At 39.0% G+C, this 72,089-nt stretch overlaps 1 protein-coding gene across 1 annotated transcript; it reads left to right on the top strand.

The window, feature by feature from the left end:
- Positions 1-50,695: 50,695 nt before the first annotated feature.
- LOC149209597 (protein transport protein Sec61 subunit gamma) lies at positions 50,696-57,009 on the top strand. The gene is made up of 4 exons (XM_089396417.1): positions 50,696-50,853; positions 51,542-51,639; positions 51,757-51,872; positions 56,737-57,009. The coding sequence occupies exons 2-3, from the start codon at positions 51,546-51,548 to the stop codon at positions 51,870-51,872; spliced, it is 210 nt and encodes a 69-aa protein (XP_089252543.1). The 5' UTR covers positions 50,696-50,853; positions 51,542-51,545; the 3' UTR covers positions 56,737-57,009.
- The last annotated feature ends 15,080 nt before the right edge of the window (positions 57,010-72,089 follow it).

Raw genomic sequence — 72,089 nt, 5'->3', positions numbered from 1 at the left:
TTATATTACTTATTTCTTACATTTCTTCCACAAGCTTTTTCTCAGTTTCAAGGATACCACATTTACACGATTTAACCCTATCCCCTTTCTTAGTTAATTTATATGCAGGAAGTTTAATATTTCTATTTTCCATCATGATAATAAGTTTGAAATTTCTTCTTAAGTAAATTTCTTTCTAATAACAAGGTTATAATGGAGCGAATTGTATATGTTCTACTCGTACACTTCTGTGGGTAATTATATATTTTGGTTAGTTTTGGAATCTTTCTCCTTCAAGGATGTAACTTGGGCCTTTCTAGTGCTAAAGAAGTGTTTTTGCTTCTCTCTTCCAATTCGAGTGATCCCAAAACCCCTGAACTATTTCTCTACATATGTGTGACTCTGTGTTGGAGGAAAATTATTAGGGATTTCTATCTTTTATTTTAAATTTTCCATTGTTGTTTTATGTTGTTCTTCCTTCTACGAAGATTACACTCTACATGATCTACGAGCCTTGAAATGTATATTATTTAAGGGTATTTTTTACCCGTAACATTTTGATGTTTGTAACATATTATGGTCCTTTTGACCATACTACAACTGTAACAAAATATTTATTATAATGGAAAAATTGTGGTGTATTATTGTTTTTTAAATTATATTATTGTGTTCGTTATTTCTATACATCCATATAGCCTTTTCTTTGTACTAATAAAATTGAAGAATTAATCGTTCTTCAAATGATAGTGTAGAATTAATTAAAGTGTTGCTTTTCACATATGGAAAACCACTGAAAATTTTGATCGAACGGAGCCGCCGAAGACTGAAAACCTAGCCGCCGATCCTCTGGCCGTAGGCCGGCCTCGGCCCCCTCGAGGAGCTTGCATCTGAAACCTGGTTCTGCCCCTCACGCTGAATCAGAGCTCATCGCATCTGGAATTTTGGCAAAATCCGTCTGCTTGAACTGGAAAGTTTGGGCTGTTGGGAGCAAGTCAGCGCGGCCCCGCGGATGCCATGGAATCCAGCGGGGGCTCTGCCCCTCCTCTCAATCCACCTCCTGAGATATCAACATTCAAAGCACTAATAGCCGCAAGCCAGAAACGCCCCCTCACGGCAAGCCAGCAGAAGTTCGTCAAGAAACTTGGATCGATTCCTACGGTTGCCCTTCCTGAAGAAGAAACATGCAAGGCAGCATTGAACCTAGCGGAAAGAGGATTAATAGGACAGTTTACGGGCCTCTGGCCTTCTCCAAAATCGGTCGAAAACTGGACCCAAAGAAACTGGTCTCCACTGATTAAAGACGGGGTCAAGAGCTATTTTGTGGGCAAAGGGTTTTTCGTATTTGTCTTTGAGAACCCGGAAGACAGAAGTCTTATCTTCAGAAATGGCCCTTATTTCATGGGACCACAAGGCCTGTATCTTAACAAATGGTCTCCTAATTTTGACCCCTCTCAGGATGTCCCCTCCGCTGTCCCAGTGTGGGTGCGACTCCCCCACCTACCCCTGCACTGTTGGAATCAAAAAACCCTCCAGATCATTGGTAATGCGCTCGGAAAATACATAGATCAGGCAGCAAGGAAAGATCAGTACACATGCGCCCGAATCTGCGTAGAGGTTGACCTAGAAGAGGGTTTGCCTGAAGCAATAAAGCTCTCTGTCGCTGGGTGGACTCACATACAGGAACTGGATTATGAACAACTCCCTTTCAAATGCAGACATTGCCACGAGCATGGCCATTTTGTGAAGCATTGCAAGAAAAAAGCAGAAGACCAAACATACAAAGCAAAAGAGGACCAATGGACAGAAGTTCGAAAGACTGGTCATCAAAAAAAAGGAAATGGAAAAGGGCACACCTCCGGAGTTCCAGGCAGCTCCAAGAGCAACCAAGATATGGATGCATCCCCGAAAGACACTGAGAAAGATCAGACCGAAAATCAAGAAATGGATGCAACCAGGAATGACAATGAAAAAGATCAGACCACCATGGCAGGCAAGACACAAGAAAGAAAGGCAAATACAGAAGATCCACCATTAAACCAAGAAGGGGGAGAAGCTACTCAAAATGTTGTGCAAGGTAGCCCCTCCAATCCATCTTATGCAGAAGTAACAAGGAAAAAGCCAATAGTCAGTGCGGGCTCTTCAGAGGATGAAGCCTTTGAACGCCCCTCTAGAAGAGCATGAATGAAATCCCGCAAAGAAATAAGGGAAGAGGAAGCTAAGAGACTCAAAGTTCAAGGTAGCCAGTCCACCATAGAAATTTCCATTGGAAGAAATACAAGACCAAGGCCTTCAAAGGGAGGCCCAACCCCCCTCCTCAAGTAAATCATGAAGCTCGTCTCTTGGAACTGTAGAGGTTTGGGGAACCCCTCCAAAGCTGAAGCAGTCATGGATCTCCTGAAAATAGAAGCGGCAGACATTCTCATGCTCCAAGAGACGAAGATAGAAGCCCGAGTGCTTCTAGATACCAGCAAGTCAAAGTGGAAGAAAAGTGCAGGCAAAGCAGTAAATTCAAGGGGCTCATCCGGAGGACTGGCAACCCTCTGGTCAGAAGAATCTTTTTTACTCAAAAAATCCCATGAAACCCAGCACTGGATATTCACGGAGCTTACACAATATTCAAGTAAGTTGTCTTTCTCTTTATTTAATCTCTATGTCCCTGTTACTTATTCTGAAAAAAAGAGAATGCTGGACCTCTCTCTCAGCATTTTTAGACCAGCATACCCCAAGCAACATAATACTAGCAGGTGATCTCAACATAGTACTGAAATCAAAAGAGAAAAGGGGTGGCTCCACCAACAGAGATCCAATGTTGGCCTTCGTGGAAGAGCTAGTGCAACAATGGGACCTCTTAGATTTCAAGCCCATTCGCGGTCTATATACCTGGTCCAATAACAGATCTGGGTCTGAACATATATTTGCTCGATTGGATCGATTTTTGGTACAAGGATCTATGATCATGGAAAAAAAGATAATCAAAACAAAAATTTTACCCAAGTTAGCTTCTGACCACAAGCCGATCCAGCTGCTCCTTGAAGATGAAGAGGATCTAGGTCCTCTACCATTCCGCTTCAGCCCTTTATGGATTGAGAGAGAAGGTTTTTTTGAAACTGTTAAAGAAGCCTGGGCCAAGTCATTCTCAGGGTCCCCAAGCTTTGTTTGGGAACAAAAACTAAAAGCCACCAAACAAGCGCTGAAGGAGTGGATAAGGAAACCAGCCCCTACTCCAATCAGCATAAGGAAAGAGGCAGTAAGCACATTGGAGACTTTACAAATGGAATTAGAGAGCAAAGAGATCACAGCTGAACTACTGGAACAAGAAATCAAGGCTCAAGCTGCTACATACAGATCATTCAGAAAAGAAGAAGAATACTGGCGAATCAAATCAAGGAGTTTGTGGTTAAAGGCAGGCGATCGGAACACCTCCTTCTTCCACAGACAATATAGAGCCAGGCTTAACAGGAATCACATCTATGAAATAAGGACAGCAGAGGACCACATCAGCAAAGGCTTTGCCCAAGTTAAATCTGCTGCAGACAGCCATTTTCAAAATCTTTTTAATGGAGGAGTACAGGCTTCCGAGGAGGAAATAGCAGAATTCCTTCTCAACATCCCTCATCTAATCAGTCCAAAAGAAAACGTTGCCCTCACCAGAGAAGTAACAAAGGAGGAAATTATTAAAATTATATGGTCCATGGAATCAGATAAGGCGCCGGGCCCAGACGGATTTAGGATACACTTCTACAAAGTCTGCTGGAACATCATCAAAAGAGATCTCCAAAAAATGATAAAGGGGTTCATGAGAAAAGCTAAGATTGGTGGAGGAACCAACTCTACGTATCTAGCATTAATCCCCAAAGAAACTAATCCATAAACATTCTCCAGATTCAGACCCATATCTCTGTGTAATGCATCCTATAAAATTCTGGCAAAATTGCTAGCAAGCAGAATCAAGCCCTTGCTCAAGAAGCTGATCTCTGGTCCTCAAGGCAGCTTTGTGGAGGGTAGACACATTCTCGACAATGTTATCCAAGTCCAGGAGACAATCCACACCAGCGTGAAGCGAAATGAGAAAGGTATGTTGATTAAATTAGACATGGCAAATGTGTTTGATAGAGTCAATCGCTCTTTTCTCATTAAGGTACTCCTCTCCTTTGGATTCTCGCCTCATTTTTTTTAGCTTATTAATGCTTGCATAAATAACCCCTAGATCGCCCCCCTGGTCAATGGCCGCCCCTCTAATTTCTTCCAAGCCCGGAGAGGCATCAGGCAAGGATACCCCCTCTCCCCTTTCCTGTACATTATTATGGCAGATTCCCTCAACAGAAGGCTCACAGCTGAAAGAATTCTTGACACCCTTCCTGGACTCAAATCATCCTCTGATGTAGTACCCCAGAACCATGCTCTCTTTGCCGACGACTTACTTCTCCTCGGAGGTGCGTCACTCAGAATCGCCAAAGGCTTCGATTCAATCTTGAAAGGCTACTGCAGGGTCACAGGTGCTCTCATCAATGAAAAAAAGAGCGAAATTTATAGTTGGAACACAGGTCAGCAAGAGACGAACAGCATCGCGGCAATCATGGGATTTAGAGGTCATGCCAATTGGGATCGAATTAAATACCTCGACCTTCCAATTATCAATGGTGCCAATAGGAGAACGCTCTGGACAGAAATAATATGTAAAATTAAATCCAAAATAGAAGCGATGGGAGGCTATTGGCTTACCAAAGGAGGGAAGACAGTCCTAATCAAAACTCAGCTATCTGCGTTCCCAATTTATCAGGCCGCCTTCATGCTGGCCCCCAGGAACGTCACGGAGCAGATTACAAAATTGCTACGGGATTTCTTATGGCAAGGCGGGAGAGGGAATGAAAACAAAATGCATTTAGTGTGCTGGGATATGGTCAGACGGCCGACAGCAGAGGGGGGCCTTCAAATCCGAGATCCCTCACTCGTAAACCTGGCGTTGGGTGGGAAATTACTTTGGAAAATGGCCAGCGAACCAAACCATCAGATCAGCAACACGATGATGTCAAAATACTCCCGAAATTCCACATACAGAGGCTTGCAGTTCGATTCCTCTGCCATCGGCACGCAGATATGGAAGCTATGCTATAAAAGTAGCAAATTTTTTAATCAGCACCTTTACAGAGTGCCTGGAAATGGCAAACGAATCAACATCTGGAACGATAGAATAATGGGGAACGACCCATTGGAAGAAAATGAAGCCATAATGGATATCAGAGAGTGGCTGTTGCATGCAGGTAAAACCAGACTTTATGACATCTCGAGCTGGGACAGCAGAGGTGAATGGGCCGGTTGGGATATCAATGGTATCCCAGATTGGCTAATACCACAAAAAAACCGTCTTATTGAGTTGCTGGAAGGATCCTCTCCCGAACATCGGCACATAAGAGATAGCTGGGCTTGGGGAATGACTGGAACATATACCACAGCAGCAGGATATAAAGCCCTCCAGAGTCCAAGAAACAGCAGTCATGCACCAGCCTTCTGGAAGTCTGTTTGGGACAATCTAGCTCTTCCCAAAGTGAACTTCTTCTTCTGGATGTTGGTGCACAACAAACTTCTCACTGGCGACAATCTAGAGAAAAGGAATATTGTAGGACCTCACAGGTGTGAGTTATGCAGAAGCTACTCTGAAACAGCCCAGCATTTATTCCTAGCGTGCAAGTTTGCCAAGGAAGCGTGGGAGCATGCCCTTTTGGACCTGCAGATTCCAGTGTTTCCCCAAAATACAGTAGCAGAACTGTTTTCCTCCTGGAATAATATCTACCCTCATAGCATCCCCAACAAATCCTCCTGGAAAAAATTTGGACAGCAATTCCAAAATTCGTTTGTTGGCAGATTTGGTTGGCTCGTAATGATCAAATTTTCAATGGAAACAGAAACACTCCTCTTCAAGCTGCAGCCAAAGCTAAGGCATTACTCTTGGAAGCAGCGCAACAACAGTTTCATAAAGAGGATCCACTGCTCCTTCCTGAAGAAAGGAGATGGCTCCGCCCGCTTGAGCCTTCTCCTCGTAAGCTCCATCTCGTCCCTCAAACAGTTAATCCGAACTGGAGAATAAGAGAAACTGAGGAAAGTTTCACAAATTGGTGGAAATCCAAAAAACTCACCACCATCTTTTTTGACGAAGCCTCCAAAGGAAATCCCGGGAACGCTGGTGCTGGAGGGGTCATTTATTCTCCGGACGGCAACTCAAGAGACAGCTTTTATTGGGGACTAGGCCAGAAATCTAATAATCAGGCAGAGATCTATGGCCTTCTCAAAGCTTGCCTAATAGCAAGAGAAAAGGGAGTCAAAGATTTCCAAGCCTTTGGTGATTCAGAGATCCTAATCAAAAAGTTAAATGCAGAAGATCTTTTCAACAATGCAAGCCTTAACAAACTTCTGGGAAGATTGAAAAGAATCATCCAAGAGTTCACCTCCTATAAATTCTATCATATTCTTAGAAACCTGAATGGCGAAGCTGATCAAATGGCGAACAAAGGATGCCTGCTCATGAAAGGACAGTTGTTTATCAATGATGAAAACTTCCACCAAATTCCCTGAAAAGTCTATAACTCACAAGCAGAATAAGCTTGATGTTTTCTGTGTAAACGAGGCTGCCTTGGCAAAGACCCCACCTCTCTTATTCAAATAAATAAAATCCTTCACCTATTACAGTTAAAAAAAAAATAAAAATAATTAAAGTGTTTACATCTAGAATTATATATCCAGAGAAATGTTACAAGTCTTATATATTATCAATTTATGTTTAATATTTGAATTCCTCGGGTTTGTTCAACCTTTTGTATATTGTTTATATATTTCATTAGTAGCTTACTTTCCTTCACATAACCATTTTCAATATTGAATGAATTTTTGAACTTAAATATCTAAAAAATTGTGTAGATTTACACTACTATAGATATCAGTGATATATGTATATCTTTATTGTTGTACACTATCTCGGTTATTTCTTGATTCTTTGTCCATGTCACATAAAATAACTTAGACAATAATTTAGTTGTCTTTCCTTTTCATTAATGATTATATCCTAAACGTTTGACGATATTATATGTGTGTGTACTACTAGTATTTCGAATATATATATATATATATATATATATATATATATATATATATAGAGAGAGAGAGAGAGAGAGAGAGAGAGAATTGTGTAGATTTACACTACTATCGATATCAGTGATATATGTATATCTTTCTCATTGTACACTATCTGGGTTATTTCTTGATGCTTTGTCCATGTGACATAAAGTAACTTAGACAATAATTTAGTTGTCTTTCCTTTTCATTAATGATTATATTCTAAACTTTTGACAATACTATATATGTATGTGTACTTAGTAGTATTTCGAATATATATATATATATATATATATATATATATATATATATATATATATATATATATATATATATATATATATATATATATGATTTTGGATCTCTTTGACCCTCAGATAATTTTGAAATTTACTCTACTTTTAAAAGAGAATTTACATATATACATCTTCTAGACTTTTTATCGTACTTATTAAAAGTATTTCTTACAATTAACTAAACTTCCCATTCCCAATGAAACTTACATAGTAATATCAATTATAAATTTCACTAGCAATAATTTTAATCAATTAAATATCTTCCTTTCTTCCACCATCTACTGTAGATTTCCTCTATTTTGAGTACATGAAATAACTCATTTAAATACAATATTTCTCCATGTAAAACCTTCGATTTTCTATTGGTTTTCTCGCAGACCATTTCATTTCTTGAACTTGCATAGAAATCCAAATATAGAACATAGAAATTTTCATTCTTTTTCTTTTCTAAATATGTAGAGAGTTAGAGACACTTACTTGGAATTGTAAATATGAATTTTGGAAACTAATGTTTGAGCTCACTAACTCCACCAAACCTTTGACACCTTTCTCTAAAAAGTGTCCTCCCAAGCACAAGTCTACAAGTTCTTTCTATCACTAATTGTGTCCCTTTTTTGCCTTTTCACCAATTCAATACTACATTACTCTCATATTTTCCAGCAAGAAGACAAAATAAATTACCCACCTACCAACTCAATTGGTAGTTGGTAACTAACTGCACCTCTCCCAACGGGTGGTAGGTAGTTACTAGCTCATTTATGAGCTCTACTTTCCACTGTCAAAGACCGTATCCTGTCTTTTTGGGACATTATGGATCAATCATTTCCATCCTCATAAGTAATCTAATCATTTATATTAGATTCATAGGAATTATTAAATAGGGTAATCAATATCCAATATTAATTTGAAACCTTATCTCTTTCAGCCAAGTGTAACTTCAACATTAATTTCCAAACTCCTTTTTATTTCATTAACAACATAATAATTATAAATTCACATTTAATATTTATCAACAATAAAATACTGATAAAACTAGTTTTCAAATAGGTTCTCAAAATAAAAGCAACATTCACACTTAACCATATACAAATTTACATTGTAAACTCCAAGTGAGGGGATATCACATCCCGGTGTCTACTCTCAATTCTAGAATTCATTCAAGCTCTTCAAAATAGTGATGATATACTTCTTTAACCTATCCTTAGGATGGTCCAAACTCAGAGGTATTTTGCATCATATTCCATACAAAACTTCAAAATGACTCATTTTCAAAGAAGTATGATATCCATTATTATAAGCAAACTCAACTAAGTGGAGATAGTCTTTCAACTTAGTGGGTCTATCCATGTCATACAGTTTTTGAATATATCTTGTAAGATTTCATTGGTCCTTTCTATTTGACATTCTATCTGAGGATGATAGGTTGTGATAAAATTTAATTTTGTTCCCATGCCCTCAAATAAGCCCTTCCAAAATTTAGAAGTGAATTTTGCATCATGGTCTGAAATCACAGTTTTGGGCATACCATGGATTCTAAATATCTCCTTCATAAATGTTTTTCATATGTTCATGGCCTTGAAGGTATATTTTACAGGAATAATGTGTCTTTACTGATTTTGTCTACCACTACCATAATAGAATAATGTTGCCTCATAGTTTTTTGTAAACCAATGATGAAGTCTAGTGAAATTATTTTCCATTTCCATTCTGGAATGGATAAAGGTTGTAACAATACAACTGGATGTTGATGGGAAGCCTTAACCTGTTGAAATTCCAAGCACTTAGCGAAATATTTTTCTATTTTTTTCTATCATATTTGTTTTCCAATTGGTTTTAGAATTGACACAAACCTGATTTAATTTTATGCTCAAAGCATCAGCAATCTGGTTCTCTTTTCCCTTAATGTGTATGATTTCAAAGTAATATTTGCTAAGAAATGCCAACCATCTTACTTTCCTAGTGTTCAGATTTAGCTGGTCAAATAAGTATTTGAGACTCACATTATCAATGTTTAGTTGAATTTCCTTCCTATGGGATAGTGCCTTGACATTTTTAGATCATATGAATGATATTTGTTAGTTCTAGGTCATGTGTGGTATAAGTTGACCTTCTTCTTTAGGCAAGTACAAAAGGGATTAGCTCTTAGTGACCACTTAAGGAAAGATGTTTGAACTGCACAAGGCCCGGAACCGGGTTATGAGTCCACCTTGACTCCTCCCTACCCTCTTTGTTTCCTACTGCCATCCATTCGGTTAGTCGTCCAGCCTTTGAAGCCTCAATTCCTTCCCCTGCTTATAGTTGTTTAGTTGAACCCTTCCAAGTGGAGAAGCCTTCTCCTCCTTAGAATCAACGAGATCTATAGTGTTTTATGATTGGCCCTACCCCAGGTCGACCCGGGATGGAAGACGAAAAAGAGTAGCTACCTCCGAATCCTGCGGATTGAATTCCCATAGATGATGGTTTCCTCTTCCGTCGAAAGATCATGGGACTTCGGTCACTCGACTACAAGATAGATGCCTGGAGATGTTTGATTCGTTCCCGGGGAGAGGAGCGGAAGCCACTCGACCGATAGGGAGATAAGCTACGACTGCCTCCGACTGCCTTAGTGTTCGACCCGCCTCAGGAGAAGAAGAAAACTCTCCAAAGGAAGACTTAATCAACTCCTCTCCTCTCCTTAACAGTCGAGTCCCCTAAAGGGTCCTCTCCCTTATGGTCGAGCCTGCTTGCGCATCCTTATCAGTCGAGCCCCCTGTTGGGTCCTTGCACTAGGAAGCGCAAGCCCCTCCGGGTCCTTGCCCTCCTAACGTCAAGCAAGCGGGTTCCTTGTCTGATTACAGACAAGCGATATACATTTCAATTTACTTATTGGGTGGCCCCTCTCAAATAAGTAACTAAAAAAGAGTTCGGCAGGCTCACCCTTGCCCTCCTAACGTCAAGCAAGCGACTACGTTCCTTGATGGAATGACATAGAGAATATATGCTTTGGCGGAGGTTTGAACAGATTTCGATGGCGGCCCCCCTGGTCGAGCGTTAAAACCCTCTCCTTAACAGTCGAGCCCCTGCCGGTCCTCACCATCGGAATGGTGAGCGCCTACCGGCCCTCTCCTTAGCAGTCGAGCCGATGGAGGCCAGTCGAGCATGCTTGCGCATCCTGCCGGTTCAATTTACTTATTGGGTGGGGGGGCATCGGAATGAGTGAGCGACTCCGTCCCACTCCTTAATAGTCGAGCATGCTTACGCATCCTACTAATTTGGCCATTTTAGCTTGGCGGAGGTTTTGATGCATAATGACATATATAATTCAATGTAGACCGATTCACTTACTCGATCTATCTCTCTTTTCTTTCTTTGGGGGGTTCTTCTCATGGTATTTTAGTTTTCTATATTCGTAGCTAATTACACGACCTTCTTGCATAAGAACTCCCCCAAACCTTCCTTACAGGCACCTGTGTAGACTACAAAATCTTTGTTGGGATCAACTAATTTCGAGATTGGAGCAGTAGTTAATAGATGATTTAATTTGTCAAAGCTATCATGACACTTCTGAGTCCATTCAAACTTTTTTCCCTTCTTTTGTAAAGAAATGATTAGATATGCCAGTTTAGAAAATACTTCTATAAATCTTTTGTAATAACTGGTAATTCCAATAAAATACCTAATATCAAATACATCCTTAGGTACCAATCACTCTATTATAGCCTTTAACTTTCCCAAATCCGAAAAAATCCCTTCCTGAGATACCACATGCCCTATGTATTGACTTTGTTTCTAGTAAAATGAGTACTTGCTAAACTTAACATACAAATCATTTTCTCTTAAGTTTTTGAAGAATAATTTGCAAACATTGATCATGTTCTTCTTTACTCTTTGAGTAAACTAGAATATTGTCTATGAATATAATGACAAATTTGTCCAAGATTGGATTAAGCACACTATTCATTAGACACATGAAAGTGGTTGGTGCATTAGTGAATCTAAATGGATGAACTCATAATGTCCATACCTTATTTTGAATGTTGTTTTGTGAATATCCTCATCCTTGATTCTAATATGGGGGTATCCAAATCTGAAATCAATTTTTGAGAAAATTAAAGCTTTCTTGACTTGGTCAAACAAGTCATAAATCTGAGGCAAAGGATACTTATTTTTTATGGTCATTTTATTGAGTTGCCTCTAATTTATACAAAGTCTAAGGGTTCCATTTTTTTCTTAACAAATAAGACTGGTGCACCCCAAGAGGATACACTGGATCTTATTACTTCTTATCTAACAGCTCTTGTAACTAAATTTTTAACTCCATCAACTCAGGAAGCTCATTTTGTGTGGGGCTTTTGATATTGGAACTGCTCTAGGAATGAGGTCAATGGTGAAGTCTATATCCCTCCTTGGAGGAAGTTTTGTTATTTCTTCAGGGAAGACATCCTTATATTGTTCCAATATAGGATAATCCTCTAAAGATTGTTTCTCATTAATACTAGAAAGGTCTTCAATTTGGACTGCAGACAATTGACATCCTTTCTAAACACATTTTTTTAATTGTAAAGCAAAAAAAATCCTCACAAAAATAGTTCTTGGAACACCTTTGACTATACAGGCATCCCTTTCATCATTAATGTGGATGAAAGACTTCTCTAAAAAAATTCAAATTACCCTATGTGGTTCTAACCAATCCATGCCAACATGAACGTCATAAGACGACAAAGGTAGAATGATCATATTTAATTTAGTATTCGTTCCATTGAGATTTATTGAACAATATTTACTTATTTCAGTAACTTTTCTTTTAGCTCTTATGGCCAATTGTATTAACCAAGGCTTATTCTTCTTTTCCCTTTTAAGTCTACAATTTTCAATTGCAACATGGGAAATATAACTTAAAGTAGAACCAGGGTAAATTAGCACAGTCACATTTTTCTCAAAAAGTTAACATTGGATCTCCACCATAGTGGACTGGTGATGTTAGCACCAGTAGTGTTTGGTAATCATTGATGTCAACCTTGTAGCATGTGTTTTGTTGATTGCAGGTGTTTGTCTATTGTTGCAGATGGCTGAATGGTGTTATTTAGTGTGTTGATGCAGTGTTGAGAATGGAAATGAAAAACCATGGGAAATTTCCAAGGGGTTTTCCCATGGTATTTGGTTTAAGATCTTAAATGATTAATTATTTTTTATTTTATTTGATATCATCATCATGGTGTATGGAATGTAATTAATGTTTGATTTGATCCTTGTGATGAGAAGAATTAGTCTAAATGTATTATGCTAGTGTTGGAGGAGGTGAGCTACAATGCATGACAATGCTTCTTGTACATCTGTGGCATTTTATCAATCGAGTGTTAGAGGGTGAGTACTAGACTTGAGATGTTGTTGTAGTGTTGATGTTGAGCAAATCATATTAGGCCTAGTATGAAAATTTTGAAATGAGGTCCACATAGAGGTTGAGGAGGTTGGGGCCTCCAACAAGTGGTGGATTGCCAAGATAGGAGTATGACTTCTTGCTGGTAGTGGCCAACAAACAATTGACAAAAATTTGGGGATTTCTAGTTGGTGGTGGCCAACAAACTATAGTAGGAGTCATGTCTCCTAGATGGTACTAGCTTGTTAATCTATGTAAATATTTTCTTAACGAATAATAGAAAATGAGAAGTGGCACGACGACAACATTGTGGTTTTCTTCCCCTTGAGGGTTTCCACTAGATATTATTATGTCTCCTTGTGCATAGTTTTCTTAATATATATTATGATGTTTATATGTTAATTTTTGTTGAGTTTACATACTCATATCTATTTTACTGATTGTTTAACATTTTTAAAAAAAATTGTAAAATTGTATAAACCCTATAACTAGTAATTCACCCACCCTTCTCAGTAGTGATCTCATTTCCAACAAGTGGTATCAGAGCAGGTGCCTTTGTTGTAGCTTAATTGCTAGAAGGTGGATCTGTGAGAAATATGGATTATTAAGATGCTACACTGCTTAATGTTGCAAATTTTCGAGTGTGGGAGAGAGAAGGTAAAGTGAAAAATATATGTTTGAGGATCTAAAGTTTGGAAAGTGGTGATAAATGGTTATGATAATAAACCCCCTTTAAAACATGCTCAACTATGGGATGCACATGCCATATGTGTAATTTATGATAATCTTCATGATTGAGACATGGAGAAAATAATGGATCTCAAAACTGCAAGAGAGCTATGGGATAGGTTGTATGCACTACATGGAGAATACATCTATACAAATGGTGGAGAAAATGAGAGATGCATTGAAGATCAAGCTCAACATTAGCGGAAATAGAAAAAATCTTAGCAGAAAACAAAGATCTAAAAAATCTTTTCTAAATACTTGAAGAAAGAGATTACAATTTCAATAAAGAAATTGTGCACCTAAAAACCCAATTGGAGGAAGCAAGGAGAACCAAAGAGGATATTGGCAACCAACTCAAAGATCAGATCAACCATTGTAAAAAATTAAAGGCTGAGGTGGTTTTAGGAAGAGAAGAATTCAAAAAGAGTATATCCTTCTCAAATAAAGCTAATGAAGCAATAGTAAAAAATCCTAAAGCAGAAGCTTGTAGCAGCAAGAAAGGAAACCAACATCAAAACCTGGAGCCAAAGGACGTGTCAAGAAAAGGTGTAAGAGATGTTATGTGTTTCAACTATCAAGAACTTGGGCACATTTTAGCTAATTGTAGGAGTAAAATGATCAAATATTCTCAGCAAAATAAGCAGACGAATAAGGCGCATTCTCAAGCATTCAATCAAGGAAGATCGCTCCCATCAGTCTACAGGTAGAAAAATCCTTTTAATGGTTATTGTAATTTATGCAATGTTTTTGGGCACAAGGTTGTTGAATGTAGGACCTATGCAAAGAAGAAGAAGATTAGAAGGCAGGTCAACAAAAAATATGATCCTTTTCCACCATTTCTCGGTCACATAAGGTGTTACATGTGTGACAATCTTGGCCATATGGCCAAAGATTGCAATTTTCCAAGGTTCTTGAGGCAATCCAATCAAAAGGTGAATTCTACTCAAGGCCAACCAGACAAGAGGACAAGAGGAAATGTGCATGTCAAAATTTCTCCCTCAAATTTGGAGTGAGAAGGAGCACCAAGAGATCTCAAAAGAAAATTGAGGTCAACTCAACTTCAGGGGAAAAGTGTAGCAAAAGTTGCATGAGTTTAGGAGGAACTCCTCTGAGAAAAGGAATATCCTCTTATCATTTTATTATCTCAATGTAAAGGTTTTGTCTTGGTCATGTTATATCATTTAAACATGTCCTTGAAGGTGTCTTATGGCTCCGTAGTTGATGTAATATTTTGGTCTTTATGGGGCTCAAGCATGAGACAATGCTTACATATAATATGTTCTACGTTTTGTTATCATATGATTCAATTTTGATTTGCATACACCAGTGCATTGTTGCAAAGATCAATGGTAAATTGTATCTATGTACTTGTATTGAAATCGAAATAAGGAATGGTTAGTGATCTGAAGGAAAAAAGAACACAAAATGCATATGCATTGAACTAGTACATGGATTGGTTTGATTGTTATAGTTGAGAAAATCTTTATTAAAAAAAAATTACTATATTGAGGTTTGAAGAGGAAGTGCACATTCAGGTTTGATGCTTAAATGCATTGAATTGGTTCAAAGAATACATAGTTTGTCTTATGAAAATCCAACCAACAAACATTTTTAATATCTCAATTCAGCACATGTAGAATTTTATGAGCTTATAAATAGTGATTTTCTCATGGTATTGTAGTAATTGGGCTGCCTTGACCTCATCTTTAGCAATGTGTATGCATTTGTGGAATGATTGAAGTAATATGGTTTGACTTGACCTTTAGAGTTTTAATGTAATTTGGTCTGAATGCTTTGAAGTGTTGATTTGTAGTAATGGTTGATATGGTTGAGGTTAACACTTACAAGTTGAAGCTGGACAATGCTATGTAATGTTTTTCATAAAAATGTGTGTACATTCAAGAAAAGAAGCCATGTTATGGAATGAATAAAATATTTATGTTGATCTGATCTGCAATGTATCTATCAACATGGTGAAGTTCTTGGCACAATATTTTTGCCCAAATTGATCATCAAATTCGATATAAAATCTTTGATTTGGTTCTCATTGTGTAAATGTCATTGATTGTTGAAGTAATCATTGATCTAGTCTCATGCACACACTAATTGTTGTTACTAGTAGAACACTAAAAAAATATGATCCAAGTAATGTTTAATTGATCCCAAAGCATGTGATTGCATAATTAATTATGCTATTAGTTTAGTGATTGGTCTAGTCCAAATCCTTCAAAAAGGCATGGTGTTAGTGGAACGTGCTACTAATTTTGCATGGTTGTGGAATGCATTGAACACATGGATCTGGTCAAGCCATTAACCAGTGGAGCTAGTTGTTATTGAAATAATTGATGTGGTCAATCGATTAAGTTTTTTATGCTTTCGGCAATTAGTTAAATCTTGTTATGTTGATTTATGGTAGCATCGAATGTGTTCTAAGTCTAAAAATTTGTAGGGAGGCTTAAACACATGCATTCTCCAATACCCAGAAATTGTTTAGGGAAATTCCACCTGAAGACAGCTTTATTAAAATAATTAATTAGTTTTAATGAGTGCCTAAGTCTAAACTTAGGAAATTAAAATAATTAAAGGGTATTAATCTAACTGTGGTTGAAACTTCTAGAAGAAGACAAATATTGAGTCCAAATGATTTGAGTCATTGATTAGAATCTAATTTGGGTTGTTGGTTCTCAATTGGAGGATTATAATAAGGACATTAATGGGCACTTGGAGTACACATCGAGTAGAGATCAGAAGATTGAAATTTTTAAGCAGAGTGGCTGCCAGAGAGAAATTCGAAGTGATATTTTGTAGTGAGGGGTAGGGATAGTTCTAGTTGGAGATTACTCCTGATCCAGGAATACTCGCAGAGAAGGTAGAGAGATCCGTGAGAGGCATCGCAGTGGCTAAGTTGGCTAGTGTAGGCTGGCGTAGAGGTAGTGCAAAAGCCTTGAGGAGGTCCAAAAATTTGTTGGAGGAATCGATATCAGAATCCAGAAGCTGGGGTGTGAGACCGGGAGGTGAAAATCGAAGTTCCTGGGCAGAAAATCGATCAGCAGAAGGGGTGATGTTTTCCCTAGAGGCTGTGACGTTGGGCTGACGTAGTGACTGCACAGAGGTAGCGAAGAGGCAGCCAGGGGCAATCCATTCAGTGGCTGGATCAGCCAGGATCTCCAGTGATAGTGTGAGGTAATTTCACTTATCTCTTTGTTAGTGATATTCTCTATATTGGATAGCCAACAAGGCATCCAGAGATTGTATTCAAAATTACTACTGCATAATAAGAAAACCCTCAACTGTTGCACCAGTTTTCCCACACTTGGTTTTTCCACGGACATTTGTCCAAAAATAATTGTGTAGATGTGTTGTTTATTTATTTCTTGTTCAGTTTATTATTTCCGAATTTTATTTAAATGTTGAAGGATGCGGTGTATTAGTTTCGATGTTTATTGTAGGAAACAATAAATAATTTTGTTCAGTAATCAACAAATATAAGAAACGTAATCAATTGTTGCAGCAAAAATTTGGGCTTCCAAATTTTCACATGGTATCAGAGTTGCGTGTGGAACAAGAGAGCAGTGTCGGAAGAGCCTAGTGCTGAAGGAAGAAGGGAATTTGAAGTGTTGCATAGGAAGCGAATCGAATCCCCAGAGGGAGTGCGCACTTTAGGCCAAGAGGACAAGATTTTATTGGTAAATCTCTCTTTGAGTGAGTCAACAAAGAGCTAGGATTTCCAGATCGAGATTTGTCAGTGACAGAGGGAGCAGCGCAACAAAAATTTTAGCGAAGTGGGGTTCCTGGTGTGACACAATATTTTGCAGGCAATTTTTGGGCAAAAAGACGTTAGAAGTAAGAAGAGACACTTGAGGCAATTTCTTCCTCCAAGAATTCCTATCCAGTGAATTCAAATTCTCATTTGCTAAGTAGCAGTAGGAGAGAGGAGGACATTCAACTTTTTTGAGTGGCAGAAATGGCAGCTAGTGGGTTGAGAGATCAGGATTGGTTGGATGGTGCATCCAACCATGTGATCTGGAGCCATTAAATTATTTTTTAGATCCTGTTGTATCAGGACAAGTTTTGATAAAGCATATGCTGTTTCATCATCTACAACATGTAATTTTTCTCAATATGAATAAAATTACGATTTTTCCATTGGAAAAAAAAACTATGTGATCTGGAAGGCAAGGATTTCATGTCTTCTGGATGAACATTTTCTCAAGACCTACATCGACAGTGTGGTAGTTGTGCCCACGAATCCAGATCTGCTCAAAAAGTACAAGGGAGAGATGGCAAAGACAAAGAGAATGATCCTCAGTGGAGTGAAGGATCACGTGTTCTATCACATAGTTGGCAGAGGGACTGCCAAGGAGATGTGGGAGGCCTTGTCCACGCTATATTAGGGATTTTCCGAGTAGTGTAAGATGTACTTGGATCAGAAGATGAGATCCATGCAGATGCAGAAGGGGGAACACATTGATCCATTCCTTGCAAAGATTTAGGAGACCCATGACAATTTGGCAATTGTGGGGTCTACACCTCAATCTTCTAAGATGGTAAGAATGTCCCTCAACTAAGTTTCAAAGGAGTGGAAAATATTTGTCCAAAGCATCTTGGGCAGGGAGAACTCGTCGGACTGGGATGGAATGTGGGTAGCTCTTAAGTAAGAGGAGCTGAGGAGAGACTTGGTCAAGTGTAAACTTGACGGAAGTAGCAGTAGTGGGTCGAAGTCTAAGGAGGAGGAAGAGAATGCATCCCTCGCATCCAAGGGGAAGCAGGAGCAATGGAGGTAGAAGAAGTACATCTCGAAGATTAAATGCTTCAGGTGTGGTGAATTCGGTCACTACGCAACACATTGTCTTCTCAGAAAGAAGGACAAAGATGAGAAGCACGATCTAAAGGCTGCACCTGTGAAGATCGAGGAGGAGGAGTTTGCCATGACAGCCTAGATGCCTCCAGGAGGGAGGTGGGGTGATCTAGAGTTGTAGTTTGAAAGGAATGCAGATGGGAAATATCTTGAGGAGCCCACCTCTCGAATCAATTCCTTGCTATGGGAGCCCAGATTAGAAGTAGCAGGATGGACCAATGTCAGTTGGTGCAGAGGAGTGTCGGAGTGACAATTAAGTGTGTTGTAGCGGCTACAAAACCCTCCAAAATTTTGGCCTACATCCAAATTTCATAGCCTTCCTTGGTTTTTCCCCTTGATGGTCGCAAACACTCGGGTTCATCCCATGAGCTCATGTCGAGTCCCCGAACCCCTTTTGCTTGATTGACCATCTGTCGTCTTTTCACATGTTGATCACTATGTCATGCTTACGAGTTTGTTCTGCCAATTTTGAAGGTTTGTCTTTGTGTGTATGAGTTGTTTTCACTCTGTCGACATCGGTCGCACTCACACACAAAGTTGTAAACATTGTCGCGCAAGTGTCGTCACGGTCGTTCGAAGACATATTTCAACTGTCGCACTTGTCACTCTTAACCTTTAAGTCAGTCTCACTAAGCACATGTTTTCTTGTTGGTTTGAGGTGTCTTGTTGTCGAGTCGTGCTAAGTGTGTGATCACATTGTCATGTATGCACAAGTACACTTGCTTTCACACTTAGTCAATTTTCCCGAAAAATTTGTCGACCGGACAACCCTCCATCAACTGGACCCGATCTTAGTGACCTTGCACTGCTACCCAGAACTACGCAGAGCTTGAGGCTGTCCTCCAGGTGGCCTGCACTACAAAATTCTTGAAATGAGCCAGTTCACTATCTCCCATAACTATGCAGAAGTTGTCCTAGAACTCGATCCAATTTGCGCTTCCCACAAGATCTCCCATCAAGCCTCCCGCTAGTCAACCAAAAAAATGACTTGAGTTGTGACCCAGGGCTGTACTGATCTCCAAAACTATGCAGAACTTTTCCAGCCTAACTGCCTTGCACTACCTGCAGAAATTGCACAAACATGTGGGACAAGCCTCTACTACCTGTCACTACATTGTCGCAGGAAATTGGGCAAATCTGCCATGCAGGCTTCCCTGCTAGCCTACCCTGCAATCAACTCAGGAATTGTACAGAGGTGTCTGTCACTTGCCCTTCTTCCTTGCTTCGCAATCAACCCAGAAACTGCGCAGATCTGATAAGCAGGCTTCCTTGCTGGCTTACTCTGCTCTCACTCAGAAAACTATGCAGATCAAGATGTCACCTACCCTTCTTCCCTGCTCTGCATTCAGCCTAGGAATTATGCAAAGTTGTCCTTCACCTACATTTCTTCCCCGCTCTACAATCATCCTAGGAATTGCGCAGAGCTGTCCTTCACCTAACCTTCTTCCCCTCTCTGCAATCAACCCAGAAATTACGTAGATCTGAAAAGCAGGCTTCCTTGCTGGCCCGCTCTGCTCTCACTGAGAAAACTATGCAGACTTGGTTGTCACTTGCCCTTTTGTACTGCTCTCCAATCAGCCCAGAAAATTGTGCAGTTATGTCCAGGCCCAAACTGTCTCCCAATATTGCACAATTTTAACCAGTAGCTCCTGCAGCCCGATCTTTCCCTCCTCTGGAAAACTACACAGATTTTTTTGCCAATTCCTCCTGTTGCCCACACTGTATTCCCCAAAGAAACTGTGCAGATCCCAGCTGGTTGACCTGCCCAGTGTTCCCCTTGAAAATTGCACAGGTTGGCCCAACAGTTCCTCGACACCTTGCCTGGCCTTCCTCCTGGAAAATATGCAATTCTGCCTCCCAGCTGGGTTTTGCCCCGCAGCTGTCACTGCTGTCCTGGATCACGCAAATATACCTCCAAGTAACATATACACAGTTTTTCTCGATAGTGCTCTAGAGCCTTGCATCCCAGCCTGAGCTATGCTCTATGTAATTTTAATGCCTTGTCCCTCTCCCAACTACCTGCACTGAAACATAAAACAACGTATCGTGTTAGGCTAGGAGATTTTTGGATTTGATATCGTCTCGTCATGAGTGATTGTAGGAACAGGTACATTAATGAAACATGGCGTGAAAATTAATGGGATGGAGAAGAGACGCATGCTAGAAGACTTGCTCGGAGTCAAACGAACACACAAAGCACATCGAGCAAGCGAGCAAAAGGGACACATTCACTTGCTCCATCAAGCAAAGACCAAGACTGTCGAAGAGCCTGTGCACTTTGCCATGTGGATTTGAAGACATGTTACACCGAGAGCATATCATCACTCAGCAACATAACAACTTGACACGGACACCATAGTTATTCAATACATGTCAACAGTGTCATGTCAAATTGTGTCATGATTTGTCTTGACCGCATCACTACTATGGGCCATACTTGTTGTAACCAATGTAATGTAAAGTGTAAGTCCAAGAGACCCATATTTAAAGTTGAAGAGTCTTGTAAAGTCAAAAAATCATAGGAAGTCAAACATTCATGAGGGAAGTCGAAGAGTCACAAGGGTCAGTTACTCCCCTTGGCTATATATACCCCCTCATTGTATGAGGAAATGACTTTTCACCTTGGCTCCTCCCACATAGCCTTGAGTGTCTGTAGTCTATTCTTTAAGGAGCAAAGAGTGGCTCCAATGTCCTAGTACTGAGGCTAGTGATGTATGGTGTACAAATGTGTCTTGGGAATTTTGCTTAATTCAGAAGCTTGTCTCAAGCCAACATATTTTCACACATGTTTTATATCCATTTGTAAGACTATTCTTTAAACATTTGTTATGCATTTTTGCTTAACCTGTACTAAGATAGTTGAACTACTTGCAGAAAATCGGTATGGTAGGTTAACCCGATAATGCAATATAAATCAAAGCAGAATACTATAACCTACTTCTACTATCAATTTGTGGAATCTTAAATATCGACCTGAACAATATAACCAGAAGAAGAAGAATCAATCGCACAATACACATGAAAATACTTTGGGGAAAGTCTCAGCTAAAAACCCCACTATCTGTATTATCATACAAGGTGGAAATACATAGGAATTATACAAAGCCTTAACTCTCATAGCTAGCCAGCTCTCAGTACAATCCTCACAGATGCTCACAGGCAATCCTAATTGCTCTCCAGCCTTCCTCTCTACCCTCCAAGCTCTTATTTCCTTGTGTTGTTCCTCTGGGATGATTCACCTTCAACCAAGTGGAAAACGTCTTTACCAAGTGGATGATCTCCTGATCTCACACACTGTTAGAACTGTGCAATCCTCAAGGAATGATCCTTGAATGCATGCATGAGTTTTCCATATAAGAAAACACATGCAATTGATAGTGCATTGTCCTTTACTTTAATCTCAACTGGGTCTTTCTCAGAATAGACATGCATGAGTTTCTGATGAGGGAATCTTCAGTTAACTGGAGTAGCACTAGTTGAGTGCATGCATGCATCAACTGACTGTTAACTCTCTATTAGTTCCTCAAACATTTCGGAACTAATTTCTCAATCTTATCTCCTTAATTTAAGGGATAACTCTTGCATGACTTCAGAAAGACTTCTAACTTGAATTTCTCCAACTAATTAATTCAAAATAAATTAATTAATTATTTCCAAGTAGCTGTTAAGACTAAATTCGATTTTAATTCACAATTAATTCAAGGACAAATTAAATTGGAATATTATTGTAGCCATATTTCAACACTCCCTCTCAATAAGAAAGGGATTCTCTGCCACCCCGATCCTGTCTCTACGGAACTCGAATTTACACTTTGACAATGCCTTTGTCAAAATGTCAACATCTTACTCCTCTGTCGAAATATATCGTAGCAACATAATCCTCCTTGCTACACAATCTCTGAGATGATGATATCAGATGTCAATGTGCTTGGACCTATCATGAAATATTGAATTCTCAGAGAGTTTGATACAACTCTTATTATCGCAATAGATCACAGTTGGATCCATCCTCTAATCAAACAAACCAACTAGGATTTTCCGCATCTAGATGACCTCACATGAGGCCTGCCTTGCAGCCATGTATTCTACCTCTGCCGAGCTAAGTGCAACCGACCTCTGTTTCCTGCTGTACCAAGAAACTGTCGCTGACCCAAGGTTGAAAATCCCTCTTGATGTGCTCTTTCGATCTGATGGACTCCCTGCCCAATCTGCATCAGTGAAGCCCTGTAGCTTCACTCCCTCTGTCCGTATGTACCATAATCCATACTGAGATGTGCCTCTGAGGTATCTCAATACATGCTTTGTCGCCTTCGAAAAAATCTTGGTAGGCTGAACCATCGTTTGACTCAGTTGGTTTACCACATAGCACAAATTTGGTCATGTGTTCACTAAGTACATCAGTGAACCCACAAGCTGCATGTACACAATAGCCTCCACTACTTCTCCTGAAGTAGCATCATCCTTCCTCTAGTTATTAGCTAGAGGAGTCTGCATGGGCTTGCACTTCTCCATGTGGAATCTCCTAAGTATCTCGTTGGCATACTTTCCGTGAGACACAAACAACTCCCCATCCTTCTACCACACTTCCATGCCAAGGAAGTAATGCATGAGACCCATCATCTCGAATTCTCTTGCAAGGTCCTACTTGCAAGACACGATCAACTGATCATCACCAGTCAATATGAGATCATCAACATAAATAACGATGATCAACAGCTTACCTTCCACCACAATGTGGTACAAGTTCGCATTCACTTCACTCTTTGTGAAGCCCAACCCGGTGAAGTAGGTGTTTATCCTAGTGTACCAAGCATGAGGTGCTTACTTCAGCCCATACAACGCTCTCTTGAGTCGGCACACATGTGACTCACGATCAAAGGTCTCAAAACCTTCCGGCTGCTCTATGTACCCTCTTCCTTAATCTTGCCATAGAGGAATGCAGTCTTCACATCCATCTGATGGATCTTCCAACCCATTTGTGTTGATAGTGCCAACATAGATATGATAGATGAGTACCTTGCGACAGGAGCAAAAGTCTCATCATAGTCAATCCCCTTGACCTATGAAAAGCGATGGGCAACAAATCTTGCCTTATGCTTCTCCACACTACCATCAGCAGCTTGCTTTACCTTGTAAAGCCAATGGGAATTCACAACTGACTTGTTCTTCAGTTTTGGAACCACATCCCAAACATTGTTACGAACTATGGTGTCATACTCCTCCACCATAGCATCAACCCAAATCGGTTGCTGCACAGCTTCCGCAAAGGAAGATGGCTTGGTCTCAACACATTCCCCAACAAGGGCCATGTATCTAGTGTACCTCTCAGGTGACCTCCTCTGTCTGCGCTGAGAAGATGGTGCTCCCACATTCTCTCTCGCATCCTCCAACAATCTGTCAATTTCTCTTGTGCGCTTCTATCCATCTCTAGAAGACTCTGCTTGAGTGGATGTCTCCACTCCTGGAACCTCTGAATGCCGCTGCTCCACATCAATCTGAGGCTCCTCCTCCTTAGGAATCAATAGTTCCTCCATAGCTTGTAGTTGGAACTCCCTCTCAAGGGAAACTTGCATGGCCTTCTGCTCATCAAACTTGAGATCTTTGCGAACCACTGTCCTTCGATTGGTAGGAAAGTACACCCGATAGTTGTGAGGTGTATCAGTGTACCCCACAAGTATCCCCAACTCTGCTGTCAGCTCAAGCTTCTTCGTGCATCCTTTGTCACATGGAAATATATCGATGAGCCAAAGATCCTGAAGTGACCCAAATCTGGTCTCTTACCAGAGAAAGCTCCTCTGGTGTCTTCATCCCAAGTATGCGATGCGGGCTTCTATTCTGCAAATAGACCGTTGTGTTGCATGCCTCAGCCCACAAGTGAAGTGGTAGGCCTTGGTCATGCAGCATTGCTCGTGCTGACCCTATAATAGTTTTGTTCTTCCTCTCGGCCACCCCATTCTACTGTGGGTTATGAGGTGTCATCAGCTCTCGTTTAATTCCTTCTACTGCACAGAATTTCTTAAACTCTTAACAAACATATTCTCCACCATTGTCGCTTCTCAAGTCCTTGATCTTCTTCCTTGACTCTTTCTCGACCAAAGCTTTGAACTCACAAAACTTTGTGAAGGTTTGGTCCTTCTTCTGCATGAAATAAATCCAACATTTACGAGAATAATCATCAATGAAAATCACATAATACCTTTGCTTCACTGTGGATGCCGTCGAGAATGGTCCACACACATCAGTATGAACTCGCTCTAAGATAGCCTTTTCTCAACTATCTCGATCATGAAAGGAAAACTTGGTGCACTTTCCCATTGTACAACCTTTTCATGTGTCAACTTGCTCAAGTTTACCTTTGGGAAGTCATGTAGATAGCCGTTGCATTATCTTCATAGCCCCATGATGCAAATGGCCCAACCACTTGTGCCAAAACTTGCCAATGTCTTGGCTTTGCACCAATTATGCTTTCGTACTCAATGTTGCACAATCATCTACCTCTAGTTTATAGAGATTCTTCACCCAAATCCCTATCCTCTTGGTCTGACCCGTGGCTATGTGTCTTAGGAACACCTTTCCTTTACTGAAGACAACATCGTAACCTTTTTCCTCCAACATCGCGACCGATACCAAGTTCTTCTTCAGTCCAGGCACATATTTCACATCTGTCAAGGTGAGAGGAGCTCCATGATCCCTCTAAAAGCAACCGTGCCCACTCGTGAAACACTATACCTTCTGTCATCACCCATCTCTATGCGCATCTTGAGGTCTTTCTCCTCCAAAGCACTAAATAAACTTTTATCACGAGTCATGTGGAATGAGGCTCCACTCTCAAGATACCAGACACAACCCATCATCGATGACACCATGCATGCGATGAGGGTAAAGTCCGTTTCAAACTGAGAGGCTAATGCCTCACCTTCCAATCCTTCCAAGGATCCCTTCTTGGAATTCTTCGATGGGAAATTAGTCGCATAATTTCCCATCTCGTGACAATTAAAGCATCTCACTTTAGACTTGTCACCCTTCTTCCCTCCATGAGAAGAATTCGATTTGGAATGGGAAGCCTTCCCCTTCCCTTTCCTTGCATTACTTGCTAAGGCCAAATTTTCTTCATCATCATCCTTGGATGAAGAACCATCTCGTGTGCTCCTCCTGATCTCCTCCTGCATGAGATCCGACCACAGTCGTTCCTAATCCGATAGTTTCTCCCTTCCATTCACAGAGTCCTGGTAGTTATTCCAACTCTTTGGAAGGCCAAGGAGAGCGAGGCTCACCATATCATCATCGGAAGTAGTTATTCCCACATTGCCAAGCTCATCTCTACAGGTGGTGAGCTTGTTCAGATATGTGGAAATAGTATCGCCCTTCTCCATCTTGATTCTTCGAAGTTTGTCCTTGAGCGCCAATTTCCTCTGGTCGTTATTGTTCTGGTAGAGGTCCTTCAATGTCTTCCACATTGAAAATGGAGTATCCTTCCCATGGAGACTCAAGACAATATGGTCTCGAACTCCCTCAAGGATGATCCATCTTGCCTTCGCCACACACTTCTTCCACTCAGTGAACTGTTGTGCATTAGTTGAAGTTGGCTTTGGGATTTCTTGATCAATGAATTCCTTCAAGCCATTGTCTTCTAATACAACCTCCATTCTATCTTTCCATGCTATGTAATTCGAGCTACCTTCCAAGGCATACTCAAGTCTCAAGCCATAGAACACCATTGGTCAACCTTGAAGTATGATATGAATTCGATTTGCACCTGCAACCTCGAACTTCAAACTTCGAATTCTCTTCTCGTATACTGTTCACTGCTCCGATACGGTGTAGAAAATTTCTACAAATCTCACTATGATACCATGTAGAAAATTTGTATGGTAGGTTAACTCGATCATGCAATATAAATCAAAGCAGAATACTGTAACCTACTTCTACTATCAATTTGCGGAAGCTTAAAGATCAAGTTGAACAATATAACCAGAAGAAGAAGAATCAATTGCACAATACACATGAAAATACTTTGGGGAAAGCCTCATCTAAAAACCCCACTATCTGTATTATCATACAAGATGAAGCTACATAGGAATTATACAAAGCCTTAGCTCTCACAACTAGCCAGCTCTCAGTACAATCACAAATGCTCATAGGAAATCCTGGCTGCTCTCTAGCCTTCCTCTCTACCCTCCAAGCTCCTATTTCCTTGTGTTGTTCCTCTGGGATGATTCACCTTCAACCAAGTGGAAAACCTCTTTACCAAGTGGATGATCTCCTGATCTCACACACTATCAGAACTGCGCAATCCTTAAGGAATGATCCTTGACTGCATGCATGAGTTTACTTTATAAGAAAACACATGCAACTGATAGTACACTTTCCTTGACTTTAATCTCAACTGGGTCTTTCTCAGAATAGACATGCATGAGTTTCTGATGAGGGAATCTTCAGTTAACTGGAGTAGCACTAGTTGAGTGCATGCATACATCAACTGACTCTTAACTCTCTATTAGTTCTTCAAACAGTTTGGAACTAATTTAACTGGACTTAAATTAGTACACTGAGTTAACTAGTTACAACTCAAATATAACTCAATCTTATCTCCTTAATTTAAGGGATAACTCTTGCATGACTTCAGAAAGACTTCTAACTTGAATTTCTCCAACTAATTAATTCAAAATGAATTAATTAATTATTTCCAAGTAGCTGTTAAGACTAAATTCGATTTTAATTCAAGGACAAATTAAATTGGAATATTCTTGTTGCCATATTTCAACACTACTTCAGTTATTTTAGTACTTACATTGTTGAAGATGTGTTGTATATTTTATCATTGTTGTCCCATCCGTGTGGAATACTCCATCGAACATTAGACATACCATCCTTGTGTTTTCTTGTTTTTAGCGACTGTCACCCTCGTGTGGACTATTCCATTGGATGGTGTATGTGTTTTCCCTTGAACTTTGGCTTTAACAATTGACACATCCGATGTGGACTATTATGCTGGACACTGGACAGACCCTTGTTGTTTTTACGTGTGTTTCTTCGTGGGTTGGGATTACTCTCTCTCATCAAGAGGCTCACTTCACTCTCCCCTTTTACAGTAAGAGAACCTAGACACGAGTTACATTACGCACTCACCAGGCACACGTACCTTGCTATTTGAAGATACCAGCATAACACTCTCATGTGCTAACAGCTAGAGCCAAGGCAAATCCCTAAGATAATGGCAACTGGGCCATCGCACCAGATGGGACTCCTACACCAAACGTTGTGAGGTCTAGTTAGGACTTCATACCAAGGAGATCCCCTTTGTTGGCAGGTCCAACGCCATCAACAGAGTGCCAGAGACTAAGCAGCTCAGAGCAGAGTTGGCAGCAATGCAATTGGCACAAAGTGGAGGTCAGCAGCAGCGTAAACACTTCAAAGGGTCAACGTAGAGACTAACAACAGTTAGACTCCAGCAACGAGATGCATCATGTTGAACACTTGTTCAATAATTTGGAATACTTTTCCATTGATGATGTATTAGCAACAACAGTTGGAGAAGGTTGCAGTGCAGATGCAGTGTTGACAGTGGCAGTGCCAGCAACAACACAAATGAAAAATTTGAGAAGGAGTTGTAGTACAAATGCAGTGTTGGCAGTGGCAGGGCCAACAGCAGTACAAATGCAACATTTGGGTAGTAGTTGATGGGTAGCATTATCAAACATCAGTAGTGCAGAGGGAGATGTTTCAGAGCCAGAGTAATGCTTCAGCAGGTTGCATTACTAGAGCACATTCCTTACTAAGAGGGACTGTTGATTTATGGTAGCATCAAATGTGCTCTAAGTCTCAAAATTTGCAGGGAGGCTTAGACACATGCACTCTCCAATACCCAGAAATTGTTTTGGGAAATTCCACCCCGAGATAGTTTTATTAAAATAATTAATTATTTTTAATGGGTGCCTAAGTCTAAACTTAGGAAATTAAAATAATTGAAGGGTATTGATCTAACTGTGGTGAAACTTCTAGAAGAATATGAAGATCGATTCCAAATGATCTGAGCCATTGATTAGAATCTAATCTAAGCCGTTGGTTCTCAGCTAGAGGATTATAAGAAGGACATCGATGGACACTTGGAGAACACATCGAGTAGAGATCAAAGGATCAAATTTCTGAAGTAGAGCAGTTGGCGGAGAGAAATTCAAAGTGATCTTTTACAGTGAGGGGCAGGGATAGCTCCAGTTGGAGATTACTCTTGATCTGGGAATACTTAGCATGGAAGGCAGAGAGAGATCTAAGAGAGGAAGTGCAATGGCTAAGATGGCCAGCGTAGGCTGATGCAGAGGCAAAACAGTAACCTTGAGGAGGTCCGAAAATTTGCTAGAGGACTCGATATAAGAAGCTAGAAGTCGGGGTGTGAGACCGGGAGGTGAAAATCGAAGGTCCTGGGTAGAAAATCGATTAACAAAAGGGGTGATGTTGTCCCTAGAGGCTGTGACACTGGGTTGATGCAGTGATTGCGCAGAGGCAACCATGGGAAGTCCATTTAGTGGCTGGATCAGCCAGGATCTCCTGTGATAGTGTGAGGTAATCTCACTTATCTCTTTGTCAGTGATATTCTCTGTATTGGATAGCCAGCAGGGCATCTAGAGATTGTATTCAAAATTACTACTGCATAATAATAAAACCCTCAGTTGTTGCACCGGTTTTCCCACACTAGGTTTTTCCGGGGACATTTGTCCAAAAATAATTGTGTAGATGTGTTGTGTATTTCTTTCTTGTTCAATTTCTTATTTCCACATTTTATTTAAATGGTGAAGGTTGCAGCGTATTTGTTTCGGTATTTACTACAGGAAACAATAAATATTTTTTCTTAATAACCAAAAAATAGAAAAAACATAATCAGTTGCTGCAGTAGAAATTTGGGCTTCCAAACTTTCACATGTTGTAGAGAGTACTCACATAGTCATTGTTTAGAAGTGATCTAAGATTAAGAAAAGTGTGACCAATGTGCATACTTTGTAGAAGGCATGCGATCTAAAGATTAGTCATAGCATAGTTGACGTAGATTGAGTAAAAGTCTGAGATAATTTGGGGGGGGGGGGTGGGGTGCCCATTACTGAAGAGAGCACATAGAATGATCTATAATGCTATTTTCATATTTGATGAATAAATTGCCTTATCAAAAATTTCAGCGATCTTATTAAAAATTTAAATTTAGTAATGGATGATGGAAATTCAATTTCATTGACTTTCTTCCAAGTTTTGGTAATGGTTTGTTGGCAGTTATTGACTAGGAACTTAAGAAATATCACATGGTTTTCATGAATCTTGGTGGAAAGTTTCAACGACATAATGAACGAATTTCCAATTGATGGTCAAAATGTTTTTTTTTTTTACAATGATAGAGATGGATGATGGCACTTTCAACTTCATGAATTCTCAATATTTCCTCTAGCAACCCTTACTAAAAATTTAATGACAAGAAATTTCAAATTCATTGACTTTCTTCCGACATTGATACTTTTTTTATGGGAGCCATTGTCTTGTAATATAAAAATATCACGTGATAATTATGAAGCATGAATCCTTCGTGCATATCTTACCCATGGAGTTAGTGAGAAATAATGATTGAATTTCCATAATTGAATGAATCAATGGACAAAGGTCGTGAGCAATTACTATAGATGAAGTGTGTAGACTATAAAGAATGTGTTGGTGCTTTCTACTCCAAATAGAGGGTTGAACATTATTTTATGAATACCCAGGAATTCACTGTTCACAGGTTCAATGGATTGAGTTATGTGGATAGGTGAGGTTAAGCCTTATTATGCTTGAACAGAGGTGGAGTGCACATTATGCCAAATGTTATGTGAGTGATTAGAAAGAGTGCATGGAGAATATAAGGAACACATAATCTATAGTATGAAGAGTGATTCGACCTAAATGGAATTGAAGACATTATGGAGTGGAATAATTGCATTGACTTGGTCACCACTGGAAAAAGTATTTTGGTGTATGGAGTCTACATTTGAAACAACATGCGTTTTGTTGATGTGCTAATGCGTATCACTGAGATAGTAGTGCGTATGCTTCAGAAAACAATGATACACACTAATTAGAATAGGTAGCCTATGTGATAAGTGATGGTGCATATGAAGTAAATCTATTTGGAACTAATGCATATGGTATGTTGAGATATGTGTTTTACAATGTGAATGCCAGAATGTGGATTATATGTCTAATTGTTGTTTTGGAGGGGTGTAAATTGTACATGGCTGAAGGTCTTCATAAATGTCATGTATTTACATTGAAACCATGCTTCTAGTGAGTTAACATGCTAGATATTTGCATGGCTTGTATTGCCATGTGTATGAAGAGATATTGCAAGGATTTGTCATTTGATTGTTGATTTGATAAGTGTATGGCATAGTAGTGAGTTATTGTTGAGAGGTTGTTGTAGGAATGAATGTGTATTGTTATTGTTTCATATTGGACATGTGAGTGGCCAAATGAGATGTTGGACTGAGTTTCATTGACCAGAGAACTTGTACATTGATCCAAGCAAAGTATAGTATGCTCCTGTTAAAAATATTGTTGTTGGTTGAGTTTGTGATCTTGTTGGTGCAAATGGATAAAGGATAAAATGTTCATATCAAGGTTGTTCAGATGTGCAATATTAATGCTACCAAAATACCATAACATTGTCATGAGGCATAATGTTACTTCTTTGTGAATAAATAACATTGGTTTTGCAAGGGATATATGTATTGCTCAATGAATTTTCATATTGAAGATATCAAGGAACATACTACTAAGCATGTTTATTATTCTTAAAGTTATTCATGTTGTTTTGTGTCTTAATTAGTGGTCAAGGGTTCGAGGAGATATGTTGTTATGATGTCCACCTGATACATTGTATTTTCACACAATGGATAGCCATGTATCACCATAGCTTGATGATATGTATATTGTGGGCAACGATTTTTCATGTGTAGCTGAGTCAAGATATGAGTTAATATTGTTACTAGGGATTTGATGTACTCTTGTCGTTGCGTAAAGAAAAGTACGACCATACTTCTAAGTCTTGTGAGAATGGTCGTTAGGCTTTGAGAGTGGGAGAGGTTAATTTTCCGCAATGTGTTTATATTTAGTTATAAATCCTTGTAATATCCTTGTAAATTCATATAGGGGCTACTACAGTGTATTGGGTTGGTTGATGAGAGGTTTTCATGCATGAGTCATGGGATTGTGTATTCCAAAGTATGGGCATAGAGAGGATTTGTGTTGTTGGTACGTAGATGCCACAATTATTGTTGATGTACTCCATTTCTCTAACTTTGTATGTGTTACAATTAGAAAATTATGGGGTGATCATTTGCTAAAGTTGGTTGGATATTGAGAATGACTTATACTTCAAGTGGAAGCCTTGTATTGTTGGGTGCTTCTAGTCAATGTATTGAGCACGTGCTAATACTTGTATGGTTGATCATGAGGGGTTAAGATGAGGTGGTGCTATTGAGAATTGTGTTGATTATTGTTGCGGAGCAGAAGAGTTGTATTGCTACCATTTTCGTAGTCATTGTATGTTGTTGTCTATGATGTATGGCTTGTGGGTGATATATGTATGTATTTTTATTATTGCCATTACTTGTTGCTGCTTAGATTGTTATTGAGTATGGACTACTGCTTCAATTGTTGCTAGAGTTTGGCTACTCATCATGCATTGCTCTTCAAGCATATCAAACCTAACTTATGTCCAATGGAAGTTTATTACACATATTCATCAACTATATGATCACTAAATGATTGTTAGCACCATTGACATTGATGCCATATTTTCAACCATAACCCTTTGCCTTTGATGTCAAAGGGGGAGAGTGACATAGCCACTTGGGTAAGTTTGAGATCAATCAGTCAAAAAATAAGAATATCGGTTTGGTGTGGCTATCGGTTGACATAAACACCAAAGGGGGAGCTTGTAGGCACTTCTAGTGTTTGTTTGACATTGATGTCAACTATGTAGCATGTGTTTGGATGGTTATAGGTGTTTGGTTATTGTTGCAGGTGCCAGTTGAATGGTGCTATTTAGTGTGATGATGTAGTGTTGAGAGCATAAAGGAAAACCACAAGAAAGTAGCAAGGGATTTTCCCATTGTATTTGGTGTGAGAGCATAAATGATTAATTATTTTTTATTTTATTTGATATGATCATCATGGTGTATGGAATGTAATTAATATTTGCTTTGATCCTTGTGATGAGAAGAATTAGTATAAATGTATTATGCTAGTGTTGGAGGAGGAGGTGAGCTACAATGCATAATAATGTTTCTTGTAAATCTATAGCATTTGATCAACAAAGTGTTAGAGAGTGAGTAAAAAACTTGAGATGTTGTTGTAGTGTTGATGTCAAGTAGATCTTATTGGGCCCAATATAAAAATTTGGAAACAGGGTCCACATAGAGGTTGAGGAGGTTGGGGCCTCCAACAAGTGGTGGCTTGCTAAGATAAGAGTCTGGATTCTTGTTGGTATTGGCTAGCAAACAACTAATAGAAAGTTGGGGCTTTCTATATAGTGGTGACCAACAAACTATAGTAGGGGTCGTGTCTCCTAGCTGGTAGTGGCTAGCCGATCTATGAAAATATTTGCTTGATCAATAACATAGTGGTTTTCTTCCCCTTGGGGGTTTCCACCAAATATTCTTTTTTCTCCTTGTGCATGATTTTCTTAATATCTATTATGATGTTTATGTGTTAATTTTATGTTGAATTTACATATTCAGATCTATTGTGTTATTCTGGGTTACTAGTTGTTAGAAAGTGTATTGTCGGATTCCAATCAAGAAAGCCATTATATTTGTTAGTTAGACTATGTCTGAAATTGATATATAACATTTTAAAAATTATATTAATACTAAAAAAATCAATTACGATTCGTTAATATAATATTTCAATAAGTAGTCTTAAATAATATTGATGTGTATTGAAAAATATATTAATAACAAAAAAATATTTTAATGTAAAGAATGTGGTTCATATATATAATATTCCAGTGCTCATATTAATTTAAATATTTTAATTCCCCGGATGCGGGTGGCGGGACGGCAACAATGGGCATGCCACATGCTATGCATGGGCTACCCCGTGTAGACAATACGGCCTCCATATGAAGGCCGTCAACCAGAACCTGAACCCATTGCTGCGTTTAATGGAGTTAATGGTGAGGGCGGTAGGTTTATGGGGCTGTACAGAGCACTTAATGCGCGCCTGTATCGAGAGCAGGAGGCAGAGCATAACAAGAGCAATGGAGGGTGCAGGGAATGTATGTCGGGCGAATTTGGGGAAAGAAGGAATTGCAGAGAGCCGAGGCGGTGGCAGCTCCATCCACTTCATCGTCGGGTGTCTGGTGGTTACTATCGCTGCCATAGCCTCTCTGGTTGCTGGTCCTGTAGCCGGAAGCACTTGGCTCAATTGCTGGGTGAGAACCGGAATTGGTCCACCTCGCCACCAAGGAACGGGTCTCAGAGAGGAAATTGGGCACCAGAGAAAGATTTGGGAGGTAATTGGTTCAGTCTTCGACTCCAAGCTCACCTGCACACACACAAGAGCAGAATCAGTTTCACCATGGCTAAACTCCGTCAGCGACAGCCGTGTAGAAGAGGTCCAGCTAGAGGCTCTTCCTCGCGAGCTCCAGCAGTGGATGAACATCACCACTGTTGTTGCTGCTACTGCCTTCGAAGAGCCAAAGCCACTCCACTTCCAATCAGCCAGTTTTTGGAGGTTGGAAGTGCTGATGAGGACAAATCAGAACTTCCCTCCTTTGGCTCAGTGGTTTTCACATTGCCGAGGGCTGAGAGCTTCCCAGGGCTCAGTGCCCACATCTCAATTATGTTTACCAGAACTCCGGAAGGAAATGGGGAATCTGCCCCTCAAGACCCGCAGAAGAAGCAAGCGGAGGGCAAAGGCAAAGAAATTGTCCATGGATTACCGGAGGCAGGGGAACATAGCTCCGCTTTGGAGCCACCAGCGTCTGAGGCTGGTCAGCACGAATCGTCTCCTCCGATGGGGCCTGCTCCTCAGGGTATTGATGACGAGACAGGGCGCAAGATGTGGAAGGGTAAACCAGAGGGAGAAGGCTGGGCGTACATCGTGGAGGACAACAGCCTTGCCGAAGAAGCTGATGCCTTCTTCGCGTCCCTTCCTTCTTCCTCAACACATCGAGAGGATCAAAATTGACACGGGTAATTCTCTCTTGCGCTTTCGTTTTGATGGCTGGAAGTGGTTGCCTACCTATTCGCCTGCTGTAATTTTGTTTGGAAGCTGGTCGGGTCTCATTTTCAATGGGTCAATTCTCAATTTCAATTTTGTCGGGTTGCTCAATCAATCCCATCTGGTAATTCGCCCCTGGTTATTAAGTCAATCCCATCTGGCGATTCGCCCCTGCGTGGGCAATAATGTTTTGAATCCTCCTCCTGAGGCTCCAATGGGAGCCCGCTGATGTTTATTTCTGGTTCTGCTTATATGGTCTGGTGCTGCCCCTGCGTGGGAGCGTTATATCAGTGCTTGGTCTGTTTTGTTTTGTGAAGGTTTTCCCGGGAGGGAGACCTCAGAATTTGGTTTTTGGTTCCCAGCGAGCTATCAGAAGCCCTGGAAGACTCGCCTCACAGTTTGTAATTTTCACTTGTACAGTTAATATATGAATTAGATAGCTTTTACGTAGAAAAAAAAAATTTAAATATTTTAATTTTATTCATGTATATATTATATAAGGTTTTAAAAGTTAGGTATATTTTATATAAAACAATAGAAAAAAAAAAAATATATATATATATATATATATATATATATATATATATATTATGGTTAAAACGTTTTAAGTAGTCTTACTATTCTACATTGTGGTCCTTTTCAAGTTTATTTTTTGGTCAATTTTGTTTGAAATCCAATAAAGATTTGTCAATGCTATAAACATTCATCATGTTACTTGTGAGAATTGAACTTGTGGGAAGGGTTCATTCCTTCTTCCCAACCACCTAGGATAAGTGCAATTGACAAACATTATATGTGTGTGTGTGTGTGTGTGTGTTAACCATAGATCTATCAAGTGTTCAAAAAGACCAAATCTCTTGAGGTGTAAACTATTTTGTTCAAGTTTTGCATTCTAAAAGAGGTTTGCACCATAAAAGATTTGATTCCTCTCCATTCATGGTTAAGATAGATGTAGTAATTTATAGTAATTGTGATGATGTATAGATCCATATTAACAGTAGATCAATGAAGTGTCCACAAAAATCAAATCCCTTGAGGTGTAATTTTTTTTTTCAAGTTTTGTACCATAAAAGAGGTTTGCACCAAAATTTGATCCCTCCAAATTTATGTTTAAAATGAATGTATAATAATTATGTCGATATGCATTATATTGTGAGGTTGTTGTTGGTGACACTATTGAGATTCGTCATCCTCAACAACTATTGTGAATCTCAATAGTGTCACCCCATTGACCATTTCTCTCCATCACGTTTAAGCCTACAGGACTCGACCTCGACATCTCCCAAATTGTCATTAGTGCTGCAACTATTGTTGCTCTGTTTCCTAACATTGTCTGCAGCCGATGGGAACTGATCTAGGTGGATATTGGTGGCCACACAGCTATCCCACATAGACCTCCAATTAGTTTCATTTGTTTCCTTATTTATTTCGACATTTACTATTAGCAGCTTTCGGGTCCTGAACTTCTAGAGCAGTTTTGACCCCCTAAACGGTGTTTTTTTAAGGTCCATTACAAGTCCACAACCAAAGGTAGGAGCCTACGACAAATTTTGTAGTACTCGGAGAGACCTTTCCAACAAGGTATCGTACACTCCAAACGAAGATAATATGACCAAGTTATGACCCTTGGAAGTTGGATGCCCAACTAACCCCAACGAGGCCCACAAACTCTTGGCCTTACATCTCTTGGGTTAGGGTTTTGGTTGTTTAGGGTTTTCTCATGTTTTCAGTAATAAATAGGCCCTTGAGCCTCATTGTAACACAGTTCAGAGGCATGTAGCCACCACATCTCTTCTCAGAGATAAGCTACCATCGCCTGACCTAGTCTTATTTCCATTTTGTTTGTAAGCATACTTCAGTATTTGATAGTAAATGAAATGAAGTGTTATTTTTGCTGCATTTTTGTATTTATGGTTATATATGTAACTTGTTGCATTCCTGTTTAAATTCGGATCAGTGGTACCAGAGCGGTCTACTCTTTCTATGTTTTCCTTTGCATGTCCCCAACGAGGTCGGGATATAAGGAGTCAAGGCTTGAACTGGTCGAACCTTTACAAGACTAGCCTCGCAAATCCCAACGACCTCCCATGGGGGAAGAAAAGAAAGATGAGGGGGTAGGAGATCTTTTCAAAATCTTGCTTGAAGAAGCCCTCGAGCGACAAAGGAACGCGATGATGGAAAACTTTGCCCAAGTCCTTCAGCGGCTATCCAAGGGCGACACATATACTTCCAACAACTACTCTGGAAGCGCCACACCCTTTAAGGTACAAGTTGACTTTGACATTCCCATATTTGAGGGTTAGATAGATGTGGACACCATAGATAAATGGTTAAATCTGCTAGAAGGATATTTTTCTGTTCATGATTTTTCCAGTTGGGAAAATATTACTTTTTCTCTTCTCAAAGCCCCTCCCCACGTTAAGGACTAGTGGGAAACCTACTGTGAGCAGAAGGATGAAAGTACACCCTCACTATTTTCGGTCGCACCCACTTGGGATTCATTTCAAGACACCAAAAAGAGCAGTACTACGTTGTTGGGAGCTATGATGATAAATACATAAAGTGGACCACACTGCCACAGGGAAGGGACTAAGATGTGTTGGATTTTACCAATGTTTTTCATACCTTGTGCATGAAGTTGGGTATCAAGGATTCTGAGAAACATCTGGTACTCAAGTACCACGGAAACAGGTACATCAAGGATGAGATGGAGTTCATGGACATCTCCTCACTCAACATGACGTATCGATACATTGTCAAGATTGAGCAGAAGATTAAACAGAAAAAGTGAGACTTTGGATCTGCGAATTCGAAACAAGGGAAAGGCGCCCCCAAACCACAGAGCAAACGACAAAGCCAAGGTGGGTCGACCCAAGATAACTCATCGAAGCTGCAAGCAAATAACAACACCATGAAGACAAAGAAGGACACGGGAAAGTGGTGTGAGTTCCATAATAGCTCCACTCACAACGCAAGCGAGTGTCAGGCCAAGCAATCACTAATGGCCGAGCTGAAGGCTTTCGAGTCCGATGAATGTTTCGACACTTAGTCAAAACCCGACAAGGGGAATGACAAAGGGAAGTGGATCATTGACGTGGAGCCCAATGTCACTGTGGCCACCACCAAGATCCAGAATATTGAGATTGAAGATCTAGAAGAGGGGAGCGCTGATTCCACTCATAGATGTGGGTGAAGGGTTCTCTGTTGCAGTTCATTGCCGACAGTGGGAGCCAAAAGAACCTCATTTTAGTAGATTTCATGAAGCAGATGACCTACTAACTACAACACATCCGCAGCCGTACACCATCGGGTGGCTTCACCAAGGACGATATCTTTGCGTCACCCAGTAGTGTCGCCTTCCCTACAACATCAAGCCCTTCACGAATGAGGTATTGTGTGATATTTCTCCTCTTGAAGTTTGTGATGTATTATTAGGACAACCATACTTATGGAAGCGACATGTTTTATATGAGTCTAGACCTCGCTATGTTATTATTTCTTTGGGTACTAAGTTATACATGATATCGGAGGTAGCCCCACCTAAAACCATCTCTTTGATATCTGCTAAGAAATGTAGTAAGGTCATCTCCTAGACTGAGAAATTTGTTTTCTTTCTGATTCACTCTCAAAGTAAGGGGAAGGTCGTAGCCACATCCATGGCCCCCGAGAAGGGTTCCTCCAAGCAGCAGAAGTAGGTGGATACGGTTGTGGAAGAATACAGGGACATCTTCTCCTCACCCACAGGGGTACCCTTGCATTGTCAGGTCAAGCATTCAATCGATCTGACTCCCGGAGCACCTCTACCCAACGGGCCAATATATTGCTGCTCCATTCTGGAAAATGAAGAGATCAAGTGGTAAATCTAGGATTTGCTGCAAAAAGGGCACATTCAACCAAGTTCCTCACCTTGTGGGAGCCCAATTGTACTTGTACAAAAGAAGGATGGAACTTGGAGGCTCTGCATTGATTATTGGGCACTAAATAAAATCACTGTCAGGAACAGGTATCCAATCCCATGAATTGATGACCTGCTGGACCAACTCAAGGGGGCCAAGTATTTCAACAAGATCAATTTGAAGTCTGGTTATCACCAGGTTCCAATAGAGCCCACAGATGTATGGAAGACCACCTTTAAATCCAAGGAAGGCCTTTTTGAATGGTTGGTTATGCCCTTCGGGTTGACAAATGCCCCTGTCATTTTTATGAGGCTAATGGATGACATCTTGCAGCCCTTCACTAGCTCGTTCATGATGGTTTATTTGGATGACATACTCATCTTCAGTAAGAGTTGGGAAGAACACTCGCGACACATTTAGTAGGTCCTTCAAACCCTTCGGCAACACAAACTATGTGCCAACTTGGAGAAATGCACCTTTGGCATGAGCTAGGTCTAATACTTGGGTTACATCATAGATGAGCATGGCGTGAATGTGGACCCAACCAAGATCCATGTCATTCGGGATTGGCCAGCTCTGACCACTCTACAGAGCTTCATAGCTTTTTGGACCTTGCAAATTTCTATTGAAGGTTCATGTTGGGATTCTCCCATATCACTTGGATTTTGAGTTAGTTTACTAAGGGCGAGGTGAAAGAAAAGGTTTCTTGGTCTGAGTCCCAACAGAAGGCATTTGTTGAGTTGAAGCACCGCCTTTGCTTTGCACCAATACTCACACTGCCAGACCTACAACAACCATTTGAAATCGAGATATACGCCTCAGGCTATGTTATTGGTGCAATCCTCACCCACGGGCATCCAGTGGCCTATCATAGTGAGACACTTTCTGATACAATTCGGAAGTACCCCACCTATGATAAAGAGATGTATTCCATTGTGCAGGCTTGCCGACAATGGAAGTGCTACATTCGGGGGAAGGAGACAATCATCCACACTAATCACCGACCTCTTTAGTTTATACAAACACAGGGGAAGTTGTAGAACGATCGCCACCATAAGTGGTCTACATATCAACAACAATTACACTTGAACATTAAATACAAAAAGGGCAGCACCAGTCATGTTGTAGACTGCCTCAGCTAGCCCCCAGTTGTAGCACTGGCTACTTTTCTCAACTCTTGTGGTTATCGGACCTCTGGATGGCTACAACTATAAAAAAATGATCCATAGTTCACCTTGACATACCAGATGCTAGTAACTGGAAAGAAAGTTCCTGATTTCCACCTCCAAGACGCATTATTATGTTACCTGGGCCACCTTTGTGTTCCTTTAAGCGAGTGTGCCAAGTTGATTTGGGAAGTGCACTACAGTCGAGTCGTAAGACACTTTGGTGTGGAGAAAACTATGGTTGTACTACAAAAGTACTTTTGTTGGCCCAAACTCCGACTGGATGTTGGGAAATATATCAGATCTTGCACTGCTTGCGCCATCACCAAGCCAACCATCAAGAAGCAAGGCCTGTACACTCCTCTGCCTACTCCCAGCCAGCCATGGGAATCCATCTCCATGGAGTATATGTCTGGCCTCCCTTCTACCAAGAATGGTAAGGACTGTGTATTGTGGTCATGGACAAATTTTCTAAGATGGCTATATTGACGACCTGCAAGAAGAGTATCACAACAGAGGACACTGCCAAACTCTTCTTTGAATGAGTATGGGTACATTTTGGGATCCTGTAGACCATTATATCAGATCGGGATAACAGGTTCTTGACCACATTCTAGTCAAGCTTCTGGACACTATTGGACACCAAGCTCACCAAATCGACTTCCTTCCATCCCCAAATTGATGGCCAGACGAAGGTCATTAATAGGATGATAGTGCACATACTCCACATGTACAACTCCAAGCATCCTCGAACCTGGGATAAGAGTCTTCCATATGTGCAACACAGTTATAATAGAGCCTTCCACAGCTCGACTGGTCATAGTCCCTTTCAAGTGGGTCTAGGATTTCAACCATTGTGTCTGATTGATGTGGCCATGCCTTATGCAACTATACAAAAATAATCCACACATGTATTGTCCGAGGATGATAAAGCGACCAAACTTATTGAACAGATCCAACACATCCTCGAGAAGGTTCACGACACCTTGGAGAAGTCAAATGCCAAGTAAAAGTAGCAACATGATCAACATCGGGTACCACACAAGTTTTAGGTGGGCGACAAAGTTTGGTTGCATTTGCAAAAAGAACGCCTTACCGGAGTCCATCGGAAGCTCAGACCACTACGATATGGTCCTTACACCATTAACAAGGTTGTGGGAGACAATGCTTTTGAGCTCAACATTTCCCCTTCCTTGGCTTGTACTTGATGTTCAATGTGGACCACCTTCGACCAGAGTTCCCACCATTGTTGGACACATAAGACATTGCAGAACAACTCACACCAACATAGTTAAACCTAGACTGCATGGAACAGGCCACAGCTGATCGGATTATGGAGACACAGGTCAAGAACAGTCGCTAGTAAAAGATCCAACTATATCGGGTTGTCAAAGATGGAAAACTCCTGCACCAAGACAAGTGGCCCATCAGGGACCAAGTTAAACATAAATTTCCTCACCTCATGGAGGCTCTGCACGCAATGGGGACCATTGCTTCCTAAGGGGGGAGGAATGATCCAAGTGGATATTGGTGGCCACCCACCTATCCCACCTAGACCTCCAGTTAGTTTCATTTGTTTCCTTGTTTATTTCAACATTTACTATTTTTAGCAGTTTTTCGGGTCCTGAACTTCCGGAGTAGTTTTGACCCCCTAAACGACGTTTTTTTTGAGGTTCGCTGCAGGCCCATAGCCATAGACAAGGGCCTATGGAAAATCTTGTAGTACTCGGAGATACCTTTCCAACAAGGTATCGTATGCACCAAACAGAGATAATATGACCAAGTTATGACCCCAGGAAGTTGGTTGCCCAACTAACCCCAATGGGGCCCACAAACTCTTGGTGTTACATCTCCTCGTGTTGGGTCCCTATAATACTAGTGATTACCCCATTACTATTGTAGTTATACCCCTTATTAATATTGTTGTGCCCCTATTGCCCCCATATTGTTATTACTGTGCCCCATAAAATCCCTCTATTGTTATTTTTGTGGCTTTATATTATTATTGTTAGGTCGGCTGGATTATATTGTGACTCCTTAGACTCCTATATATAGAAAGGAGGTTTTGTCATTTGAATCATCCAAGAATTGTTGATTTATGTAATGTAAAGGAGGTTGCCCCCTCGAAGAGGTTGTATTCTAAGGCGTTTATCTATCTTTTCTATCTTTTCTTGAGCTGGTTTCATAACATTTGGTATCAGAGCTTTGGATTCTAGGGTTTCGCTGCTCCAAACAGGTCATCGTGGAATTTTCGCTATAAATTTTTTTCTACGATGTTTCAGAAGTTGCAAAAAAACCCATTTGAGAAGAAATCGCGCTGAACCTCGGGTCTGAATTTCAGAGCTTTTCGCGGTATATTTGCGGAGATATGATCTGAGGAAGTTGGTCTTTTTGTAGACTCCTGAATTACATTCCAAACAGGTGACCTGGGGAAAATCGTCATAACTTTCTCTCTGGGGATCGGATTGAAATTTCGTAAGAAGGTACAGAAAGAGGATGGAATGTAGTTTCTTGTATGCATTTTTCAGATCCAAAGGTCGAAACAGTGACTCGTGGCACATCATACAAGTTCGCTCTACTGAAATAGTCTATAATCAAGTCACTGTGGGAGATTTCGCATAACTCTTCCTTGGAGAATCCAATTTGGGTCAGACTTGTGGCATTGGAAACAAGACATAGAAGGCTACTACAGGTCGCAATTTCAGAACTGGAGGATCTGAATTTACAGAGATACATCAGATTCAATATCAGGCTTCTACAAAGTGAAAAAAGGTGTGTAGTTTTTTTTTTTAAATTTTTGCGAAAGATTGGTTTGAAGGAATTCAAAGGGCATAATAAAGCATTATTATCGGTAACTGATGCCCCGAGGAAAGAAAATGCAAACACCTAGTAAGGAACCTGAAAGCTCTAGCATGACTCATGAAGAAGAGGAAGAAATGCTACATGATATATCAAAATTACAAGAACAAGTGCAACAAATGTCACGCTCACAAAAGCTAACAGAAGCTAAGATAAATGGCGTGGAATCTAAGATAAATGGCGTTGAATCTAAGATAAAGGGCATGGAAGCTAAGATGGATTATTCGAAGACAGATTTGAAGAGATACATGGTAGATTTGAAGACAAACATGGCAGATTTGAAGATAGATTTGACAAATTTTCTACAAGAAATACTTACTAATGGTGAAAAGGTTGTAAAGGAAACTCATGATGTGAACAAAAGAAATGTTAATCATGATTCCATAGACTCTAACGTTGGATCGAAGACCCACCATATTCCAAAAATCGATATGAGGAAGTTTGATGGCAAGGATCCCACCACATGGATATTACAGATGGAGCAACTCTTCGATCTCAATAATGTGCAAAACACACAAAAGGTACGTATGGCAACTTTATATTTGGAACCAAATCAGTTTATATGGTATCAATGGCTTTGCTCTCGTAAACAATTTATCACTTGGGCAATTTTTACGGAAGAATTGATAGCACATTATGAGGATACAAAAAGCAACACTTTTTTTAGCCAATTGATAAGTCTCAAACAAAAGGGTTCAATAATGGAGCACATTGGGGAATTCCAAAAATTTAACATAAGGGTAAAAGATATTCCAGAGGAGCATAGGATTGATGTGTTCATAGGGTCTTTAAAGGATAATATCCAACATGATGTTCGCCTTTGGGAACCTGATTCATTAGACAAGGCATTCAGGTTAGCAAGAAAAATGGAAAGCAAAATTATGGCAACCAGGAAGCATACCACTCACAACTATAAAGACGGAAGTGTTGTTGCCCCTAGTCTTCCACAACCTATAAGGTTGACACCACAACAATTGGAAGAAAAAAGAGCAAAAGGGCTTTGTTACATTTGTGATAGCAAATACACTAAAGGTCATAAGTGTGCTGAGAAGAAATTATTCTACATAGATTGTGAAGAGGAAGAAGAAAAGGAGCAAGAAAGGTCAAAAGAAGAGGATATACTCCAGGAACAAAACCTAGATGAAGAAAAAATAAATCCGACCATATCTTGTAATGCATTGGCGGGAATTACCACTCCTCAAACCATCAAGATAGAAGGACAAATCAAGAAGAAAAAGGTAATAGTGTTGATTGATTCAGGAAGCACCCACAATTTTGTTCATTGTAAGGTAGCAAAAGAATTGAATTGCTTCCTATATCCAGCACCAGAGTGTCAAGTGATGATTGCAAATGGAGGAACAATAAATTTCTCTGGAAAGTGCCATAATATCAAGCTATCCATGGGAGAATATGTATTGACTAGCCCAATGCTTTCCATTCCAATGGGAGGTGCTGATGTTGTACTAGGAGTCCAATGGCTACAATCCTTGGGTACAATAGCTTTTAATTTTCAAGAACTTTTCATCAAATTTTCTACGGAAGGAAAGGAAGTTGAATTAAGGGGTATTGCAGGGAAACCAGGAAAGATAATCAGCTCTAATGGTATGACAAAGCTTCTAAAAAAGGAGCAAAGAGGTGTAATTGCACAATTATGTTCGCTAGATGTTTCCACATCGGAATCATCTATTTCTCCAGATCTCCAAAAAGTCCTGGACAATCATTCCAAGGTATTTGAGACTCCCAAAGGTCTCCCACCTATGCGTGATCATGATCATGCTATTCATCTGATTCCAGGAAGTGTTCCTCCAAACATCAGGCCGTACAGATATCCCTATGTCCAAAAGAGTGAAATTGAACGTATGGTTGCAGAAATGCTAGAGGCTGGTATAATTCAACCGAGTCAAAGTTCTTTCTCTGCTCCAGTAGTATTGGTGCACAAGAAGGATGGATCATGGCGCATGTGTCCAGATTATAGGGAGCTCAACAAGCTCACTATTAAAGATAAGTTCCCCATTCCTGTCATTGATGAATTACTGGATGAATTGCATGGATCAATTTACTTCACCAAGTTGGATCTTCGTTCAGGATATCATCAAATCAGAATGAAGACTGAAGACATTCCGAAAACAGCATTTAGAACTCATGAGGGTCATTATGAATTTTTGGTCATGCCTTTTGGCCTTACCAATGCACCTTCAACATTTCAAGGTTTGATGAATTCAATTTTCAAACCATTCCTTAGAAAATTTGTGTTAGTATTTTTTGATGATATACTAATCTACAGCAAGTCTTGGAAGGATCATGTTGAACATGTTGACAGGGTGCTACAACTATTGGAGGAGAAACAATTATATGCAAAAAGATCCAAATGTTTCTTTGGAGTCCAGGAGGTGGAATATTTGGGTCATATTGTATCTCATGAAGGAGTTAAGGTAGACCCTAGCAAAATTAAAGCCATTAAGGAATGGAAAATCCCCACATCCATAAAGCATCTGCGAGGATTTCTTGGGTTGACAGGGTATTATCGCAAGTTTGTTAAGAATTATGGGAGAATAGCAGCACCTCTAACAACATTATTGAAGAAAGATGCATTTTCATGGACTCCGGAAGCAACAAAGGCCTTTGAACATCTTAAAGAGGCAATGTGCCAAGCACCGGTCTTAGCTACACCGGACTTCACAAAAACCTTTATTGTGGAATGTGATGCTTCAGGAAATGGAATTGGTGCTGTTCTAATGCAAGATGAAAGACCCATTGCTTTTGAAAGTCGTCCAATCAAGGGAAAGTTTTTAAGCAAAGCTATTTATGAGAAGGAAATGTTGGCAATACTCCATGCACTTAAGAAATGGCGACCCTACCTAATGGGAAGACACTTCAAGGTAAAAACGGATCATGATAGCCTTAAATACTTTTTAGAACAAAGATTATCCTCTGAAGAGCAACAAAAGTGGGTCACAAAGATGTTGGGTTATGACTTTGAAATCATCTACAAAAAAGGGAAGCAAAATGTGGTGGCAGATGCACTCTCAAGAAAGGATGAGGATGTGGAAGCATTGTTGTGCGCCATTTCTATTATCCAACCAGATTGGATAAACGAAGCAAGGGAGGAATGGAAGAATGACGAAGAAGTGTGGGCACTTATTCGAAAGTTACAACAAGATTCCAGTACGTCTGATACATTTAGCTGGCAAAATGATTCGTTATGGTACAAAGATCGCTTATACCTCTGTAAGAATTCCCAGCTAAAACAAAAGATTCTTATGGAATTGCACACTTCTCCCTTAGGAGGGCACTCAGGATTTTTAAAAACTTACCACAGGGTTAAGAAGGAATTTTTTTGGGATGGCCTTAAATCAGATATTCAAAAGTTTGTGGCGGAATGTTTGGTTTGCCAACAAAATAAAGTTGAAACAATTAAGACACCGGGTCTATTACAACCTTTATCCATTCCAAGCCAACGTTGGGAGGAGGTTTCAATGGATTTTATCACAGGTTTACCCAAGTCTGAGGGAAAGAGTGTCATCATGGTGGTAGTTGACAGACTTACCAAGTATGCACACTTTTGTGCATTATCACATCCATTTAAAGCCAGTACAGTTTCTACTGCATTTATGGAAACAATTCAAAAGCTACATGGAAACCCAAAGATTATTGTAAGTGACAGAGATCCCATTTTCACTGGAAATTTTTGGACAGAATTATTTTCTTGTCTTGGTACTCAGTTAGCTCATAGCTCATCTTATCATCCTCAATCTGATGGGCAAACTGAGATAGTAAACAAATGTTTGGAAGGATATCTTCGTTGCTTTGTATCTGATAAACAGACACAATGGGTCAAATGGTTGCCTCTGGCTGAATGGTGGTATAACACTTCCTTCCATACAACAACTGACCCCATTTATGGCACTTTATGGGTATCAACCACCATCCATCACATCATATTTAAGAGAAAATTCTAAGGTTCAGGCAGTGGAACATCACATCGAACATCAAAAACAAGTCCTCCAACTCTTAAAGGATAACCTCGTGTTGGCACAAAATAGAATGAAACAACAGGCAGATCAACATCGCAGTGAAAGAAGTTTTGATGTAGGTGATTGGGTATTCCTACGGCTACAACCATATAAGCAAATGTCCCTCAAGCAAGCTAAGAAGGATAATAAATTATCACCAAAGTATTATGGTCCGTACAAGGTGTTGCAAAAGATTGGTACTATGGCATACAAATTGGAGCTTCCTGCAGCTTCTCGATTGCACCCAGTTTTCCATGTTTCATGTTTAAAGAAGGTTATAGGCGACAAGCTCCCAGTTCAAACAATATTGCCAGAACTTGACGAGGAAGGAAAAATTATATTGGAACCGGAAGCAGTCACAGAAACAAGAACTCGACAGCTACGAAATCGATCAATTTCAAGTATCTTATCAAGTGGAAGAACTTATCCGCTGAAGATTCCACATGGGAGGATGAGAATTTTATGCAGAAGTATCCAGAACTACTCAAGCGTTGAGGACAACACTTTTTTGAAGGAGAGGGGCATGTTGGGTCCCTATAATACTAGTGATTACTCCATTACTATTGTAGTTATACCCCTTATTAATATTGTTGTGCCCCTATTGCCCCCATATTGTTATTACTGTGCCCCATAGAATCCCTCTATTGTTATTTTTGTGGCTTTATATTATTATTGTTAGGTCGGTTGGATTATATTGTGACTCCTTAGACTCCTATATATAGAAAGGAGGTTTTGTCATTTGAATCATCCAAGAATTGTTCATTTATGTAATGTAAAGGAGGTTGCCCCCTCGAAGAGGCTGAATTCTAAGGCGTTGATCTATCTTTTCTATCTTTTCTTGAGCTGGTTTCATAACACCTGGGGTTAGAGTTTTGGTTGTTTAGGGTTTTCTCATGTTTTTCAATAATAAATAGGCCCTTGAGCCTCATCGTAATACAATTCAGAGGCATGTAGCCGCCACATCTCTTCTCAGAGATAAGCTATCATTGCCCGAGCTAGTCTTATTTCCATTTTGTTTGTAAGCATACTTCAATATTTGATAGTAATGAAATTAGAGTTATTTCTGTTGCATCTTTGTATTTATGGTTATATATGTAATTTGTTGCATTCCTTTTCAAATTCGGATCAAGAACACTAAGGCTGTTGGCATTATCGTTGCCGTAGCTGTGGCTATGATAGGTGTCATCGGATTCATCGTTTCTTTGTCCTCAGCTTACGACTCCAAGTTCACAGCTAGCTTGTTGCTCTGGTCTTTCTCACCATGATAACAACGTCGCAGGGCCGAGTTCTAGTGGTTCTTGATAGCATTATCGGTGCGACTGGGGAGGAGGCGTGCAATCGTAGCCCACTTTTTTCCATGGCGCACATGGGATTGTATGATGGTGGCGTCTTCATGTGGGCTGAAATGGTGGTGCTCCACCTGGGGGCTCAGCTGGTTGCACCACCGTAGCCTGCAAGATTTCCCCAAGCATCCCGAAATTCCTCTGCTAATCTAAGACCACAAAGTTCCTCTACTAATTTGAGACCAGTTCCGTGGCCTATATTTCTCCACCAGCTTGTGCAGCGCTGTGTCCTCCTCGAGGCTCCATGACCCCTTGATCCGCTCCACCACTCGTACAACCCTGCAACTACCCAAACCTCTGCATTGATAACCGACTTATTAACACCGCCTGATTGATGGAAAACTACAAAAGATATGGCAATGGAGCAGAGGTACTATTGGTTTCTCCTCAGGGTGTAATCTATGAGGTTAGTAATTTCATGAACCTACTACAAGTTAACCCTATTTTATAAGGCAATCTTACTATGATGCTAATAGTACATGTGCCTTTTGGTCTCAAAAACATGAAAGCTACCCTAGCGAGCTATGACTATTTGTTTTCATGACATTATCCATAAGATCATTGAGTCATATGTAAATAATCTACTTACTAAATCCCTATTACATTATGACCATCCTTGATACCTATGTACCATGCTCTTGTGCCTGTGTGCTTATAAGAGTCATTTAAACTTGGTCAAATGTGCCTTTGGTGTGACCTTGGGTGAGTTGTTAGGTTTTATTATATTTTGTTGTGGCATTGAGATTTGACGAGAATGGATTAAGCGAGAAGAGACAAGATTCAGAATTCTATCGTTGATCTCAAATACCAGACACACTAATGGAAAAAGGGCTGCAGTAGGCGATTAAGAATTGCCCCTTAGACAACTGGTCCTCACAAAACCCCACATCTTTTTGTTTTTAGCTTGGACTTATAGTTGGTTAGACAACCAACCTGGTTGATCAATAACAAAAACAACCAAACAAAAAAAATAGGCTCGATCTTTTAATCGAGCATGATATCCTTAAAGAGTGAATCGAGTGAGCACTCAATCAAGAACACTGATATTCGTGATATGATTGCTAAAGAGATTTTTGCTTAGAATTGTTAAAGCTGATATAAGATGGTCGTGTTGGCGTTAGTGATTACCCTAACTCCCACCCGCAAAATCTCCACCACCCAAAAGTTTGATGGGATCTCAATTGTCTAAAATTCCGGATCATTATAGATACCTTGGGATATAAAGGACCATTGACACGTTCACCCTTGCATGAGTTTTTGAAATCAAAACATATGACACACGTCACTGCCATTGTTCATGTATATATTTACATATATATAAAAAAAAAAGCCTCATATGAAAGTATGGTCGAAGATATGTTGATCGAATCATTCATACATGCCCCACTATCGTAGTACATTAATATGATAGATCGACACAAGTTACTTGTGATAGGAGGGAGGTGTCACCGATGTGGAAAATACGTTGAGAATAGTCAGATTTAGGTGCAAGGAATTGGGTAGTATAGTATGTATTGCAGATATAGATCGTATAATTTAAGTTTGCAATCAAAATAGGTGGGTAGTTTATATGTAGGTAACTTGGTGCTTATTACACATACAAATGTTTATTATTCAAAAAAATAAAGTTTGAGATAACTTTATTTGTTGTTAAAGAATTTTTATTTTTCTCTCAACATCAAAATTCATATAATACATGCATTGCTTATTAGTCTTTTATCAATCTATATGGAGGGCTTACCTTCCAATGGGATGGAAAGGAACGATTAAATCTAATTTTTGGTTTTTCAATATAACATATTTGAATATATATATATTTTATAGATTTAACAATTAACTTTATCTTTTCTCTTAATTATTATACAATTTATCATAACTATTTTACAAATCTCAAGTATTAAAAATACAAAGAATGTCTTATCTCTTGTAATTACATTTCTAACTGTATATGCCTGTCATTATAAATTCATTTCTAGCAGAATATACTTATAATTTCATTTCTAGCATAATATACATCTTCAATCTTATAACTAAACATTCTAATTTAAACTTATGTTTTGTCCAGCATACCTAATGTCTCCTCGAAGATTGCTTCTAGTTTAGTTATGAGTTCGGCAATAGAAATCTAACCTAATGTCTTTTCGAAGATTGCTTCTAGTTTAGTTATGAGTTCGGCGATAGAAATCTAATACATTGCAGATTTTATAATGCACTTTTAACCACTTGGAAAATTCTACTTCACAAATACTTTAGTCCCCTAATTCCTCATGTTTTCCACATCCATATTCTTGTTTTTTGCAATATTACCTCTCCATCACTCTACACTTTTATCAACCTATCTTTACACCTTTTTAGTACGGATACTAATTCATTAGGATGATTATTTTCATTATAAATATAAAATCTTCTTGCCTATATAAATAATATTTAAGTTATATCAAAATATAAACCCCAATATATTATAATATTTATTTATTTTTGATTATAATAAATCCGTAATTTATTAAAGTAATATTATAAATGACGTTAACACCCTATTATACCATCCACTTAATCATATCATATGAAGAAACAATATATCATATTAGAGACCTTAACGGTGACAAAGTATTCCAAAAAAATCCCAATATCATAATATATTTTAATTTTTATATTACCTGCTTTTTTAAATTAAAGAACAGCACACCGCCACAAAAATATAAAATCATAAAAATTTCAAAGAACCCAACTATAACAAATACACCGCATTGACTTATATACCATAGTATTGAAAAGGTCATGGTGAACCTAGTCCGGACTTTAAAAGTTATTTAAATTTTACTAATTAAACCAATACATGACGAAATCTCACTTCATATAGCCTACCATAAAAGCCGAAAGAAATCTATATTGTGCTGCAAGAGGTTTACATTTTCGCCATTGTTGGAGCTTCGAGGGAATTTCAGCACTCTAAAGAGCAATCTCGCACCCCGAAAAGACATAAACGTCGTGTAGGATTTGAATCCACTGGTAATTTTCTATCTGTTGAGATTTGTTTCGTCACAAATCGCTGATTAAGATTATGAAATCTTTCGAAGTTATCTTGTTGCCAGGAGCGTGTTATGCTGCTGTATTTTATACAAATTTCTCTCTTTTCCGTATTTTCAAGGTCAAATGTATGTAGATCTGACGTTAATTGTACTAAAGAATGATGTTTAAGGATGGATTTATGTTGTAAGCCGATAAAAGATTTTTTATTGCGACATCCTGCATAGATTTATGTTTATTGTGTCTACAAGGAGAAGTCTGAAAGTTCCTGGTTAAATTTCTTGTTCGATTTCGAAAGTTAGGGTTTTAGGAAAAAAATGAGTCTCAAAGGCATTTGTCACCCTGTTTCTGTTGGCAGGACTTCGATTTGTTACAGTTCTCGCCCATTTTATTTTTGCGAGCAAATTAGAGTTCTATTTTTAATTTTTTGAAATCAAACTTTTAACTCTTTACATGGATGTGATAGTTTGAAGTCGGCATTTATAAGATTTTAGTTTGATCTGCTGTTAAATTCGAGAGATCTCTTAGAAACCCTAGATCTTTTGTATTATAATACGGCGGGCCTTCTGTTTAATACCGACTCGGAGGGCATTAAGGGATCTTGTTGTGAATTTCATAAAGATTGCTTTTGAGTGATGTGTTTTCTGAAGATTTAATGTATAATTGGCAGAATAATGGATGCAGTAGACACTGTTGTGAGGCCGTTGAAAGACTTTGCCAAAGATAGTGTCAGGCTTGTGAAAAGATGTCATAAGCCAGACCGGAAAGGTAAGACGGCATATTCTCTATTCTGGTGTTCAATATTTGTCATTTATATCTGCATATCTATATTTCTGGTGATTTTAATTTTGCAAATCTTTGGTTGGGAATATGTTTATTGTGCAGAATTCAGCAAAGTAGCATTCAGAACGGCAATTGGTTTTGTCGTCATGGGCTTTGTTGGCTTCTTTGTTAAGTTGATTTTCATTCCAATCAACAACATCATCGTTGGATCTGGATAGGTAATCTATCTATATGGCTAAGACCATTTATGATTCCGTTGTATTCGATCGTTTATCCTGTATTCTCCAAGTTAATTTCATAAGATAAAATGCTTATCAAGAAATAAAACCTATATGCATTGAAATAACGTGGATCTAGCCACTAAGCGACACTGTATTTTGCTCCCTAAAATTTCACTTTCATATTACATATTACAGAAAAGCATCGCGAAAACAGTTTGGGGATTCGCTCCCTCCTGCAATCCAGGCCAGAAGCAGACTGACTCCATAGTCAAATTCCTTAATATACTTTCGTCGAACATGATATTTAGGAGTCGGTTGGTGTTACTGAGCTTCTCTGAATGATTGAATCCTTAATTACAAGTCAATTCTAATGTTTGACTCCTTTTTTTCCCTCTTCTAGAAGTACTTCCAGAAAGATATGCCTTGAGTGGCTACACTGATAACTTGGGCTTCCTTGTTCGAAGGGTATCTAGTCCCCAATTTGTTTTTTCCCGACTTCTAGAAGAATATGCCCTGAGGGGCTGCACTGGATAACATGGTCTTTCTTGTCCGAAGGTTATCGAGTCCCCAAAATTTGCCAGGGGAATCCTTAAGTATGGGTCAATTCTAATGTTTGGCTCTTTTTTCCCCTCTTCTAAAAGTACTTCCAGAAAGATATGCACTGAGGGCCTGCACTGGATAACATGGGCTTCCTTGTTTGAAGGGTATCTAGTCCCCAATGTTTTTTTCCTGACTTTTTGAAAGATATGCCCAGAGGTGCTGCACTGGATAACATGGGCTTCCTTGTTCGAAGGGTATCTAGTCTAGTCCGGGTATCTAGTCCCCAATTTTTTTTGCCCGACTTCCAGAAAGAGGTGCTGCACTGTATAACGTGGGCTTCCTTGTTCGAAGGGTATCTAGTCCCCAAAATTTGCCAGGGATTTTCACCTAGCTTCATTTCTTTTTAACATGCAATTTGGGTGGGACAAATATTGGTGAGAATGGAACCATGGCAGATGGTTCAACACTCAATAGCCTTGCCAGTGAACGAAGACCCTGTTGGCCTGATTCTGCTCTTAGAGCAACACCAGCTGTGTTGTCTCCATTCCAGATCAGAGTTGGCCCCGAGTCAAACATGAGAGTTTGACTTGGTCTCTCAGGTCAAAACTGGGTTAGTTAATTTGTCGTCTGTCTATAAAAGACAAAGGAAAGCACTCATTTCTTTGTTTTTCTGATATGATTTCACAGCAGACAATCAGAATCCATGCATTTTGCAGTATGTACTATCATCTATTTACCTTGAAACTAGTTATAAAAGAAAAAAATTGCCATTTGTATATTGTAAGCTTTCATAGTAATGAAAATTAATTATTTTTTCTCCTATTTTTTGGTTTTGTTTTTATTTAGTTATTCAACTCCCAAGATTTTTTCCCGAGTTTGAGTCAACTATTTCTCCTGTCTCCCCAAGTTGTTCTCCAAGACTAATCTGGAAATGTTGTGGCTTGTTCACAATGGAATCTTTGAAAAATCCAACTAACATAGGTAGCGTTGCTACCTTTTTCTCTTTAACAGTAATGAGAATTTTTGGAGAATTGGTAATTTTAAAAGATCGACTGCCACTATTACACCAGATACAACTATATCATAAATGCCACACATGGGCCAGTTACAATATGTCTCCTAAAACTTGAACCCACACCCATGCAGCTGGGGAAATGAATTGTCCACCAAACTACTTGAGCGAAGATACTTGAACTAAGATCTTTTGACTGAGTTGCTACCTTTACAAGTATAGATTTGCAATGATTAGACAGAGAAAACAAGTGAGTCATCAATCTAAGTACTAAACAAAAGGGCTGAAAGAATCTGGTACATAATGATGGAGCCACACGACTCTGAATTTTAAAACGTTTTATTTTTAGTGGTTGACTTAGCTGGATTATCAATTTTATGGTTGTCTTTAAATTTGGCATTCTAAAGATAGAATCAATGTTGTACTTGTCAAGTGGCGTTTCTAAAGATAGAGTCGATGTTGTAAACTATACAAAATGTTTTGACCAACAAAAGGACGAATGCTGTTTCAGCAGCACTACAACCTATTCCAAATTCCAAACAAAAACAGAACAGAAATGGGACCATGTGGAGTCTATACTTTAATGTTTAGACACAATGCACAAGATATCCTAGTATTCTGTCTGCCTATAAAAGAAAAACAGAAACACCCATTTCTTTGTTTTTCTGACCTGATTTCACAGAAAACAATCAGAAGATCTGTCAAATGATCACAATCAACGAATTTTCTTGTTTGTACTAGCATCTGTATACTCTGAAACTAGTTTTTAAAGAAAAAGTTCATCATTTGTATACTGTAGGCTTTCATGTTACTAAAAAGTTAAAAACTTATTTTTCTTCGGATTGTTTTTTGTTGTTTTTTATTTACTGATTCAACTTCCAAGATTTTCCAGAGTTTGAGTCAACTATTTCTCATGTCTCAACAAGTTGTTCTCCAATTCCACTTTGGATCGTTGTTGGTTGCACAATAGAACCTCTGAAAAGTCCAACTCTTACAAGTATATATGAAAGTATGCAAAACCAGAACCGGTGACTGGACTGGTCCACCTATCAAACTGGGATTCAAACTGGAACCGGTGGCCGGACTGGTCCACCTATCAAACTGGGATTCAAACCGGAACCGGTCAAACCAGGACTGGTCAGATCTCAATGAACTGGTCTTTAAAAAAATACATGAAATAATTATTTTTTAGTGAAAAAAAGTTAAAACTACTTTTAAGATTCAAAACGATGATTCCAAACCAATAGAGACAAAATATGCAGAGTTTGTTCATCAATATACCATGTAAAGGTGAATATATCAAAATGGCACCAAGTGTAATACATATCAGCAACAAAATACATAATCAATAAGTCTATAATGGCCTCTAGAGGTTAAAAACAATGCTACAAGCTAGCAGGCCATTGGCCTACTACAAGTCTACATATCAGTGATCAACATGATCACTCCTCATCATGATCAAACTCATCACCACTAGTAGACATGAGGTCATTGACATTAGCTACATAAATGATTTGGCTTAGAGTTTGAGGACTCCTAATACTGCTCTGCAACCTCAGTAGTAGTGGTAGTAGTAGCAACAAAACTAGACATCAAAACCACAAATCACTGATCAACATGATCACTCATGAAACTCATCATTGATTCAACGCTACTAGAAATGAGATCATCAACAAGAGATACATAAACATAACTCAAAAGTCTTCAGACTTGGATTGCTCAACCTTATAATATGATAGAAATTGAAAAAGTTTAACATGCCTAACCAATGATTTTGGTTTGAGTGAATGGTTCATCTCTTTAACCTTATAATGTGGTAGAAAAAGATTAGCATGCCTAATCAATTATTTTCCTTTGAGTGAAGGGTACATTTTTGTTAAGGCCATGGTAGAGGAGCTCATCAATCAATACCACCAACATCAACAAAGTTTAACAATTGATGCCACCAACATCAAGGTACTTAAAGGGCTTCATGCTTTTGATCAATTGCCAATCTCATACCCTCACACATGACATAATCAAATGGAAACATTGCAAATCCCAAACTATGAAATTCTGAAAACCATTAACTCTGCTGGATTTTGAGTGAAATCTAAAATTCTATTTTCTCTGTATGAAATCTAATGAGGTCGAAACCAATCTCAAACATCCCAAGTCATTTCATGGTAATGTTAAAAAGTAAAAGGATGAAAATGAACTATAAAGGAAACATTACCATTGATTTCCAGCATTCCTAGGGTTAATATGTGTGAGGCAAATGAGAGGGGAGGCATGCTTTTCTTGTTTTCGCAGGCAAACAACCCCAAGTTTTCCTCAAAACCTCTTCAAAACTCACAAAACCACATTCTGTGGAGTCTGCGGTTGGCTTGGCAATAAATTGGCTGGTTTATGATAGAACTGGTTAGTTTATGGGAAAATCAGCTGGTTCTGTCATAAACCAGCCAGTTTATGGCCGGTTAGACCCAAAAACCCTAGCCCGTAAGGATTGAAACCGGTTTTTCCACTGGTTGGATAGCTCAGCCGAATGAACCGGCTGGTTTGACTGGTTTACAGTTTGAACGGGCCAGTTTCAAATACTATGGTATATACCATCATTCCAAATATTGAACAAAAGGACTGAGACTCTGGTACATAAGGATGTAGACACAACTCTAATATTTTATTTTTAGTCGTTGACTTGGCTAGGTTATCAAATTTATAGATGTTTTTAATGTGGGTCATCTAAACATAGTCAATGTCGTGAAGTGGCCCTTCTAAAGGTGGAGTCGACGTTGTAAAGTATACAAAATTTGAGATATACAAAATGTTTTGATCAACAAAAGGACTAGGGCTGTTTTGGGTGCGCTGGAACCTATTCCAACTTCCAAACCATTACAGAGCAGAGATAGATCACGTGGAGTCTAGACTATAGGCAGAATACATAAAATAATCTAAAATAAAAAATTGACTGAAAGCAGAGCCCGGAGCCACAATCATGAGGTTCTGAACTGGGCTGCAATTTTTTGGTTGTTTTAGTGTAGCGATTATCATTAAATATTTTATGCAGCTTAGTATGTAACATAGTGCTTGAGTTTATGCTCTCTGTGGACCAAATTTAGTGCATTATTGAATGTGCCAATATTAGGATATTGGATCCAGATAACTGCACATCCTCTTGTAATATTGCTTGAAGTTCTTTGCAGGTGTTACTATGAAATGCAATCAAAGCTTTATGTGCGTTTCTACTCTATTTGAACTCTAGATTGAAATTGTAGAAGATGCCACTGGCACATGATGTAAACTAATTTGTTGTTTTCATGCTGCTTGCAGGAATTTACGCTGGTCATGGTTGTTAAGACTTGCATATTTTTGTATGTTAGACACTTTCAAATGGTGTTGAAGTTTTGAAATTCCAGGTTTCTTTTGTTTCGTTAGTGAATTACATGGATTGCGAACACTAAATTTTAACTGCTACAATAGCAAATGCTTTTTGGTAGAGCGTTCAATGCGGATAAGTGACTTGTTGTGGATGTAGAAATCTTCATTTTTTTTTAAAACTGAAATTGGGAAATTTATATTATATAAAGCTGTAGTTATGCTAAACAGTGGAATTACATCTTACTGCTGTCCAGAGTTTTAGGAAAAATAAACAGCTCCTTACATGCAAAAAGCAGAGCTTACATAGATCATTACGAAAAATAATCCAGTAGTTACATAAAAAATATTCCAATATTTATTAGACCTATATATTTTGAAGTAAACACCTAATACTATAGTGACTTTAAAAAACATTAAACTTGATGGAAAACCTAATGGTTGATAGTCTCTTCAGAAAGTTTCCATTGATGTAAATCTAATTTGGTATTTGTTTTATTTCTTGTTATAATGTTTTAGCATAGAGATAAATTACAAGCCTCTACATATCTCCATTGGAAAATTTTAGTATTCATACATTCAGATGGCATTTGTTATATTAATTGCTTGGAGAGTTTGGTGGTGTTTGCAATCTTTGGTTATTTTTCCAAATTCATTTGTCATTTCTTTTACCTTTAGAAATTATCATTTCTTTTACCTTTAAAAATTCCCAGCATTTTGATATTTCTTCCATATTAATGCAATTTTCCTCCATTTATGTTTGAAATAGAACTCTTGTGGGTCTGATTGATTGTTTTAAATAACTGAGGATCGTTTATAAACTTATGTAATAATGTCATGGTAATGGTATCCCATTTAATATTACAAATGGGAGAAACACATTCCTTTTTTCTTGGTTTGCTAATTTGTCCATGACTGGGGAGTCGGGACTAACCTTTGGCTAAGAAACTGTGACCCAGGGGCATTTAAGTGGTCAAAATCATGTGGAGATTGCATATGGTTTGGGCCACGCTAAACCTTATGTGGCTAGATTTTTTGTATCCACGGGGTTTCCAACTATAAACCTACCTTTGCACAAGTAGTGCCTTAATAGAACAACCTGTCACTAATTCTTCTACATCTTGTGAGTAGAAAGCATATTCCTTAATACAAAGGTGTTTTCAAAGTCATTGTTAAAAGTTTTCAAAGTAGATGTGATAGGATTTGCTCCTGCCTGTATAGCAATCATCGAGTGCATCAAGGGATATATCATTGGAGTTTTGTAAAGACTAGAAGTTGTTTATTGACTAGTGTACTCAGAATGTTGCAACTTGGTGACCTAAGTTGTAGACAGAGGCACTGCCACTTGAAATGTAGTTCTCTCGGATAGATGTTAAAATTTGTAATTTCTGTTGTTTAGTCTCATAAAACATGGCCTGCAAGATTAATTAACTTTAACTCACGTGGTCACCATAAATTATGGCTAGGGAAATGCCTTGAATGAGGAGAATAATCATAGTTATATGGAATTAAAAAAGAGAAGTTCAGGTAAGATTCAATGGAGTGACAAGAGTTGAATGTGACAGAAAAGTGATGTTAAAACATTATTCCTAGTATCTACCAGGGTGATGGTGCGCAAAGATTTGAATAATTGCCCGAATTACACCTCCCATCAAACTAGCTTGAACTGTCAAATGGCAGGGCCTGGAAGAAATCCCATGCAAGTCTTAAGCAGAGACGAGCCCAAATGTTCCCTCTTGAATTTGCTTCATTGGCATTAAAATTTCCTTAAATGCACGTTTGTATACCTCGAATAGGTTCCCTCTTGAATTTGCTTCATTGGCATTAAAATTTCCTTAAATGCACGTTTGTATACCTCGAATAGTGAAATTTGGCCGTTGCTATATTCTTTTCTCTGTTCCAGCTCTCTATTTCTATAAAACCCTTCAATTTTGATAAAGTTGGAGAAACTAGGGAACCAGCAAGGTAAAATCTACATGTTAAATTTAATAAGGAGGTAGCAAAGAAAAAAATATTTTGAATCTTGTAAGCTAAAGGCATCACTGCGTGAGAAAATTATAGGAATTCCAAGGTTGGGTTGGGAACCCTTTGTTACATCACTAGGTTTTAGAAAGGTTGTGGCTGCAAGTGCATTATAAAAGCTGTAGGAAATTAAAGTTTGCAAGTGAGGAAAGTTTAGTGTGAATTTTTAGTAAAGATTTGGAAGGGGCTATAGGCTGATATCATTTCTTGAGACCAATCTGGTTTATTCGAGTATTTCATTTTATGTTGTTTTTATCATTAAATAACTTTGAGATTTTTTTTTTGAGTTCACTTTGTTTTTATGGTTTAATGGTTATGAAATTTAGTTTTATTACTAATGATTAAAAAATAGATTTAATATCTTTGTAAGTGGGCATTTTACAAGTGGTTTTTATCTTCTGCTTATTTATTTACAAATTATAAATATTTTTAGAGTTTGACAACAATGGAGAAACTACAAAATATAGCCCTTCATATAAAGCTTTTAAAATGTTGGTAAGGATCTCAAGACTTTAAAAAACAATATTACATAAATTTTGTAAGATTGTAAAGTATACATTATATGATAAATGTTCACTTAACCAATTTGGCTATTAGGAATATGTCTCAAGCTTCTTTCATGACAAAGCAAAAACATTTTTGGAAGTTTAACATCTTTCCTAACAATACCTGAAGGAGGTCTACACTTACTGGGGTTTAAACTTGGATCCCTTGTATATAAACGTTATGCCGTTTATAAACTGCAAAGAAATGTTATAAATCTCAGAATATGCAAATTTAAATCATTAATGTTTTGAAAATATCATTGCTCTATGCTGTGTGAGAAGCAAGTTGCACATATAACCTTGAATGAAACTTTTGAGGATAAGTTTTGATCTTGAAAGAAGGTTAAGATTGACCAGTTTCGATTTTGAAAGAAGGTTAAGATCATGTGACATCAGGCTAGAAGTGAAATAGAAACAATCATATTTAGATGTTTTCTACTAGTATAACCTACCTCGAATGAAACTTTTTAGAATAAATTTTGATTTTAAAATAAGGTTAAGAAGTCACCAAACTAAAGTTTTTAGAGTAAGTTTTGATCATTACACTTAAACTTGCGTGGATTATAAAAAAACCAATAGTTATGTAAATACCTCTTAAAAAACCAAAATATAAATCATGAGGAGGACAGGAACATTTTACGATAAGTTTCTATTTTGAAAGAAGGGTAAGGATAAGAAATGAGAGTTTCTATTTTGCAACGGTAAGGATAAGAAATGAGAGTTTCTATTTTGAAAAATGGGATAAAGTAAAGTATAATCTTCGTGATAAATTAATAAGGATAAGAAATAAGAGTTTCTATTTTGAAAAATGGGATAAAGTAAAGTATAATCGGGATAAAGTAAAGTATAATCTTCGTGATAAATTAATATGTTTAATTTGGTTATTATTTTTATGTTATTTTATTATTATTATTTTGTTTGTTTTAAATTAGATTGAAAAACATATTATATAATTATGTTCAAGGATTTGTTTAAACCTATTACATTAGAAAATGTTTAATTACGTTTTTTTATTATTTTTTTTCATTCTTTTAATTTTAATTTTTTTTTAAATGTTTAAGACCATTGTTTAAATATATTACATTACAAAATGTTCATAATTACAATTTTGTTTAAGGTTCTTTAAAATTAAACAATATGGAGATTTGTTGGGATAGAATTCTATTTTGAGACATAATATAAGGTGGCTATTTGAAGTTTATTTTATTTTTATTTTAAACATGAGTGAGTTTACCAAGTTTACCATAAGAATGTTATCTCGTAAGTTCATAGGGTTAAAGAGTGTTGATTACATGCATACAAAATTACAACTTATGTATAATTCTAAACTTTTCTTGAAGTTATATATATGACAAAACCTACTTAGCAAAAAGCAAAATTTACATGGCAACATACTTCTATGACATTTGTTGTCCTCCCTAATCGCTGGCTTGTGAAGGTCTAGGCACTACTCTTCTTGAGTTCAATTTGCATCATCTCTATTGCTAAGCTTGGTCTTCAGTAGATTAATTTGGTCTTGGAGCTCCACTAAATGGCTATGTATGGCCTCCAATTCATCTTTTAAGGCCAAATTTTCATTGAGTCACTAGTCTTTCTCCAACATTGTAATCCTTCAATTTCAAGTTGAGTAAATAAGATCCACTTGCCGAACATTTTTTTTTTGCTTCAATAGAGTGAAGCAGTTACAACTTGTTCTCCCAACACCATTACTACCACTTTCCATTCTTGTGGGGCCCCTCCACATTTGATCACTAGCATGTCCGTTAACACCTAGCATCTGCAGTCTTTCCACATCGTCAACAAAGGCATTGTGCCTTACTAGAACAGTGTAGGTCCACTCAAAGGGGAGTTGAAGGCCACAAGACTAAGAAGATTACCAATTTTTCTAACCAAAGAGGGTGTGCGAGGCATTACTAGCCCATGAGTGCTACAAGTTTTAACAAGAGTCAACATGACAAGCAAAACATACAAATATGTGAGGTGAAAATTCCTTATCATGTTTTGCCGTGGGGGTTGTTGCGAGGTCATGGAATGCCAACAAATCCACATTGAGGTAGGTAATCCTTGACCTTGTGCCACCTTTTCAAATTTGTTTGTTGCGTCAAATGTTGAATGATGAGCTTGTGCCCAATTAGGAAACAACTTCACTTGGCACTTTGGAGTGGTGGACCGGTAGACCAACACGAACACATTTATACAATTATCAAATATGTTGGCAATCCTTTGTTCTAAGCACGACATAGAGTTAGCTATGATGCTCATAAATGTAGACAAAGCTCCATTTGTTTGGCGGTGCCCTATAAGCCATGATATTTGCTAAAGTTTGCAACCAATTCTCTGAGTAAATTAGGAACAAATGAACCTTGTTGTCTGTAGAAGTTCAAGTGGAATTTCTTAAGCCTTGGCCATGTTAATCCACATGCATAAGTTGTTATGGCTATAGAGCCATTCATAATTCCCTTTCTACAGGGTGTAGTCTTTCTTCCAAGCATGTGATGTATGTTGTGCTCACATTATGGTTGTTAGATGAGGATTGGGCATTGTAAGGCGATTGTGTTTACATCAGTGGCGTGTTTGAAATTATGATGTGATGTTACGATGTAATTCAGGCTCCCATTCGTATGTTGAAAGACTTTTCCCATGGTATGCTTTGCCTTTTGCCTTTGGGGTGAATATGAGATTGACCTTTGATTATATAAATTTTTATTACCTTCATTGTTGTGACTTCATGGTCTTAAAACCACTAGCACCACCTTCCAACGGGTCATGAATTATATCTTCCATGATCTATTTCATCTCATACTGGCTTATTTGGACGACCTTACAGTACGATCGAAAAAGCGCTCAGACCATTTGGAAGATCTCTGCCTAGTATTCCAGAGATGTTGACAATACAACCTATGCTTGAACCCTCTCAAGTGTGTCTTTTGCATCAATGTAGGAAGACTATTGGGATTCATTGTTTCCCAACAAGGCATTAGAGTTGACCCTTTAAAGGTTCAGGCCATCCAAGAAATACCACCTCCAAAAACTTTAAAGTAGTTACAAAGCTTGCAGGGTAAGGCGAACTTCTTACGCCGCTTTGTCCCCGACTACGCCACTTTTGTGCATGGCTTATTGCATCTTCTTCGTCAGGATATTCCCTTCCATTGGGATGAGTAGGAACAAAAATCATTTGAAGCCCTAAAAGATGCATTATCTCAAGCTCCATTGATTAGCCCTCTTGACCACAATAAGGACTATATCCTTTACCTATCAACATCTGACATAGTGATCATAGGGGTATTAGTCCAAGAATGACATGATAATAGAGAACACGTAATTTATTACATAAGCAAAAACCTCTCCGGGCCTGCCTTGAAGTATGAGCCAACCAAAAAGACAACCTTAGCCCTAGTACACTCCGTCCAGAAGCTTCGACATTATATCATCATGTGGACCACCACCGTAAATTATAGAAAATATCAACACCATGAGATATTTTCTCACTCGTCATATGATGAACCAAAAATACATTTGATGGGTAGTTATTTTGTAGGAATTCGATCTATAGTTTGCTTCCTCCAAGAGCAAGAAGGCGATTATCCTTGCTGAGTTCATCACATATCTCCCTACCGAGACGCAAGGGTCCCTTGTTAATGATGCTTTCCTTGATGAATATCTGTTCTTTGTATCAACAGATGACCCCTAGTATGATGACATCCTTTTCTTTCTACAAACTCAAAAGTTCCAACCTCATCTCACTTGCGACAACCAGAGGTACATTTTCCACCAAGCCCCATGTTACCTCCTTATGAGGGATGTCCTCTATTGTTGCGACATCGACACCATCCTTCATTGATGCCTTACTCTCAAACAAGTTGAGCAGGTCTTAAATGATTGCCACAATGGAGCTTGTGGCGACCCCCTGTTAGGGATGCCGACTGCTCAGAAAATACTTTGTGTCGGTTATTTTTGGCCCACCTTGTTCCGTGACTGTATTCAATCAGTCAAGAGATGTGAGTGGTGCCAAATATACGCTCATAAGACACGAGTTCTGCTAACTCCCCTACACCCAGTCATCATTGGGGCATAGACTTCATGACTTGCAACCCTCCATCTTCTGGAGACCATAAGTGCATCATGGTTGCCATTGATTAATTTACCAAATGGGCAGAAGTCATGCCCACATATAATAACATCGTTGACACTGCTGCATGATTTTTCTTCAACCATGTCATAACATGGTTCGACATTCCCAAGGAGTTGGTCTCATCTCATGGAAACATTTCAAGAACGTGATATTTTAGGAGCTATCCCAACACCTTGGTTTCTCTCATGAGTTTCCTTCCCCATACTACCCTCAATCCAATGGTCAGGTGGAAGTTGTCAACAAAGTTCTCAAAACAATGTTGCACTGTATGATGAACAACCATAAACCAATTGGCACAACATGGTTTTTTCAGCCTTATGGACATACCACACCACGGTCAAAGCGTCTATTGGATTCACACCCTTCCAATTAGTCTATGGGGTCGAAGCCATTCTCCCCATCGAATGCGAGATCCATACCTTACACTCGACCATCAAACTTCTCTTCGACACCACACTTTTAGAGAAAAGGTTGGTGCGGATAGAACACATCAACTAAATTTGGTGAGAGTCTCTCCAACATAATGAAGCACACAAAAAGCGGACTAAAGCCTCTTTCAGCTGTAATGTCACCAATCGGTCATTCACCGAAGGAGAGGTAGTTCTTTGCTAGGATGTCACCAAAGAAGCCTTAGGACCGGGGAAGTTCGAGACATTATGGAAAGGCCCATACATTATTAAACATTGTCTCCTCAAGGGGGCATACATCTTAGCAGAGATGGATGGGACTTGCCTCAAAGATCCCGTCAATGGACTCTACCTCAAAAAATTCCATCCATAACATTTAAATCAGCCCTAAAATATAAATGTATGCACCATGACTTATTTTTATGATGACCAACTCATCGCGAATGTACACTAAAATAACTCTCTCATCATGTGTCATAGATGGATCATCCGCTAGCCTATCATCTCAGGTTTGCTGATGGTGCTTCTCAATGGTCGCAAAACCTCATTGCAACAACTTGGGCCATATACTCTCTTGACCTAACACCCGCTCACCACAATGGGCTATGTATCAAATTAACTACAAATAATCAAGCGAAATACGATGTTGTCATAGGCCTCTTAGCTGATGCCTCCCATCTAGATATCTGTCACCTGCATGTGTTCCTTGACTCTCAGCGTGTTTTATCGCAATTGAAAAAAACCTTCAAAGTACGTGATCCATGCCTTTTTCGGAAATACTTGCATGCACAAAGGTTAGCTTGTAATTTTGATCATATCACATTTTTACATATACCAAGAGATAAAAATTATATAGTTAATCACATAGCTAATCAAATCCTAGACTGACATGTATCACATATATATAATCACCAAGACACGTAAATCATGAACACCATATCCATCAATTAAATGCATAGATACATCACATGTATAGAAGTATGCACTTAAAACACATCATGAGAGCTGCAAAAATCACCATCTCGTGTATATATATATATATATATATATATATATATATCTCAAAAAATATGTGTACAAAAAATATACATCTGCTAGCACGAGCCAGAAAAATAAGTCATCAATAGGGGAGCATCCTCATAATGGGTACTTTCCTTGGTATATACATCCAAAATACATCTAGGGTCGAGGCCCATCACCCCCTGCACCCCCCGCCCGAGGTCCCCTAGCCTCATCTGGTGCTGGAGCCAGGATAAGACGAGCAGTGGCCACTGCCATCGCAAGACAACGAAGGATAGAATGCCACACTCTATCACAAGCCATAACCCTCTCCACCGTGTCCTCCCCTAGCACCGCCCAACCCTCCTTAGGCATCCCCTTAAGCTGGGTGACCGCACGACCCCACACATTCTCGAACTTCCTCAACTGCGCCTCTGTAGTGTCTGCTTAAGCCTTTGCAACATCTGCACACTCCTGAAGTCATGTCATCTCAGACTGGGCGGAGGAACTACCTCCCGCTCTAGAGGGACCACCTATCTCGAAGCGCTAACGCTGATATTCTCTCTTAGGGTCCTCTTGAACCATGTTATCTCTCCGCCACCGTGGCACATCCACTGCATCGACTATGCCTAGTCATCGAGGATCGTTTCCCACCAAGTAGGCCAATAAGCATCCACGAGGACCCACATTTGCAAAAAAACATACATGGTATCAATATAGTCATAAATATACATCATAAATACATGAAAGTAAGAAAAAATGCAGAATGCACAAATCACATACCTACTGCACCCAAGCATCGTCGGGGGGTTAACCCATATCTAGATCTCCCTTGAAATCCACACCACAGTCTGGGTACTCCAAAATCATCTGAGGGTTGTACATAAACCAACCCTCTATTGCGGGGTTCCAGTATTGCCCCACCTCACCTCCACCTGCACGAGGCATCAAAGGGGCCCACCGCCATATCTGTGGATCTCTCTAAGGCCCTGGTGGCATCACTACTATAGGACGCAACATCATGATCCTCTCATAGAGGACGCTGCAAAGTATGCTGACATAACAACAACTTTGAGTGATCTGTATGTGTAAACATGAGGATTTTCAACAATTTGCAAGTTAAATTAATGTGTTTTGGGTAGAGGATCAACTTACTAAACACATAATCAAGTAAATTTCAACCACAATTTACAACCAAACAGAGACAAAATAAGTATACCTAAAACACATAACAAAAAGCATGATAAAGGAGTTCACCCCTCTTGGGCTACATTTCCTGGTCCAACTTCTAATGCAGGGCCTCTTTCATTAAAAATGATAAAAAGTGTGTTTACATGCTTTAAAAGATCAAACAAAAGAACTGATGTCTCCAATGGATCCAACACTGTCAAAAACCCCCATTTTGGTTCTTTCTACACCTCATTTGGCTAAAAACTGAGTGAGTTATGACTGTTTCTTCATTTCTCCAAATTTCTAATTAGTGATCCTACAATTCGCCCCAAACTTGGCTCAAGTGCCCCAAAGATGGTAATGGCGCGCAAATCTAGCCTACATTCATGCTCGGTGGGAGAAATTGTCGGATAGATAACTCTGCTATTAAGCCCCCAATTCTAAATTTTGTGGTCATGTGGTGCCATGCGACCGTGTTGAGTGCCAAAGATTTCAGGTTAGGGGCTAACGAATCTCCGCACCCCTTCCCTCCGACAGTGGTCATATCATGGGTCATACGACCCGAGGCTAATCCCTGTGGGATGAGCCCTCTCCTTCCGCTGTGCTTGTGGTTGCATGGCTCCTTATGACTTGGGGCTAGCCCCCTTTACTTCCGCCTTCGATCTTCTTACGCTGACTCTCCAACTGTGTTGTGTATGGGGTTGTGGCCGTGGGCCGGGCAAAGGCCTAGACCTTGGCCCCTCACCTATAGTCTCGTGGCACTGGGGCGGCCATGGGCTAGGGCTTAGCCTGATCCCTCCCCCATATGTGCATTATACAAACTTTAAATAATGTTTTTGCCCATAGTTTTAACAAGCATTACTTGTGGCGCGGTGATGGAGGCCTATTATTGTGTGCTTCCAGGTTGCGGTTTTGAATCATGTGGAGGTATTTTTTGATCTCATAATTTTTTATTTTTTTTTACACGGCCAATAGGAGGCCATGTGGCAGCCAAGGATTGGCCCATGTGGCATCTCCTGATTGGTCCACCTAATCACACTTGAACCAATAACAAACCACCAAACGAAAACCATGAAATTTTGACCAATAAATGAAGGACACTTGGTGAGTGACCATTGACCCGACATGCATAGTTAGCCTGTCCAGTCACTTGCCTAGTCAACGTAAAAAATGCTGACTAGGCATACATGCAACTCAACTTTTAAAATTTTAGCTATTTGGAAATTCGATCAGAACACGGTATCGGGAGCATACGATATCAGTTTTGAGTGAAATGAATTATGTTGGGTTTATATCACCAAGTTCTATCCAATCATATAGGTTTCGAGCATTTTTTAGCACTTCGAATTTTGAGCACTAAACTAATCCCTTGGATCACTCTTCCCCAATGGAAGCTTTTGGACCTCCAAAAGACTACTTTCAGTCAAAAAATAGATGAGGGTACAGTTCCCTCACCCTTCCCTTCTCAATCCACTTAGATTTTCTTGGATTTGTGCCTTTGATACCAACACGAAGGTACTCCACATTCCCTCATTTTGAAGTTGTTGTCCTTCTATCAAGGATGGTATCATGTTGCAATTATTCAAGAAATTCTGGCAAGAAATCTTCTATTGAAGAATTCTGAACATGCTCTCCTTGATCATCAATCAAAGGAGGCTCATATAGTCTAAAATTATCAACATTAGCAATTGCATACATTTGCATATAAGGAGACAAATCCAAACATAAAGCATTGTTACCAATTTTTTCTAGAATCTTAAGAAGACCATACCTTATTGGTTTCAAATATTTACCTTCTCCTTTAAGCCTCTCTTTGCTAATGTAAATCCAAATTTCATCTCCAACTTGGAAACTATGGTTAACACGATGCTTATCATGCATTGTCTTGTACTTGGCTTGGCTCTTTTGTAATTGTTCTTGAACCATTTGATGCGCCAATTGAACTTGCTCAATGAACCACTTGGCCTTATCAATGTCACTATGACCATCAATAGCAACATCCTTCCTAAAGATAAAATATAAAGGAGATTTTGGTAAGTAACTAAAGCATGCCTCAAATGGAGATGTTTGAGTCGATGAATGCTTTGCCTGGTTATAAGCATGTTGAATGTAGTGTAAGTGTTCATCCCAAAGCTTGGGATGTTTGCTGCAATTCACCACTTCAGTCTAACCATCAGTTTGTGGATGGAATCCTGTGCTCTTTTTCAACTTGGTTTCCATGAGTGCCCACAAGCTTGACCAAAAGTTCCCAACAAATTGAGATTCTCGATCAGAAATATTGGATGGAATGCTGTGCTATTTTTCAACTTGGTTTCCATGAGTTCCCCACAAGCTTGACCAAAGTTTGTTTAGCTGTACCCTGCTTCTTACAAGGCATTAAAATACACATCTCGCTGAAATGATCACCACAACACAGAGATAATCATGATTTTTTTTAGACATATGCAGTCCTCCTACATAGTCCATAGAAACACTTTCCCAAGGACAGGAAGGAACTAGAAGTGGAGTATACAATCCTAAATTTCTATTTCTAGGCTTACTTGTAGCACATAAAGAACATCCTCTTACATATTGTGATACACTTTCATTCATTCTAGGCCAATAACAATACCTTTGTAATTGTGCCATCGTCTTGCCTACAAGAAAATCACCAACAATAAGAGAAGTATGTGCCTCCCTTATGACGTTGACTCTTTCACCCTATGGAATGCATAGTTTGCCAAGATGATACACAAGTTTATCATGCACATGGTAATCCAATTCCTCTACTTGGTTTCCTTGACACAAAGTTGCATATACATCTTTAAAGTCTTCATCTAAAGCATACTATTCAACATAGCTCTCATGCATGATAAAATTATGCTTAAGAATAACTGAAGTACTAACAATTATGTCAACAACCTTGTTATATGTACCTTTCTTATATATTATCACCAAGTGGAATTTCTGCAAGAAACCCATCTATCTGAAGTGCCTCGCTTGTTGTAGCTTAGTTTGTGATTGCAAGTATTACAATGGTTGATGACCAGTGCGAATGATAGTTTCCTTTCCCATTAAACAATGTTTCCACTTTTTCACACTTTGCACCAATGCATATAGTTTCTTGTCATAAGTAAGATAGTTAACTACTGCACCATTAAAACTTTCAGAATGGTAACATATGGGCTTACCATGTTGCATCAAAACTTCTCCCATGGCATAGTCACTTGCATTTGTTTGTATCTCAAATGGCTGTCTTAAATAAGGAAGTGCAAGAACTGGGGTTGTACTAATTCTCTCCTTCAATGCATCAAACTATTTTTGTTGCTTGCCTCCCCATTGAAAAACCCACTTAATGCTTGTCAAGGCATGTAATGGAGCTGCAATTGAAGAAAAGTTAGAAATAAATTTTCTCCAATATTGAGTTGCTCCCAAAAATATTCTCACCTCAGTTACATTAGTGGGTTTAGGCCAATCAACAATGACTTTGACCTTTGAGGGATATATCTTCAATTCACCCCCTCCAACAATATGTCCCAAATAAATTAATGAGGTCTTTCCAAACTCACATTTAGACATCTTAAAAAAAATTCTTTCTTCAAGACATCTAAGAATTGTTTCACATGCCTAACATGTTCTTCACGAGACTTGTTAAATATCAATATTTCATCTAAGTAGACAATTAAAAAATCATCAAGAAAAGGCCTTAAGACATAATTCATAACTCACATGAATGTTGCAGGAGCATTACAAATCCCAAATGGAATAACCAACCATTCAAACAAACCTTGCTTTGTTTTGAACACTATCTTCCATGTGTCTCCTTCAGCGATCCTAATATGATGATAACCACTTCTCAAGTCCAACTTAGTGAAATACACAACATCTTTCAATTGATCAAGCAAATCCTCAATTCGAGGAAGAGGGTAACAATTCTTTACCATTATCTTGTTCAAGGCTATGAAATCTACACACATGCGCCATGTACCATCTTTCTCTGGTACTAACATAATTGGTGACCTGCATGGCGATGTGCTTGGTTTGATGACCCCTTTGTGAAGCAAATCTTGTATTTGCCTTGAAATGACTCTAATGTGGAAAAGCTCTATTCTTTCCTTTTCATGTTGAGTTTCATTAAGGCTACTACTTGAAGAACTAATACTTGAAATAGAGTCCTTACATTTGAATCACATGGCTGTGATCTTTGTTTCATCCCCAGAGTCAAATCCTAAATCATGTTGTGTAGTTGCAACATTCTTTTGTTTCCCTTTGCTATTAAACTTTTTGGGTCTCATTTCAGGATGAAGTTTCCAACAGTGGTCTTCATCATGTCCTTCTTTTGAACAATGTTTACATGTGAGATTTTCTCCCTCTTTCTTGATTGAAGCACTTTTCTTGCCTTTGCCTTTGGATTTCATCTTTCCTTTGTCACAATTCTTGAATGACTTTTTGCTGCCCTCTTGAGGAACATTCTTCTCTCTTGCTTCTAAATGAGTTGCCTATACACAAACTTCATCTAGTTTTGTAGGGTTAAACATGGGAATTGTTTGTCTCAAATAACTATGCAATCCTCCAATGTATTTCGGCAAAGTATCTTGTGAGGATAAATCTATACCCAAAATCAAAGCCATTTTTCTAAATTCTTGAGTATAAGATTGCACATTTTCCCCTTAGCTTGCCTAAAGTTTTGCCAATCCATAATAGCTTTTTACATGTATGCTAATCAGAGTAAAATTGTGTTCTTATTGCAACAAAAAAATCATTCCAAGAGGATAAAACCTTACCATGTTTCTTCATGGCCTATTGAGTTTTGGATTCCCACCAAATTAGTGCTGCACCTTCCAATCTAAGAGAACAAAGATGAATCTTGGTTTCATCATTTTTGATTCTTTGTATCCTACAATACACTTCAATCTAACGAACCCAATTATTCAATCTCTCTGCATTTACCTCTCCATTGTACATAGGTAATTCAAACTTAATATCATGCTTAAGCAAAGGAGTTTAACATGACCCCTTGGGTAATTTGGAGGTGTTTGTGAAAGGGTAGAAGAAGTTGAAGATGAGGATGAAGTTGAGGATGAGGATGGAGGTGAAGGCGGTGGTTTGTCACCATTCCCTCCATTCAATTTTTGAGGCTTGTCTCCTTTTCCTCCATCTCCTTTTGGAGGCTTTGAGACCTCTCCATACAATCTGGAATTCCTCTCCTCATACAAAACCTTAACCATCTCAGACATCTCAAAGAAAGTAGATCAATGGTACAATAGTGAGAAATAATACTTTAGAAAATCTTGTGACAATGGTCTCTTCCTCATTCCCCTCATGGGATCATGGTTTGAGGGCCCCACTCTCACCGACCCAAAAACAAATTTATCTTTTGATCATTGCATAGCTTAGGGTTCATTGTTGAATAGATCATTGTTTATGATTTCTTGGAAGCACCTATAGTTGTCATTTTGTTTCTTGAGTTTGTTGTAGTTTAAGAAGGCATTTCATTTCATAGATCTAGTCATTAGCCATCAATAAATCAGTTTTCTCAAATTCAACTCATATTTTCCCTATTTATATGAAGTTACGCATAAATGAAGAGAAGAACATGTTTTTTTGCAAGGATTGTTGATCTGTAGGGAGGAACTCATCCCACCAGCCTCATCTAAGTCTTCTCCACCTTCTGCCAAGGCCTACCAACCCCTAATCCAATTTTTTGTTTTGTAGCCACTGTGGACAACCACCTTGGGCAAATCCAACCATCCTGAAGTGTTGGGTTGAGCCTTGGGTAATTTTCACCTTCCCTACACCCTATTTCACCATTAGACATCTTTCCAGCACTTCATTTCACCTTCCCTACCTTCCTATCACCTTCACCTAACTTTCTGTAGAAAACTAGGACACCCTGTAGTAAACTAGGACATCCTATAACAATTCCTGTAGCAGCTACATGATCTCCTGTAGCAGTCTGTTTAAACATGTTTTGAGTAGAAATGATAGTTTGAGCATAGGGTGGGCCCTCCAATTGACTTGCATGCCTCTCAGTGCCATTTTAGACCACCTCTT

This window comes from Pinus tabuliformis, chromosome 1_2 (assembly GCF_031772625.1).
Source record: "Pinus tabuliformis cultivar Carrire ecotype Pingquan chromosome 1_2, CPIR1, whole genome shotgun sequence".
Taxonomy (NCBI): domain Eukaryota; kingdom Viridiplantae; phylum Streptophyta; class Pinopsida; order Pinales; family Pinaceae; genus Pinus; species Pinus tabuliformis.
Note: the sequence above shows the minus strand (reverse complement) of the source record. Positions and strands in the feature narration are given on the sequence as shown.

Coding starts and splice junctions, on each gene's coding strand:
- LOC149209597 (XM_089396417.1), top strand. CDS start 51,546: ATGGATGCAGTAGACACTGTTGTGAGGCCGTTGAAAGACTTTGCCAAA. Junction 51,640..51,756: donor TCATAAGCCAGACCGGAAAG/GTAAGACGGCAT, acceptor TTTATTGTGCAG/AATTCAGCAAAGTAGCATTC.